This window comes from Thamnophis elegans, chromosome Z, assembly GCF_009769535.1.
Source record: "Thamnophis elegans isolate rThaEle1 chromosome Z, rThaEle1.pri, whole genome shotgun sequence".
Classification (NCBI taxonomy): Eukaryota; Metazoa; Chordata; class Lepidosauria; order Squamata; family Colubridae; genus Thamnophis; species Thamnophis elegans.
This window is the reverse complement of record NC_045558.1, coordinates 98,736,712-98,808,800: the sequence shown is the minus strand read 5'-3', so window position 1 is coordinate 98,808,800 and position 72,089 is coordinate 98,736,712. Positions and strand designations below refer to the sequence as shown.

General features: G+C 40.1%; 3 protein-coding genes across 3 annotated transcripts; 2 read left to right on the top strand and 1 right to left on the bottom strand.

Moving 5' to 3' along the window:
- Positions 1-17,703: 17,703 nt before the first annotated feature.
- On the top strand, positions 17,704-27,271 carry LOC116521244 (1-acyl-sn-glycerol-3-phosphate acyltransferase alpha-like). The gene is made up of 8 exons (XM_032235933.1): positions 17,704-17,748; positions 18,722-18,854; positions 21,058-21,233; positions 23,169-23,264; positions 24,823-24,895; positions 26,203-26,400; positions 26,521-26,637; positions 27,186-27,271. Exons 1-8 carry the CDS (start codon positions 17,704-17,706, stop codon positions 27,269-27,271), a joined length of 924 nt encoding a protein of 307 aa, XP_032091824.1.
- A 6,007-nt stretch (positions 27,272-33,278) lies between these two features.
- Positions 33,279-58,501, bottom strand: FTSJ3 (FtsJ RNA 2'-O-methyltransferase 3). The gene is given in 23 exon segments (XM_032236972.1): positions 33,279-33,709; positions 35,037-35,130; positions 35,512-35,692; positions 36,845-36,946; positions 37,062-37,145; positions 39,174-39,327; positions 44,296-44,389; positions 44,665-44,782; positions 45,724-45,894; positions 45,896-45,924; positions 46,568-46,703; positions 47,416-47,458; positions 47,461-47,567; positions 47,950-48,030; positions 49,356-49,456; positions 49,629-49,733; positions 49,952-50,067; positions 51,029-51,223; positions 53,548-53,647; positions 54,056-54,135; positions 55,217-55,263; positions 56,630-56,735; positions 58,363-58,501. Coding segments are annotated over 19 exon segments (1,911 nt in total). The 5' UTR covers positions 58,430-58,501; the 3' UTR covers positions 33,279-33,709; positions 35,037-35,130; positions 35,512-35,692; positions 36,845-36,946; positions 37,062-37,084.
- An 832-nt stretch (positions 58,502-59,333) lies between these two features.
- On the top strand, positions 59,334-71,745 carry PSMC5 (proteasome 26S subunit, ATPase 5). The gene is made up of 12 exons (XM_032235204.1): positions 59,334-59,417; positions 60,365-60,436; positions 61,278-61,347; positions 61,943-62,040; positions 64,142-64,198; positions 64,342-64,572; positions 67,063-67,189; positions 67,907-68,097; positions 68,443-68,541; positions 68,669-68,779; positions 69,543-69,629; positions 70,841-71,745. The coding sequence occupies exons 1-12, from the start codon at positions 59,394-59,396 to the stop codon at positions 70,892-70,894; spliced, it is 1,221 nt and encodes a 406-aa protein (XP_032091095.1). The 5' UTR covers positions 59,334-59,393; the 3' UTR covers positions 70,895-71,745.
- Positions 71,746-72,089: the final 344 nt, after the last annotated feature.

The window sequence follows — 72,089 nt, the reverse complement described above, 5'->3', positions numbered from 1 at the left end:
TAAATAGAACAGATATTGCAGCAGTAAAATCACCAGAGTCCATTCTTCAGTGTTACTCCCTTGCTCAGTTCCCTTTAATGGAGTCCTAACTTTCTAAAGTATATTTTGTTGCTTTTCATAGCATTTGATCCTACTTTATATTATTATATTATATTATATTATATTATAATTATATTATATTATATTATATATTATATTATATTATATTATATATTTATATTTATATTATATTATATTATATTTATTATATTATATTATATTATGGCTTACTATGTTTCTCTGTTTATGGTCTCATTATGTTTACATAAATGTGAACCAATAGAAAGTAAGGTGACTCATACATTCAATAACGAAGCTTTCAAATATTTTATGATTACTTTTTTAAAATTGCTATTACAGAAAACAGAAATCTATCAATTATTTGTATAACAGGTATTATCTCTTGCCTAATTATCTTGCTTGAATCTCTCTCCCCCCCCCATCTCTTTCTTTCCCTCCCTGCCTCCCTCCCCCTTTCTGGTATTTTTGGAACAATTTTGCCTACAGAAGTTGATACCATACTTATTCTCTCTCTCTCTCTCTCTCTCTCACACACACACACACACAACATTATGACACATTTCCACATCATACATAAGGTTTTGCAAGTACATTTCAGAAATAGAAGGAAAACTGGCTGAAAATTAAGTTCTACTGGAAAGCAGTACAATACTATCATGACAATTGAAGCCCCGCATACATAGCTTAAAATATGCTTTTAAAGTATTTTCAAAGCTAATTTTGGCCATGTCTATAGATACTATGTTTGCAAAAGTGGAGTTCCACAGCACAAATCTATGATCCCTGTGAAAGTTTTAAGAAATTTTCTGTTACCTCTTGGATGACACCCAAACACATTAGTGCATAATAGATTCTTAATACAATGCAGAATACTGCACTTACCTCCTGACAGGCATTAATTATGGGTATAAGCTAGTCTGTTGTACAATTCAGACAGCTGGGTTCCTTGTGAGATACTAATTACTTTTTCATCCTCTGAAACAGCATAGACTGAATAGCTATGTTTTGGAAGTAGGGTGTGTAATTCAAGCCTGCTCTATAGTTGACCTATCAATTTAATATGTGTCACACACAACACATAGATGTGTGTGTGTAATTGTTTGCCAAATGTAGTGTGATCCCTTGCTTTGCATTCCAATTTCTATCCCAAAAAGTGGTAATGGGGGTTAATTCATAAATATTATCAGGCAGCTGTCAAAGAGAACAAATTAGGGACTTCTTCCAACAGCTGAGGAAGGAACAGGAGCAGAGTACTCAGCTGTTGGAAGAAGCCCCGAGTTCGTTCTCTTTGACAACTGCCTCGTTTGCAACGGGGTGGGGAGAAATCCATGCATTAAGGAGAGAAGACTGAGCTTCGGCTAGGGACGGTCTTCTCCACCCTCTAACGCAGTGATGGCGAACCTATGACACGCGTGTCAGTGCTGACACGCATAGCCATTTGGGGTGACATGCACAGGATTTCATGCGATTCATCCTCGGCTCCTGCACGGCCGCCGAGGATGAAAGAATCTGTGCTGGAGGAAGGGGGGGGACGTGTGATCTCCCCGCCCACACTCACTTACTGTATCGCCGCCGCCCCTTTCTGAGCGCAGGGGCTGCTGGTAAGGCGTGCGTGCCGTGCGCACACACGTCATCAGCGCGGCGAGGGAGGACCCGCAGGAGAGGAGCGCGGGAACAGTGCGCGCCTCCTCCAGTCAGGCCGGCACAGAGAGTCTACTCCGGGACTGTCGGTTACGACCGCACCACAGCAGGGAACAGCGGAGTGCCAACGGGAACTGTGAGCGCCATTAGCAGCAACTATTGGGGTGCCATGGACTTGTAATTGCCCAATAACTGAGATAAGTGAGGGGGAGGTTGTGTTAGCTTGTTAGGCTAGTTAACCCTAATTGGCTATCTATAATTCTATCTGCTGTCACTGGCCCACTGATGGAGCACCCAAAAAATAAAAAACAAAGGTTAAGTAAAGGGAGTGGTAGTGGCAGTGGCCGACCCTTTCAAGAGACATGGAGCGAGATGTATGGCATTATAGAAAAAAATGGCAGATCATTTTGCGTTCTATGTACTGAAACGGTAGTAAGCAGAACGTGGAATATAAATAGACATTTTGAAACTAATCATTCCCAGCTCTTGGAAAAAAGTGAGGATGAAAGGAGGGAATACATTTCCAGGAAGCTACACCTTTATAAGAGCCAATCTAACTCCATCCTTAAATTTATGAAAGGCTCAAATTAAACTCTGCAAGTTTGAGCATTGCTCACTCCATAGCTCAGCATGCAAAAGCGCTTAATGAGGGAGAATTTATTAAAGAAACCCCAAACAAGTTCAATAATATCAAGGGCAACATACGAAATCGACTGATGAACAAAGAAGTTACTAAGCAGGTATGTTAAATAATTTGTTTTTGGTTTATTAAATACAATTATATATTGCAATTATACATTTTTGTAGTTTAACTAAAATTGCGCAAAATTATGTTTTTGTCGAAGTGACACAACGCGAGTTATGCTCGATTTTTTGCCGATTTTTGACACACCACGCCAAAAAGGTTGCCCATCACTGCTCTAACGCATGGATTTCTCTCCCCACCCCCACCCCAAACAAGGTGATTGTCAAAGAGAAAGAAGCGCGTGTTTCGGGCTGAGAAACGACACCTCTGAGGGCTCTCCCCAGATGGCACCTGAGGCCACCTCGCATCCTTCTGCCCTGCGGGGAAAAAAAGAGCAGCTCCACTTCGCGCTCCTCTCTCTGATGCTGCTCGGCCTGAAACATGAGGATTGTGGAGGAAAGCATTTTCAGGCCGAGAAGCAGCAGCGGAGAGAGCGGGGACCTCCTGAGCCTGCCAGTGACGCTCTCAGGGCGAAGACATTGCGAGCGGAGAGGTCTTGGCCCCCTCAGGAACCGCCAAGCGCTCGCCGCTCTTCTGATACCCGCTGAGCCTCCTCCCCTGCAGACGCAAGGATCGTGGAGGAAAGAGCCTTTAGGTGCCAGCGCCTTCTGCATGCACTGTTTTTGGAATTGGGGAGGGGATCCTCCACCTGAAAATGCTTTCCTCCACAATCGTCACCTTTCAGGCAGCAGATCTCACCGAAGTGGCTTGGAGACTTATTTCAGGCCGGAGGAGAAGTGACGCCTCTGAGGGTCCCCGGATGGCACCTGAGGCCGCCTCGCTTCCTTCTGCCCGCAGAAAAGAGCAGCTCCACATTCCTCTCTCACTTTCCTCAGCCTAAGCGCTATTCAGGGGGTGAGGAAAAGTGCCCCTCGGCTGCCCCTCCAGGAGGACCACCGCGTATCCTCCACAGATGGGAGGTTGAAGGGGTGCCGAGGGGTTTTGGCAGCGTGAAAGAAAGACTTAAAAATCAGTGGAGGTGGTGTGTGGCTGGTGTGCCTTGTTCCGACTTTCCCTGGGTGCAAAATGCTTTAAAAAATAAAGTTTAGGGTTTGGGAGGGGGGTTAGTATGAAGGGTTAGGTGTGTGTGAAAGAGGAGGTGGGGAGAGAGAAAGAAAAAGATCCATATCCATCCATACAAAAAAAAAACACCAAATGAAAACAAAGCAACAAAATCCAGCTGCCATAACTGCAACTGTAAATAGCAAAAAGTAGAAGAACACTTTTTTACAACTTTGAAAATATATCCAGAGAGCTCAAAGCAGATTTAAGGCACAACTTAAGTGTATAGTCAATCAAAGATGTAAGAGAATGAAAATGCCTTTGCTTGGATCAACAAAATAGGTATTAGATGGACCTGTTTAGGAATACATTCATGAGTAGAAACAAATGCCTGGATCTAGCTAGCCTCAACCTCAACACACTTGAGCATCTTGTCAGTGACCTATAGGGCCATTGTGATTGTTCTAGAGTGCTTTTTAAAAGCTCCCCTCTAAACGTAAGTTCATAATTTCTAGATCCATCTAGTCATTCCCTTTCATAATCATCCATTTCCAGAATTCAGCTGGTCATCCAATAGCACAGTGTTTTTCAACCACTGTGCCGCGGCACACTAGTGTGCCGTGACATAGTGTAAGGTGTGCCGTGGGGAAAAAACACTTATATATAGTCAATATAGGCACAGAGTTAAATTTTTTAACATTTTCTAATGGTGGTGTGATTTTTTCATGAAAAAAGTGTGCCTTTGCACAAAAAAGGTTGAAAAACATGCAATAGCATTGAACCAGACTACGCTATGTATCCGAGAGTCTTTAGTACCGTAGGATCCCTGCTTGGAGCTTGTCGGGTGTGAGTCCTACTGGTGAAGTTGGACCTCAAGGGTCAAGTGGGTTTGTGTTAACGTACCTGCCTCCCAACAGCGTTGCAGCAGCCCTCCCTTGCTCCTCGAGTCGGTAGCCGAGCTGGCAATTGAGTTCCCCAGGCTTATGGTTCTAGGGGATTTCAATTTGCCTTCGCTCGGTGAACACATGATGGAGCGCAGGAGAGTTCATTGCTTCCATGACAGCCATGGGCTTGACCCAGGTAATTCGGGGCCCAACCCATTCAGCGGGTCACACACTCGACCTCGTATTTCTCTCGGAGCAGTGGACTTGTGATCTTGGTCTGAGGGGTAATGAGATCATACCCTGTCATGGTCAGACCATTGCCTATTGAGGCTTGACTTTCGGAGGCCAAACCTCCGCTGTAGGGAGGAGGAACCGACCAGATGGTTCCGCCCCAGGCGACTTATGGATCCCTTGAGGTTCCAGACGGAGATTGGGGCTATTCCTGATACTCTCGCCCACAGTCCGGTGGAGACCCTGGTTGCTGCCTGGAATTCGGGGGTGACGGGGTCCCTTGACCACTACGCCGCTCGAGGCTGTGGATCCAGGAGGCCCCTTGGTTTACGAGGAACTCCGGGAGAGGAAGAGCGGAGGAGACGCCTAGAGCACTTGTGGAGATCCAACAAATCCGAATCGAGCCGAGCACTTTTAACATCGTGCACCAAGGATTATATCAGGGCAATAGGACGGCAAAAAAGATCTTACATTGCCACCTTGGTTGCCTCCGCCGAGTCACGCCCTGCCGCCCTGTTAGGATAACCATTCCCTCCTAAATAGGAGGATCGGGGGGACCCCTTGCAGGGTAGGGCTGAGAGTACGTCAGTTCTTGGCGGATTAAATTGCTCGATTTCGGTCGGAGTTGGACTCGATCCTGCAGATCCACCGAGGCACAAGCAGATAATCTGGTAGACCATTGTGGGTTGAGTTTCAGGATGTTGCCCTGGGGGTGGACAAGGCCATGAGAGCTGTGAGTGCCTCCACATGTGTACTGGACCCGTGCCCTCCTGGCTGGTTCTCAACAGCGGGAGGTGACACGGGGTTGGATCCAGGTGGTTGTTACCGCCCCTTCGGGAGGGGGTCTTTCCCCCCGCATTAAAGCGGCGGGGTGGTGAGGACCCCTCCTGAAGAAACATCTTTGGATCCAGCCGTTCTTAACAATTACTGTCCAGTCTCCAACTCCCCTTTGTGGGGAAGGGTTGAGAAGGTGGTGGCTTTCAGCTCCAGCGGGCCTTGGGGGAAACCAGCTATCTTGACCCATTCCAGTCCGGCTTCAGACTGGCTACAGCACAGAAAACGCTTTGGTCGCATTGACCGATGACCTCTGGAGAGCCGGGATCGAGGCCATGCCTCCATCTGGTTCTCCTTGACCTCTCAGCGGCTTTCGATACATCGACCATGGTATCCTTCTGCGACGACTGCGAGAGGTGGGGGTGGGAGGCACTGTTCACAGTGGTTCTCCTCTTACCTCTCGGACAGGGCACAGTCGGTGTTAGTTGGGGGGCAGAGATCGAACCTAGGCCACTAACATATGGGGTGCAACAGGGTTCGGTCCTGTCTCCCTACTTTTCAAACTACTGAAACGCCCCCTGCGTGAGATCATTCAGCGGCACGGGAATAAATATCCACCAGTATGCGGACGAATACCCAGCTGTATCTGTCCGCCCCGTGCCAACTCAATGAAGCGGTGGACATGATGAAACCAGGGACTCGAAGCCGTTAGGGACTGGATGAGGGCTAACAAAACTCGGCTCAACCCGGATAAGACCGAGTGCTGTTGGTTTCCTCCCGCCAATTTGGCAATATTCCATCTCAGGCTGGGGGGGGTCAAACATTATACCCCTCAGACAGGGTCCGCAACTTGGGAGTCCTCCTGGACCACAGCGGACTTTCGAACATCATTTGTCAGCTGTGACCAGGGGGGCCATTGCCCAGGTTCGCCTGGTGCACCAATTGCGCCCTACCTGAACGGGAGGCTTCACAACAGTCACTCGTGCCCTTGTGACTCTAGGGCTGAGTACTTCAATGTGCTCTAATGGGGCTGCCTTGAGGAGTATTCGGCGACTTCAGCTAGTCCAGAATGCAGCGCCGCGCGAGCGATTGTGGGTGCACTTCGCTTCACCCACGGAACACCTATCCTCCGCGAGCTGCGCTGGCTACCTGTCGATCTCCGGATACGCTTCAAGGTGCTACTTGCCACCTTTAAAGCCCTTCATGGTAGGGATCTGGGTACTTGAGGACCGCTACTGCCGATCACCACACGACCCATTAGATCCCATCGTTTAGGCTCCTCCGAATTCCATCCGCTGGCCAATGCCGACTGGCCACCACACGGAGGAGAGCCTTCTCGGTGGTTGCCCGACCCAATGGAACGATCTCCCCATGGAACTTCGTACCCTCACCACCCTCCAGACTTCCGCACCAGCCCTTAGAATCTGGCTATCCCGTCAGGCCTGGGGCTAAAGATTGGGTCCCGCACGAATGGTATGAATGTTGCGTTTTAATTATGTACTGTATATTTGTAAAGTCTGTTTCCCCTTCCTTTGATTGTGAGCCGCCCTGAGTCCCCACAGGGAAAAGGGCGGCATACAAATAAACACAAATTCAAATTCAAATCTATTGATAAATAAAATGTAAGTCCTGATGGAAGGATAATTTATCCGAATCTAACAAACAAATCACAAATACTATATTGAGTTTCTATCACATTACCAGCAAACCAAAATCAAAGAGCCACTAAATTGTGCAGAATTAAGTAATATGCCTATAAATATATCTGGTAGAATTACTCTCTACTAAATAAGAAATTCAGAAGGTATAACCACTAGGTAAGGACTGATTTAGAGCCAGAGGTCAGCATATCTATCCAGAGAAAGAGTAAGAGAGAAAGAGAGAAAGGAAAGGAAGGAAGGGAAAAGAGAGGAGGAAAGAGAGAGGAAAGATAGAAATTGAAAGAAAGAAAGAGAGAAAGAAGGAAGGAAAGAAAAAAGGAAAAAGAAAAGGAAAGAAAAAGAAGGAAGAGAAGAAGGAAGGAAGGAAAGAAAGAAAAGAAAAAAAAAAAAAAAGAAAAAAAAAAAAAAAAAAAAAGAAGAAAAGGAAAGAAAGAAGAAAAGAAAGAAAGAAAAAGAAAAAAGAAAGAAAGAAAGAAAGAAAGAAAGAAAGAAAGAACTTATGGCCACAATGGAGCCCAAAATTTTGGTTGCTAAGCAAGAGTGTTGTTAAATGAGTTTCACCACATTTTACAAGTTGGCCATGCCTACCCAGGCACATGACCATCAAGCCACACCAACAGAATAGGTCACACCCACAGAATAGGTTAGTAAAAAATTTTACCACTGATCATGACAATCAAGCAATTGTATTCCAATTCATTCAAAATTGACTTTTTGAAACTATAAGCATAGATTAAATATCCAACAAGCCCCTGAACATTTATAACATATGGATTGCATATGAGCTTGAAATCTAAGGAATTTTGTGCCTGACAACTTGGATGGAAATTATAGGAAATACCAGACGTGCAAATTAGAAAGTACAGCAAGTTCATTGTTGTAGCCACAAATCGTAATACATAGTGTGTCATATATTACAGTAAATAAATAGTAAGATTGCAAATTATAAATTATAAGATTATAAAAGAGTAATGGATGTAAAAGGTTACAGCAAAATGAAGCCAAAACTACAATTAAGAGCTTACATAGTCATTTGAAAGTTTAAATGATAGCAGAGCAAATATAGCAATTTGGTTGCTAACAGATGGGAACACAATTGCAAGAAAATAGTTCAGTTTTTTGAGGTATGAACTCCCAAGTTCACTGCCATCTGTAATTTGGCTCTGATTTCATTGTAAATGAAACAATGGAAGACATAGTGAGTAATGTTCTCCACTTGACCAATACTGCAAGATCAGAGATGTTCTTTGACAGCGACTTTACAAAATCTCATTTCAATTTATGCAGAGATCAAAATCTGCAGGTGAAGAGAAATTAAAGCCCTTTTCACTGAATCACTGGAATCCCTTTCAAAAAGCCTATCTGTAATCTTTTCTTTATTCCAGGAGCTACATTCTCCCAGAGGTGATAGGAAACCAGGGACGTGCAATCAGGGGAGACAGGAAAGGCAGAGCCTCAGCACTGTCATCATGAAAAGAAACAAAATATAAAAGGAAAAAGGCTGAGCTACTTGCTGCCAGAGTCACAGTGGATGACTCTTCTTAGTGCTTAACTGTTTAAAAAAGCCTCTAAAAAGCGCCCTCTACAGAAGGAGGCAGGAGAATGATGTGCCTCATAGTCTGACTTTAGGCGTTTTATGATCACTCGAGCAGAGTAAAGCAAGGGTTAAAAGCCTAAAAATTCCTGACATAGGTGAGGCATATCATTCTCCTGCCTCTTCCTGTAAAGGGCACTTTTTAAGAGGCTTTTTTAAACAGTTAAGCAGAGTGACTCTGGCAGCAACTAGGTCAGCCTGACCTCAGCTCTTGCCTTTTTCCTTTTACATTTTTTTTTTTTCATGATGACAGGCAAGAGCAGAGTTGAAATCCTCTCTGAAACAGCTGGAAAAGGTACATGTGGTTCGGAGGGAGCGGGAGGAATTCAAACTTCATCCTCAAGTGTAGATCCTTCCCCAAGTGTAGTTTGATTGCAGGCAGAGCCACGTTGTCTTTTCAAACACACACACACACACACACACACACAGCTGGATAAAACTAGCCCAGCTTCACTGTTTACAAGTTTGAAAAGGCAACGTGGCTCCGCCTGCAATCAAAGGCTCAGATCGGCTCCAATCCAACTTCTGTGTTTGTGTTTGTTTGAGAGAGAGGGAATGAGAGAGGGAAGGGGGTAGGAGAGATAGTCCAATCCAACTTTTCTTTGTGCATGTGTCTTTTGAGAGAGGGGGGAGGCAGGGAGAGAGGGAGGGAGGAGGGGGAGGGAGAAGAAAAAGAATGAAGGAAACTTTTTCGCAAAGGAGAAAAACAAATGCTTTTAAATCTGAACTGAGCATGCCTGGCTGTGGAATTCTGGGAGTTGAAGTCCACAAGTCTAAAAAAAATTGAAACCCACCACTATGTCAGTGCCATAAACCTCACCGCACATCACTGTAGGAAACATATGTGTAGATGGGGGATAAAAGGCTGGGCCATTACCCTCAAGTGTGTACTCAAATGTTGATGGAAAGTAGCCTTACCTCCATCCTTAAATAGGTCCCTAATTTAGGTCCCTAAATTAGGCAGTAAATCTTACTAAAGAGATTATTTTGGACTACTTCCAATTGGGCAGTATTCAGACTGGACTAGATATTATAACAAAGCAAAGCAAGATGTCATGGAAGACAGCAGTAACAAATCACCTCCAAAATGTACCAAGAAAATTGCATGGTTTTGTTCATGAAGTCACTAGGAGTCAAGTTTTTCTTGAGGACATATCTCCAATATTTTAAAGTTAGTCTCTTGAGATGGCAATCTCACTGTTATTTTTTTCTGAGAGTCAAAGCTATCCATCAGGATGTAAGGTAACATTTTTCAATCTAAATGTGTTGCAAACAAGGAAATAGTTTGTTCAGACTCTTAACAATTGTGGGCCATGAGTTTTTTTTTTTTTTAAAAAAAACCAACCCTTCTTGCATTTTACTGGTCTGTTTCAGGAAACAACAAACAAAGGGATTATTTCCCATTGCCCCTAATTAAAACAGTAGGTTCTACATATCTTCTGTTCTGTAGTTAAACATTACTGTGGATATTAAACCTATGCTCTCTTTTCCTCTAAAGATATAAAAATATGTTTAAAATGACCTTATACCAGGCCTAGCTGCTGATTTCCACAATCTAAACCAAAAGATCATTACAGTGATTGTTATATTTTAGGGATGGTGGCAGCGGTGGCGGCAGCAGAAGGAAACAATAAAAAGTTAGTCATATAATTATATCCTTTTGTGTTCAGAATTAGAAAAGGATGTGTGTGGTTTCAGTTCTGACCTTGTTTGAATTCCTAAATAAAAGAAGTCTTCTTAGCCTATACCTTGTAGTATTTTATCATAGGTCACATTAGGGTTGAGATAATGGATGGTTACCAATATATGTTTACTATGACACTATAAAGACAGGTTATGACACAGTTAAGGTTATTGGATGCAACACACTGATAACAAGCAGCTTCCTTTGATTTAATTCTGAACAGTGAACAAGCATCTTATCTGAAATGTAAGGGATGTTGAAATTATTTGGAAAATACATCAAGGGAACCAGGCTGCACACAGATGAATCCTGACCTGATCTTACAACTTCAGACAGCCTACTCCGTACATATTGCAATCTATCCTGTGTCTTCGCACCTTTTTGTAATCAGTACATCTAGTACATTGCTTTAAGTACCAGTAAATCTGAATTTTGAAATCCTTAATAAGTAGCAGCAGCAGTAGTAATAGTAGTAGTATCAGTAATAGCAGTTATCTGGAAGGAAGTTACGACCTGGAATCTTTGGAGCAGAACAAAATGTCAGTTTCCTATTTATGAGGTTTTTAAATTTTGTGTTTGATGAGAGGTATCTATTATGCCAATCAAACCAATGTCTCTTGCTCAAGGAAGTGAAGAAAAACTAGGGATTCTTTTCCATATTATATGAAGCTAATAGAGATTGGCTTTCAATGATATGAGATGTAGAACTTCTACTGGAATGGCATACAGGGAGGATCTTTTAATATAACAGGATGGAAATCCCTCCCCCAACTGAACTAAAATCCTGTGCCAGGTTGTTTCTTAAGAGGATACTTACTTGAAATAAGTTTCACACCCTGGCAAAAGTTCACATATTCTGACTAGCTTTGCATAAAAAAATTGCAGTCATCAGTAACATTGCACAAGAATATATTGGTTCACATCTCAAGAAAAATTCCTGTCCTTGGTTCTGGAACTTTCCATCTCTTACAAACAAGTCACTCATTTCAGAAAGGTGCCTAATAAGTTTTTTTAAATGTCTCATCAAAGGATGCTCACCTAACAGAGTACCACTAAACTGTTCCTCTCTCATTTCAAACAATAATATCTACTTGTCAAAATTCTGAATAAGTAGTCAGGCTTTAAAAAAATATTGAAAACACAGACTGGTTTTATCTGTAAGAGACTGCCTGTTTGCCCACCCCCCACAAATATATATATAATATGAATTTGGAATGATTAATTCTATCTTAGTTCAATCTTATTCTCATCTTTCAGAATGTACTCCACATGCAGTTCTAGAGCATTCCTTCCCACCCACTCTGCTGACATATTTCTGTATCAATGTCCCTCCTCTATTCTTCTCACAGGCAACACCAATTGACAGCTTGCAATTTCTGTAGAAGGGCCATCCCCTTTCTCCCCTGGAATATCTGCTTACCTTTCCTAGTGTTATGTGTTGCTCCATATCTGCACCTTTATCCCAGCAACAATGGATCTTCTCTTACTCACCTTCATACTATTTGTGATCTTTCTACTTTATCAATGGAGCATGACCTTCAGATTTTTCTGCAAGTTGGCATTCGTGTTGCTGGGTTTTATTCCTGTCTGTTACACTATCCCCTTGGGTAGCTGTATTCATTGGACAAAGAGTGGAAAACTTTGAGTGAGTAGATGTTAATTCTAGCTTTAATTTGGGGGATGAGAACAAGATAAATTTTGGCATCAAGTTTTTCTGAAAAATAGGCCAGTGATGTCTAACTTCTTCCGCCTAGGGGACAAAGATTTACCTACAAAGCAGCATGAGAACCAGATAGTCCCACCCTTCAGATCAAGAAGATAGTAGCCTTTTCAAGAAACTAAAAGTACGGTGAAAGAGAATGATGATCTTTCTAGAGCATTTTTTTTGCCTAATTTATATCCATTTGTGAATGATTTATTCAAGACTGAATGGACAAATGTAAAAGCAGAGAAGTGGGGGTAATTCCTGCAAAAAGTGCATAATTACTTTTCATATTGGTTTTGACTTAAACCATTTTTCACAAGCACCCGGGGGAGCCTTCTCGTTGCAGCTCCAGCCCTCTGGAATGACCTCCCCATGGAGATCCGGACCCTACTACCCTCCCGGCCTTCCGCAAAGCCACCAAGTCCTGGCTGCTCCAGCAGGCCAGGGGGCTTGTGAAACATCCAGCCCCACGGAAACTGTGAATGTTGCGTTTTTTAAAGTGTGTCTTGTCTATTTATCCCCTTCCCTTATCTATTGTGAGCTGCCCGGAGTCCTTCGGGAGTGGGCGGCATACAAGACAAATAAACTAAACTAAACTAAACTAAGCTTATCCTTTCAACAATCCATTGGCATTCAAAAGATTAACAAATTATTTATGTTATGAACTCATGCTTATGGTACATTTCATCAGCTGTCTGAAGTATTTCCCTAGATAACCAGAAATATTTGTATGTATTTGTATATAGACATGATAGGCAAAAGGACACTATAAGTGGCAATGGTTAAAGAAAATTAAATACAATGTGTATTGGCAATGCATTATTTTAACCTTTAAATGAAGATGTTGAAATCTTTACAGTGTCCAACCATAAATAAGTTTTAATAAAAATGAAACCTCCTATTATTAATAAGATGATTAACTCCAGTAGTAAAAAAAAAATCTTTTGCAGATGCATAATTGAATTGATGCAGCTATTATACGTCAATGTTTTCATTTAATTTATGTTGTGATTGCCATTTTAAATTCAATAACAGATTAAACCTGAAAGGTATTCTAATTGATTTCTGAATATTGACTTTCTGATGGCAAATTTACAATACACTAACAGAGTTGGAAGGGACCTTGGAGGTCTTCTAGTCCAACCCCCTGCCTAGGCAGGAAACCCTATACCATTTCAGGCCAATGGCTATCCAGCATCTTCTTAAAGACTTGCAGTGTTGGAGCATTCACAACTTCTGGAGGCAAGCTGTTCCACTGATTAATTGTTCTAACTGTCAAGAAATTTCTCCTCAGTTCTAAGTTGCTTCTCTCCTTGATTAGTTTCCACCCATTGCTTCTTGTTCTACCCTCAGGTGCCTTGGAGAATAGTTTGACTCCCTCTTCTTTGTGGCAGCTCCTGAGATATTGGAACACTGCTATCATGTCTCCCCTAGTCCTTCTTTTCATTAAACTAGACATATCCAGTTCCTGCAACTGTTCTTCATATGTTTAACCTCCAGTCCCCTAATCATCTTTGTTGCTCTTCTCTGCACTCTTTCTAGAGTCTCCAAATCTTTTCTACATCGTGGCAACCAAAACTGAATGCAGGATTCCAAGTGTGGCCTTACCAAGGCATTATAAAGTGGTATTAACACTTCAGGTGATCTTGATTCTATCCCTCTGTTTATGCAGCCTAGAACTGTGTTTCATTTCTCTTGCCTAAATGTTTAACCTTTTCGTTTTTCTTGCCTAAATGTAGAAACTTACTCTTTTCACCATTGAATTTCATTGTATTAGATGTTTAACCATTTCGTTTTTCTTGCCTAAATGTGGAACCTTACTCTTTTCACCATTGAATTTCATTTTATTAGATAGAGCCTAATGTTCAAGTTTGTTAAGATCCTTCTGTACCTTTAGCCTATCTTCTGGAGTATTGGCTATTCCTGCCAGCTTGGTGTCATCTGCAAATTTGATAAGTTCCCCACTTATTCCCTCATCCAAATAATTGATGAAGATGTTGAAGAATACTATTGAAGAATATTTGAATACCTAAAACAGAGCCTTGGGGTACTCCACTGCATAGTTCCCTCCATGTAGATGCAGTTCCACTGAGGACTACACGTTGAGTGCGGTTGGTCAGCCAGTTATGAATCCATCTGGTAGTGATGCTGTCTAACCCACATCCTTCTACTTTATCTAGTAGTAGGTTATGGTCTACCTTATCAAATATCTTACTGAAGTCCAAGTAAACTATATCAATGACATTCCTCTGGTCCACTAATTTTGTCACTTTGTCAAAGAATGCAATAAGATTAGTCTGGCATAATCTGTTTTGACAAATTCATTTTGGCTTTGGCTATTACTTTGTTTACTTCTAGGTGTTTGCTAATTTGTTGCTTGATTATCTTTTCCAGAATCTTTCCTGGTATTGAGGTCAGGCTGATAGATCTGTAGTTTCCTGGATATTTTTTCCCCATTTTTTGAAGATGGGAACCAAATCAGCTCCGTTCTAGTCCTCTAGCAGTACCCGGTGCTCCAGGATCTCTGAAAGATATACAGGTGAAACTCGAAAAATTAGAATATCATGCAAAAGTTCATTTATTTCAGGAATGCAACTTAAAAGGTAAAACTAATATATGACATAAGACTCATTACATGCAAAGCAAAATAGTTCGAGCTGTGATTTGCCATAATTGTGATGATTATGGTGTACAGTTCATGAGTCCTCCGGGATTGGGCGGCCTAAATTCATTAAATACAATACAATGCAAATACAAATCCACCATCTCAGAAAATTAGAATATTACATGCAATCAATAAAACAAGGATTGTACATAGAACAATATCGGATCTCTGAAAGTACAAGCATGCATATGTACTCAGTACTTGGTTTGAGCCCCTTTTCAGCAATTACTGCCTCAATGCGGGTGGCATGGAAGCTATAGGCCTGCGGCACTGTTGAGGTGTTATGGAAGCCCAGGATGCTTCCATTGCCAAGAGAAAGATGAGAGACATGAGACCGAACAATGCAGAAGAGCTGAAGGCCGCTATTGAAGCATCCTGGTCTTCCATAACACCTCAGCAGTGCCACAGGCTGATAGCTTCCATGCCACGCATTGAGGCAGTAATTGCTGCAAAAGGGGCCCAAACCAAGTACTGAGTATGTATGCACGCTTATACTTTTCAGAGGTCCGATACTGTTCTATGTACAATTCTTGTTTTATTGATTGCATATAATATTCTAATTTTCTGAGATGGTGGATTTGGGGTTTTCATGAGCTGTGTGCTATAATCATCATTATGGCAAATAACAGTTTGAACTATCTTGCTTTGCATGTAATGAGTCTAATCTCATATATTAGTTTCACCTTTTAAGTTGCATTCCTGAAATAAATGAACTTTTGCACGATATTCTAATTCTAATTCTAATTTTTCAAGTTTCACCTGTATGTCAGTGATTTGGAGATCTCATCTGCCAGTTCCTTCAGAACTCTGGGGTGTAATCCATCTGGTCCTGGTGATTTGAATTCGTCGAGGGTGGACAGGTGCTCACTTACCATTTTCTTCCCTATAGAAATTTGTTCATATTGATTGGTTCCCCTCCTTTTAAAAAAAAGCCCTAACCTTTGTTACATCTTTTTATTGGATGTAAAAAAAGTCAGGGCTTTTTTTAAAAGGAGGGGAACCAATCAATTAATATATAATATTTTATAATAAAATAAAATTTAATTTCAGCACTGTGGTTGACCAGGTACTCTTTATTAGAAAAGCACTTATACAGTGATGTGCAGTGAGGTTTATGGCTGGTGAGGCACTGACACAGTGGTGGGTTTCAAGTTTTTTAGACTTGTGGACTTCAACTCCCAGAATTCCACAGCCAGGCATGCTCAGTTCCAATTTAAAGCAACAGCATTTGTTTTTCTCCTTTGCGAAAAAGTTTCCTTCATTCTTTTCTTCTCCCCCCTCCTTCCTCCCTCTCCCTCCCCCCGCTCTCTCAAACAGACACACCCACACAGAGAAGTTGGATTGGATTTCTCCTACCCCCTTCCCTCTCCACTCACTCTCTCTCAAACAAACACAAACACAGAGGTTGGATTGGATATATTTTCCAATGAAAGCAGCTCCTCTGCCATACCCTCTCCATTCCCTTGCTGCCTTCCCCAAACACCTCCACCATTGCAAATGCAGCCTGCTTTCTGGGTGGAAAATGCCTGAAATGCAATAAAGCCCACCCATCCATTCACCTCCTGCTTGCAGGCTGGGGTGAGAAAAGAGGCAGAGAAACTGGAGGGGAGTGAATCCGAGTCTTTGATTGCAGGTGGAGCCACTTTGCCTTTTCAAACTTGTAATCAATGAAGCTGGGCTTATATAGTTTTACCCAGCTGTGTGTGTGTGTGTGTGTGTGGTGTGTGTGTGTGGTTTGAAAAGGCAACGTGGCTCTGCCTGCAATCAAACTACACTTGGGGAGGGAACTACACTTGAGGATGAAGTTTGAATTCCTCCCTCCCTTCAACCCACACGTACCGTTTCCAGCTGTTTCAGAGAGGATTTCAACTCTGCTCTTGCCTGTCATCATGAAAAGAAAAAAAAATGTAAAAGGAAAAAGGCAAGAGCTGAGGTCAGGCTGAGTTAGTTGCTGCCAGAGTCACCGTGGATGACTCTGCTTAACTGTTTAAAAAAGCCTCTAAAAAGCACCCTCTACAGAAGGAAGCAGGAGAACAATGTGGCTCACTTACGTCAGGAATTTTTAGGCTTTTAACCTTTGTTTAACTCTGCTCGAGTGATCAAAACGCCTAAAGTCAGACTAGATGAGGCACGTCGTTCTCCTGCCTCTTCCTGTAGAGGGTGCTTTTTTAGAGGCTTTTTAAAACAGTTAAGCACTAAGCAGAGTCATCCACTGTGGCAGCAAGTAGCTCAGCCTTTTTCCTTTTACATTTTATTTCTTTTCATGATGACAGTGCTGAGGCTCTGCCTCTCCTGCCTCCCCTGACTGCATGTCCCTGCACTTATAGCAATAGCTCTTAGACAGTGCTTTACAGACCTGAGCAGTTTACAAAGTCAGTATATTGCCCCCAACAATACTGATGTCAGTGGACAAAAAGCATTGAAAAAAACTTTGAACAAGGATATAGGGAGAAGAGTAGAATATGTGGCAGGAAGAGTAGAGGTTTTTTTTTCCAAATAAGCATTCTGTTTTGGAATTCTTAAACTGAGTGTTCTGCCAATGGATAGTTGAAAGGCCATTTGATAGATAATAAGATAAATTGGAAAATGAAATGATAAACAAATTATATGTTGTGAGGCTGATGCTGTTAAGTCTGTAATACGATTGTTTGGATAGAGATGAAGAAGATTGACATCTGGATTTATTAGATTTTCTTCCAGTTAACTAGCCTGGTTGTTGCTTGTTTAAAGTTAAGGAATCACTTGTGAGTTCTATAAGTCAAGCCTCATGAGAGCGCTTTTAGTAAATTTAAAATATTCCCTCACAATCCCTTTCTTCCATGCTATCAAGGTGACTGGGAAGCAGCTAAACTAGTGAAAGCATGTTTCTTATGTGCGTAATTTCTCTCGTGTGTGTTGTGCATTGTATGGCAGCATGTGACAGAAGAGGCATAAGAGACAGATGAGTGGCTGGACAGAAGGATCCAGAAGAGCGATGCAATTCAGAGTGTATAAAAGAAAAACACAGAGGTTTTGGGTGGGTTGTAGTGATATAAAAATATACATAAATGAGGCATTATGAATTTGTGCAATGAAGATGAATGTGCAAGGCAGTCCATTGGAGTAAAACGATTCAGCTAGGTTCTGTCTGAGAGTTAATGACTGAAATGACTTTTCTTTTTAAATAATGATTGATTAACTAAATATCATTATGGGGACTCATTTTTCCTTCTATGCTGTCAATCGTCCCAACTTGGTCAGTTAGAAAAGAAAGACCCTCAAATCCATTGTTAACAAAAGTACACTTTACTAAAGCCAAGTAGTTACAGAAGAAGCAAAGCTGGATGGGGTGTGTGTTCTGCTCAAAGCATATTATAATATGCTAATATTATCTTCAAACCTCCCACCACTACACACACTTTTTAAAAAAAGATTATTTTATTATTTTACACTTCCCACATAACATAAATGATTCTAGGTGGTTCCCCTACCACCACCAGATCCCAGTTTCAATCCCTTGTTAGCCTTCCCAAGTAGGTCACAGAGGAAACAGATCAAATGAGCTAAATTCTACTTTATTGCAAGCCTACATTAGCAGACTCTTGTAAGTCTGAAAGTAAAAATGTACCTTCTCTTTTTTCAACCTTGCAAGTCAAAGAGGATCGTTTCTGAGTTTTTTCCCCCTGGCCATTAAACAGCTATGGGCTCCCCCCTCTTCTCTAGGCAACATCTCCCCCCATCCCCAAGGTCATTCCCTGGGCAACATCGCTTCCAACCCTGCCAAGATCATTCCTATGTACCATTTCATTATATTATGCATCGGATAAAGTTAGCTGCAGTGGACACAAGACAGAAAAGGAAAGAAAGTGTTGAAGTGGGTTCTTTGTTCTCTAAACCCTATGCCCCAAAATTCTTTAGTTGATGAATCCTCAAACTTTTATATGGAAATAATGTAATAAATAACTTTATGGATAATGATAATAGCAACAATAATGGATAGTCACTTTGATTCTTGGGTGGGGGGAGGGGGAAGGGTTAATATTGACTACTTTTGAAAACTTTCCCCTAAATTATTTTTGTGTTCTGCTCCTTTCAGGTTACTCTGCTCCTGCATTCGTCCACTCAAAATATCTACAACATCACATTGACTGTGCAGGGCTCTGAGAATTTCAATATCAAGCAGTCATATGTGATTGTCTGCAACCATCAGACAAACTTTGATCTTCTTGGTACGTGGCTAAGCTATCACATCTAGAATGTTGTATGAGTTTTTTGAATTAGATTCCAAATGATTTGAATGTTATTAATGACATTTATTTATATTTCTCTCAATCTCCTTTCCCCATGGATAGAAGGCAAGATAAAAGCATTGAATATAAGTAGATAGAAGCTTCCAGTTTTAAACAGATGTTCTCCAACTAATGTGAACATTCCTAAATCAAGTTTTGCAATATTTTGATGTATCCAGATAAAGTTGCAAAAGGTTTGCTCAGATGAAAATTATTAACAAAAGATCTATCTGCTTGATCTTTTTTTATATAAATATATACTTGGCAAATTATACAATATATCTCAAGGTAAAAATGCATGCTTGATGCTATTAGAAATGTAAGAATCCAAAGTTTATGAATAATTACCACTATGTATGAACTTTCTACTTCTAGAAACTCTATTCTAGCATTCTACTGATCTCTAAACAAAACAACAAGCAATTTCTTCATATAAATGCACACCTTGGTGTGTCTGTGGTTTTTAACATTGTATAATACTCACCCAGTCATCCCCATAAATGTATGCATGCATCACATAATATGTTGTATCTACCTAGTGGAAGCCACATACTGTTCAAGGCCATGAAAAAAACATACTGAAAAATTACTGATTAAAACGGATTATCTGTAAAATAAGGTAGCCCATTTAATATTGACTCCTATTTGCATAGAGTAACCATTATGTTGCACTTAGAAGCACACCATTACAGGTGGTGCTACCTGTTTGCTTAGGAACCTTTCAAAGTTATGACAGAGCCCTCCAAAAGCTACTTACAACCCCATTTTGAAGTAATTGAAGCTGGAGCACCCCTGCAGTCATTCGTCTTTACAATTGTCAACAGGAATACTGCAGCAGGCCACTGTCTATCTCAACCCCCTTCCCACCCCATTGAGTCCCCAAAGACCTTGTGCCTGCTTTTTTCTCCCACTGGTCCCTATGAGCCTTGGACCTGCTTTCCATCCTGCAGGTCCCACATCCTCCTCCCTTCCTGCCCTCATCCACTGTGCACTTACTTTTCGAAAATAAGAAGAACAGGGGCTGTGGATTTCATGTTAGGGAAGAATGGCAGGTTACGTTGTCCCATTTTGTCGCTGTGTGGCTGCATCCCAGAAGTGGTCGCCGTTTTCTGAGCAGCCAGAAAGAATTGTGACTGATTTGAAAATGGTGGCTGCTTCTGGAATGCAATCACCTAGCCCAGGGACAAAACAGACCATTTTGCTTCCCCAATGCACTCTGTGCAGCACAGCAGAAATCTTCAGAGCTCTCCACAGTATGCTACAGTCTGTATTCCATCCCTAAATTGCACAGCTGCAACCTGGAAGTGGCTGCCATTTTGGAACAACAATGGTTTCTTGTGGCTCTTTTCTCCTATGGGAATGGTAAAAGGCCTGCAGGAATCCAGTGGGAGGAAAGCAAGTCCAAGACCTATGGGAATCCTGAGGGGTGGGAAGTAAAGCATGGAGTATCTAAGGCAGGGGGAGAGACCTTGGAAGGTCCAGGCCCCATAAGACAACCTGAGTTTCACATAATGATCTGCACAGACATTTAATGATTGCATTAGAGAGACCAAGGGTGATGACCATCACAACTTGCAACCATAACAGGCAAACTCATGAGTCAAAGACTAGCTGTACACACTTATATTGTCTTCTCTCCTTTTAATAGATATAGCCAAAAAGTAGGAGGAAAATATAGGAAAGGAAAGAGAAAGAAAAAGGAGATCGATTGAGATAAAATAAGGATCTGAATGAGAGAGAGAGAGAAAAAGGAGGGAGAGAAGATCTATTACAAAAGGGTTAAATTTATCAGAGATTCTCTCCAAGCCACTGTCTCTCTCAAAAGTCATCCAGTTTTTCAGAACTGTGTTTTGCACCAAATACCAATATTTATTTGTTTAATATCTATTTCGTAAACTACAATGACTGAGTTCATAGAAATAAAACAAATCACATTAGTGCTTACTACAGTTTGTAAACACAGACTAAATGATTTTGTCTTCTTCTCTTCCCAACCCCAAAATTGTCTAGAAGGTTGATTTGGGAGATATGTTAAGGAATAATATATCTGGTTGTTCAGATTATTTGAGCCATTGCAATTTTATTTTCTTTAATTATTCATTCATTCTTCTCTCTCCCCACTCCCTCTTTTCTTTCTCTCTAGCAATGGCAGAGATCCTGCCAAAGCGCTGTGTACCACTTACTAAAAAAGAGCTGCTATATTGGGGGCCGTTGGGCTTCAGTGGTTGGCTATGCAGCTTAGTTTTCATTGATCGTAAGAAGCAGCACCAAGCAAAGGACACCTTAGAACAACTTTCAGAGAGGATGCAGCATGAGAAGGTGAGCACTGAGAGAGAAATTTGGGGATGTGATTTTATTTTGGGAGAAGCATGAAAATGGGAGAGTTCCAAGTATTATTGGAAAACTGCTGCAGCTGTTGGTGTGGACTATTCTTCAAGATGAAAGCTACATATTTTGTTCGCAGAAGATCCCAAATTCTAGTATTTACAATTAGAAAGATCTAGTGAGAAGTCATTTTCTAACTGAAATTTTGAAGAGTCATTACCAGCCAGAGAAGACTGGACTTGGTTAGATGAACAAAGAATCTGACCTGGTATATGGCAACTTTCTTTTCTCCAACTGTTTTCTCTGCTCACCCCACTCGCCTTCAATGGTTGGATGTTGGACTTTAATCCCTTATAATGAAAGTTCTACTAGTTGAGGCTTATGAGTATTTGAAGTCCAACATATCTGGATGGCTCCTGCTTGGGAAAGATAGCCATAGGGCAATAATTTTAAAAATATGCATTCTATATGTACTAAAACAAATGCTCCTAAGAGCCCAAATTACCTTAAACCATTTTTGTTCTGCAGAGGAAGGAATCCTGAAATCAGGAATGTTCTTAGATATTGTATTTGTGTATCTTTGTTAAAGGACCATTAGCTCTTGCAACCATAACAGGCAGACTCATGAGTCAAGGACTCTTCTCTCCTACTTTACTCACTTAACTGAAAGAACAAAGTGAAATATGGATACTGAAGCTTTTAGAGATGATTGCCTTCTCTATTTTTTTTCCTTCCCTATTCTTCTCAGCTTAGTTTCAATACTATTAACGATGAAAATGTGAAGCAAGCTAATTTATGTTACCATCTTACTATAAAAAATTAGCCTCTTCACCACCCTTCTTCTATATGTCATCTTAAACAATTAGCCATTGAATATATTACACCTCAATGACCACACATGGAAGAGACCAGTACATCTCATTATATCTCTGTAGTGATTCTGGATCCTTCATTTTAATACAAATACAACCTCTTGCCAACGAGAGTGGCAAGTCAAAGAGTTGACTAGGCTGCAAAATTAGAAAAATATCCCAGAATGTAGCACTGGCAAAACATTTCTTGTCATCAGGTACCAAAATAGAAATAATAGTGACAGAACTGTGTCTTTCAAGCCAGTTGAGCTTCTGGTAACTACGTGGATATTTGTGTTATTTCTTTGTCATCAGGTATGAAAATAACACAAATATGTCCATGTAGTTATCAGAAACTCATCTGGCTTGAAAGACACAGTTCTGCCACTATTATCTCTATTTTGGTACTAAAGCCATTTTCTCTCTGTCTGAGTAAAAGGCAGATGGTGGTATTTAATGCATTAGGGAGAATACAATAGAAATTGATGTGTGGGAAAGTTCATAGGAGCAAATGGGTAATGCTGGGGATTGCTAATATGGAGGCACGAAAGCATCCAAACCAGGGTGTTCTAAAGCCTGGAAGAGATTTTCTACCTCTCCTTCCTCCTAACATCCCAAGGCCTTTAACTGGTGAAATCTTTACCAAACACAGGAAGGCAATGACAATCTAAGCATACTGTTGGGTATGGCAGTTCTCCTTGTGGTCCGCCCAACTAGGGAGTGCCATACTCTGTTCTGATTGGTTACCTGTTTGATAGCCTGCACATATAAAGGGCTGTCAAACAGGGTCTCAGCTGTTGCCGTTAGCTGAGATGCACGCATAGTGAAGTGCTGTTTTAGCAACCTGTTAGCAATAAACTGTTAGCATTGTGAGACCTGGCTTGCCTCAGTCCTTTCCCTCTACCCAAGTTCTCTCAGCTAGAACATTGGCGATTACTGAGCTGAGGATGAGACCAGAAGAGAGTAGGGCAATTCTTTAAACAAAATAGCTGAATAAGGGCTGGAATGTTTTCAGAACATTCACACTTCAAATTGTAATTGGTGGTCTTTTGTTTTCCCCTGCTGTTCACTAACCCAGCTGAGGATCTGGGTTTATCCAGAAGGCACCAGGAACCGAGAGGACACCATGCTTCCTTTCAAGCGGGGTGCCTTTCACTTGGCTATAAAGGCTCAGGTAAAAAGTTCCTGGTAATGATGTTAATGTTGTATGGAAGCGGGAAATTCTGACTCAGCATTGCAGAATAAACCAGCTAGGAATCACAAACATGAGTTAATTCTACATTTTTGTAATCCTACATTGACTGAATAATAAAAGTCTGAAAGTACAATTCACCTGTTTTCTTTACCGCCTACGAAACTAGGGAAAGGTCTCTTCTGAGCCTCTTGCCTACTATCCAGCTATGGGTTTTTATCTGATTCTGACTCTTAGCTGACGCTATGGGTTCTTATAGCTCTGAGCTGAACTATGGGTTTTTATTTGACTCTGGAAGTGCCTCTTTGCCCAAGCTCCCAGTGCCTTTCCCATTTCCCATTACAGATATCAAATGCTGTCATAAATACTATAGTTCAGATAAGTGATTAGTAAAATACCTTTGAGAAATTTATGTGACTTTATATGAGCATATTGAAATTACCTTAGATTACTTTGTTTCCATGCGTTCCTTCTTTTCATTTCAACACATGGGTAAAAGCTTGCTTGAGCAGAAATAAAAATAAGATGTACTCAGGTGGAGCTTAACTCCTGATGACACATTTTGCAGTTATCTTGGAGCAGTATAACAGTGATGTAGCTTTGCCTCCTCTCAAAGTGTCTCTTTGACTTCCAAGCCTATCTTACAATCCTGGGATTTCTTAGTAGTCTCCCTTCAACTACTAACCTGAACTTTAGCTCTCAAGCTAAAGACATCCAGGTACTGCTGAGGCATACATATTATTCCAAAAATTATGCTTTGGAACTTGCAAAAGTGTAAAATCTCTCTTCATTGAAGTAGCACCTCTTTTCAGATTCATGTGGGCTATTTTTATGAATAGCAGAGAAGTGCCATACTTGTGTGAGATCTAAAGAATTCTGCCTAATCATTTTTGAAGCATACTCAGCCTTGATATACATGGCAACATATATAAAAGCCAATTATTCCGAAATGTGTTATAAAAAAAATTGTGGCATTTCAACGTACAATACATTTGCTTGTTGCTTTTGCTTGTTTCATGATTCTAATGACCTTCAGATATTGTTTCTCACAATTCCCACTTAGAATTGCCATATTGACTGGGAGTTAAAGGGCTTGTAAGTTAAACCAATAGGACCTCAGTGGTTTGAAGAAAGCTGTGATACAGTATAAGTTTCATGGAGTAGCACCACTTCACCTAATGCATGAAATATAATTAATTTCCACAGAAAATGGAAAAATCAGGAGATTATTGACTTGTTGATCTTAAAATGCCTATTCCTAATCAATTGCAAGTACTATCTAAAGTTTTATAATCCTGTTCAGAGAAGGCGTAAACTAATCTTTACCTATTTGGATAGTTTCCAGCTACATGGACTCCAATTTCTAGAACTTCCAGCAATGCCCATATGGTGAGGGAATTCTGGAAGTTCACATATCTAGAGATAGTTAGATTAGTGAGTTGTTGTAAAATTGTGGCTGCAGAAGACTGTCACAAGAGAGAAAAAAACTCATGATGTAATTCTCCAACATTCTATCTTTCAACTGCCTTTTATCATTTAGGTTCCCATTGTCCCCGTTGTGATATCTTCTTACAGAGATTTTTACAGTTTGGAGGATAAGAGATTTGATCCAGGTTAGTCTAAATGGCAAAGAACCATGCCCAGGTTTTCTTTTTAATTGCCATCAATTTGTCTGTCTTGCTTAGAAAGCAATATAAGGGATAGAAATTCTATTCACCCATTTGATTATGGTGATATACAAATTTGGTAGATGAATAGTTCTGTCTACAGAAAAAAAAAATCATCCTCTTCCCCAAAAGGAGAGAGATTTCTATGACTTTTCCACATAGTAGTTTACATATTTAGGTACAAATTTAGAAAGTTTGCTTATAGTTGTGATAATGGCAGTATTTGTGAAATTGGGATATCTACAATATGCAACAGATAGAGGAAACTAACCTAGGTTCCCCTATCAATACCCATCATATTCCAAGATCCAGTTCATTTCTTTATCTCTGTTACTTATCCTAGAATCTGTCTGTCTGTCTCTTTCTCTCCCTCACACAAACCTGTACCTTTAACATAAAATATTGACTTTTAATGTATGCACTGCACCCAAAAGCAAAAAAAATACACTTATATTCTGTTAAAATACTAATTTTCTCCCAGACCTATAACTGCATTTTATCATATACTCCAAATTCAAAGGGCAATATTTATTCCTTTGAAAAAGATTCTTGAACCTTATTACTGGTTATAATTATAAAAATAAAGTAGAACATTTCTGGCAACAATATTTATTCCTACCAGATTTGTATGTTTGTATATAATCAGGACTCTAACATTTAGGAGCTGAAAGTATCATTCATAGATTTACACATTGATCCTCATTTATTTATCTTTACTTTTGATATAAAAAGACATTTTCTATACAAACAGACAAGTTGATAAATCTATTTCCAAATATACGCAGTTAAATAAGCTTCAGTAAATAAATCTTGGTGGGAGAAGACTGGATAGAGAGTTTTTGCCTTTTATTTCAAAAAGACCTTATGTAATTTTTAAGCTCTGTAGGAAAGTACCCTTGTTTATATTCCAAAGTGCATCCAAATACAGTTTAAGCATATGAGCTGTCTAAACTATGTTCATTCCAGAATTAAAGCAATTGTATTTTGAGGCTGCAGCCCAATATCCATGTTAATAACTGTTCAAAACTCCTTCAAATATGATGCCTATGTGATATAATTCCAACTGTTTCTTGGAAAACATTCTGAAATTTAACAATCATCTGCATGTGCCTCTAATATCAGTTTCAGCAAGAATATATTGCTATTTGTATGCCATTCCTATTTCTTTCTGGAAATCCTTTCTGGAAATATTCAATTTCTTAAGATTGTCTTTGTTTCTTTGTTTTTGATTGTCTCTCTTTGATCTCTAATAGGTAATTTAACCATTCGGATTTTGCCCAAGATAGAAACGCAAGGACTTGATTTACAGGATATTTCTGGATTGGTTGAGAGAACTCGCAATTTGATGCAAGACACTTTTAATGACATTTCTGGGAAGATTGTGCAGAAGATGAGAGTAATGAGTTCTCGTGATCATGGAAGATTCAGAAAAAACAGTGGTCATGATGAAAGTAAAACAAGAACATTTCTCTCCTAAACAAAGCCAGGAATTACGCTGAGTTGGAAAACAACTAGCACCACCTTGCTATAAAAATACTAACTACATATGATCTTTTTGATCTTTTCCAAAGAATCTATTTTGGAGAAGATGCTTACAGTAAGAGGAAGAATTCCATGTCCATTTAAATCCAACATCACTAAATATGGTCTGTTTGATCATATACCTGCCATTCAAGACGTGGGTTATGGTAAGTAATTCAGTAATAAAACTTTATTAGTGAAGATAAATTAAATTCTATAAGTACTAAAGTTGTGAAAAAGAGGTGCTGTTGGTCTCCCAAGATAAAACTTTTGCATCTAGTTTGAGAGAGATACATTATTTGCATCCAGGAAATTACCATGGGAAACATCTGAGCTGAGTCACTGAGCAGAGCTGGATTAGGCAAGGCAGTCAGATGGGCAAAAGTGTGTTCCCAAGATGTGATCTTCCAGAGTTCTTGCCTCTTTGTCTCCTCCTCAAAGTATCACTCTATACTATCATTTTGCAGATTCTTCTGACTGTTAACACAGGCCATTCCTTATACAGAAGTATTCTAGAAATGTTCAGACTTGCCATTTGGTTGGAAGATTCCAAGATGGAATGTTTTTTGTTTCTCCACATTCTTTTGAGTACAGCCAATTGCATATAGCTTGTTTAACTGGCTGCTACTGTATTAATCTTGTACCCTTTGTGTTTAGATTTATAAAATTGCTATGCTGAATCATATTTTATTCTTCTCTTCAAATGCTGTGGCAGGCCAAACAGTAGAAGTAGAGAAATATAACTATATTTTGAATGAATGCAGGATGCATTATTCTCAGGTATTTGAGGTTAAAGAGTGATGGGAGCCTTAAGCAGACGTAAGTTGGCTACAGCTTTAATATTTAAAGGACAATTTCTATAAAAGAAAGGTTAGAGGTTACCACATTTGGAAGGTGGTTCAAGAGGTTCAACTCTGAAATTCCTAAAAAATTCCACTCAAGTCTTTGAGGGTTTGACTCTCCTTTAGTTTCTTATTTGAAATTAAATCACTAAACAGTCCTTTGGGAATATTAAGGAAAACTGACATGGAATACAAGCTGTCTTAGATCTACAGTGTTTCCCTGAAAATAAGACATGCCCTGCTAATAAGCCCAATCGGGCTTTTCAGAGCATGCACCATAATAAGCCCTTCCTGAAATAAGCCCACTCCCACTTCTTTAAGTGCATGCACAACTGTTCCCCATTACCACTGTACCACCTATCGGTACAGCTTGTGGGGCAAAAAGAGGGCTTGCCGCGAAAAACAGCAGCAGCCAAAGCCAAGTGCTTCCACTCCCACCCTTCCCTCCCACGCAAAGAGCCCACCGCAAAAACAGCAGCAGGTGAAGCAAAGTGCTTCCACCCCCCCGCCCTTCCCTCCTGCGCAAAAAGAGCCCACCGCAAAAACAGCGGCAGGCCAGCAATGTGATCACCCCCTCCCGCCTGTTCCTTCTCACACAAAAAATACCACCCACCCCAATCGTAAAGGCAGCCTGCCTGGTTCCCTTCCCCGCTCTCCCTTTAGTGAGGGGTGGCAGGTGGGGGGGGGAGAAGCGCGGTGCGCCTCTCATCTTTCCAGGTCCGTTGCGTTCATCGCCCATTGAATCCCCTTGTAAAAAAACCTCATGAGTTCAATTAGCGAGGTTTTTTTACAAGATGATTCAATGGACGAAAGGGCAAGGAATGCAACGGACTTGGAAAGGTAACCTGCCACCCCTCGCTAAAGGAACGGCGGGTAAGGAAACCAGGCAGGCTGCCTTTATCATTGGGGCGAGGTGAGCGGTATTGGGCCATGAGGCACGCCTCTTACCTTTCCAGCTCTGTTGCATTCCTCGCCATTGTGTTCAGGGAAGCTCCTGGTAAAAAAAACACAATCTCACGATTTCAAGAAGTTTGAGTGAACTTGCAAGGTGTTTTTTTTACCAGCCGCTTCCCTGAGCACAATGGCAAGGAACGCGACTGGAGCTGGAAAGGTAAAAGGCGCGCCTCACTTCTCACCTGCCCCAGAAAATAATAAGACCTCCCCTATAATAAGCCCAAGGTCATATTTCGTGGGGCAAAAGAAAATAAGACCCTGTCTTATTTACGGGGAAACACGGTAGTATATCCAAACTGTTCTGGGGCTGAGACTAGAAGTGATCTCTGTTGACAATACATAGCACGGAAGAACAATTTCTAAAAGACCAACCCAGCAATTAAGACTCTTATCGTGTTTATTATCAAAAGATCTCATACCTGTGATCTAAAGGGACTACATATGAACCTGAAGTATGAAGCTTTTCTTCCTTGTAATAGCAGGCTATTGCCCAATCATATGTGAATCAGGTTCTCTTCAGAAAGCAGGTCTTGGACTAACTATGTTGATAATAACTGCAAGACAGAGCTGGCAATTAAGTGTTGTATCTGATATGGAACTGTAAGTAAAGGCGAACTTTCCTGTTACATTCAGAAATTGTGTTATATTAGCATTGCAAGGCAAGCTACTCATATTGTATTGTCTCCAGCCCTCTTCAAAATGCTGCAGATAATAGAAAAGTCTGGGTTTGAATGAAGGAAAAAGCATTTTACTAATAATCCCAAAGATGCTTTTTCAAAAGTTAACTGGAATTTATTTATTTATTTTTTCTTAGTAATGTTTTGCTTCTCATCCAAGAAGCTTCATTTCTGACTGAATGGTAGGGAATGGAAGGATTTACATTGTTTGCGGTCATCTGGTGATTAGCACTCTGAGGGACAGTCATTAGCTCTCTGAAAATCACGAGGCCACTTTATCCACATCCTCAGAATCGCCCGAGTCAGAACGCAAATGGTATGTAACCTTCTTAGGACTGCTGAAAGGAATGTGTTGTATACAGGAGGTAGTTGTATTCCCTCCCCTCTGTTGAGAGAGGTCTGTTCAGTTTTAATGTAGATCATCATTTTGATCTGTATTTCAAAGCAATGGTCCTCTCTGTCCAGAATGCGAACTTTACTGTCTTCAAAGAATGACCTTTGTCTTTTAAATACCTGAAAGTCCTTTCAACAGTCCCAAGAAGGTACCACATCTTTGCATTCTGATTTAGGAAACTCTGAGAATACAGATAAACCTTAAGTGGCCTCAACAACTCCCAGAAAGCTAACTTCTGACCCTCAGTGCCAATGGCCAAATGACTGCAAATAACATAAATCCTTCCATTCCCTACTATTCAGCCAGAACTGAAGAAGCTTCTTGGAAGAGAAGTAAAATGTTTTAAGAAAAAAAAAAACCCAAGAAAGTCCAATTATTTTTGGGAAAAAGAGATTTGGGACAACCATGACCTTCATTCATGTGATAAATTGATACAGAGCAAATACTTCCCATTTTGAAAATCTCACCAATCTAAACTGTTTAAAAAATCAACTTTTAAATGAGTGTTTAAAAAAACACAAATTCAAACTTGTAGCTCCAATCTGCCATATCTGACTTTATGTCTAATTATACAGACTAGTACCAAATATACTGGGATCTTCCTGTTAAGGGCTCCAAAAACACATATCCAATTTCAAGCAAGAAATGCTGCCATATATGCATGGTTTGCATATCTTATACAGATACTAACTGTTGATGGGCAACTTCAGCCATCTTCTGCTCCCTCTTAAGCTCTTATCTTTAGAAGAATGTTGGCACAAACAATTTTTGGAACAGCAGATATGTGCAGGTTGGGTTCAAGACCATAGCCAAGTTCAGGTTGACTTGGCTATGGTCTAAAAAGTAGGAGTGTGGGGAAAATGAGGATTGATGTCATTTCATTGATGTTATATTAAATAATTATATTAATGATTATTCTTATAGTAGTTTGATCATTACAATTCGTTGTCTTACGTCAGGATACCAAGTGTGTAGAATGTTAGTTTAATAAATTCAGTGGAATGCCAGGCTGGGTGAAAGAGATTGTATCCCCATAATGATATGGATAGTTCTTAAAAACCCAGCCTGGAACCCCAGGTTTACAGAATTCCTCAGCTATCCATACAATAGCACTTTTTTCATTTTAAACTATTAAAAAAGAATGGGTAACCTACGATTGGCTGGGAACTGCATGTAATTTATAAATGAATAAATTTGTAAATAAATTATAAAGTGGATTGAGTCGAGATGTGTTTTCTCTTCTTGGAAAAGGGGAAAATTTGGATGTTATTTTTTTTTTAATATTAAAGTTTGCTTTAAGTTTCTTTTAGACCTGTATACTTTTCACACTAAAATGGCAGAAAAACATTTTGTCCATTATTTATGAATGAATTGGAAGTGAGTATGAGAGCAAAAAAGAATGGCTTAGCAGCTTCAAGAAGTTGTCCACTGCTGTACTAAATGAACGGCTAAATACAGAGATGGGGACTTCTAATATTATTTTAGAGTGAATGTATTTCTTAACTACAGAAAAGTCATGTCTGAAAGGCTATAAAAGAACTTTGTGCTTTTCAGATCAAGTCCACTTTAAGAGACATAAAATTAAAAGAAAAAGAAAAAAATGATCCCCTTTTTATCTTTTACATGCTGATAGAGTGTTTGAAATTAATTAATTTTGGGGTACTTTTATTATACTTCGTTATAGAGAACACAATATGATATGGAAACAAACTGGCTGTCATGGATTATTTCATGAAGGCCTTTTAAACTCCTTTAAAACTATTAAGCTTTTAGTCTTGTGTGCTGATTGTATATCAGTCTTTTGAATTCAACTTTCAGACAATTATTATATTTTAGCTGTTGACACTTATATTAGCAACATGAAGAATAGTTACAATAGTGGCCAAAATTGTGGAAACCTTTTGGAAAAATGTTTTTATGCCATCACTACCAAACAGGCAGGTCTTGGTGTCATCACTTCAAATAACACTGTCCCATTGTTCCTCTGTCCAGGTAACATGGGTTTTAGCCCAGTTTAGTCTTTTCAACCTTTGTTTGAGAGATAAAAATGGTTTTTTTCATGGAATTCTAGATTTTAGGCCAAATTCTTGAACAGTCCTTGCACTCAACTTCACATTGCATTGCACCATTTCATCTTGTACACCCACATGATTTTCTTGTCATGTAGGCATAATCTCTTAATTCTGCTATCATCACTTGCTGTTTTGCACCTTTTCTCCCTTCACCAGTGTGGTTTTGTAGTGATTGAGTTTCCTTATACCTCTTCAAAAATTTAGAAATGCCACCTTCGGTTAAGTTTCCACCAATTTTCCTTCCAATTTTTTCAATAACTGTAGCCTTGTTCACTTAATAATACTATTTTACATTGCTCTCTGGTGACCAGTCAACTCTTTGCACCATTAATTTTATTATGTTTTATAAGATCACTAAATGAAAGAACACAAAAAAAACCCAACCAACTTGATAGCGATCACATAACACACTGACAAATGTTCTCCTCTCAGCTTCAATACATGACATCAATAACTGAATCCTGTGATTTGATTGGCTCACTGCCAAAACAAAATGACATGTGATTGGCTCTCTAAACACTCATGCTCATTGGCTACAATCAGATGAAGGAAAGCTACCCGATATCACCCTAAGCAAGCTGTACTTCATTTTTCTGGTTATTTGGCTACAACTTTTCATAGAATACAGATAATTGAACAAACTTTGTTGCATTACATTCTTGATTAAATTATCTTTCTATTGCTATATAATTTTATGGTCCTACTGCAAAAAAAAGTGGTTTTATTAGCCATTAAACCTCAAAAATATACTTCTCCCAAAAGGTTTCCACAATTTTGGCCACTAATGTATCCTCACCCATTAAATTTCTTACCATGTATCTACAAATAGAAATTGCATGTGTGCAGGTGTATAAAAAGAAAAGATTTAGCTTTTATTATATTGGAGGAGATGCAAGAAGCAAAGGGTATGCTTTAGATATGTGTACAGTAATCCTGAAGCAGGAAGGAACATAGCACACTCCAGTGATTTATTAATTATGCAGGTGAAGATGGGGTCCTGTTGTTCAGCACAGGTTTTCAAGCAAGGAGATCTGGACCTGGTGCTTTCTGGATCTTTTGTCTATGAAATAGACACCGCACATCTTTTTCTAAGATTACCAAGGGGATGGGGCGAGGCATGGAGATAGGCATAGGATTTGGCTAATGTTGTGTATTCGAGATGGTTAGTTTAGGACACTATTGGAGGCACTATGCAGAAAATAATAATAATCCAAACTTAAAAAAAAAGATTTTACATTTTAATGTAATAGCTCAATTTAGCCACAGCATTAGTACCCATATCTACGTAGGGCATTTTTCATTGTTAAATCTCAGGAACAGAAATTGCAGAGAGACATTTTCACATCGCCACAATTTAGTATTAAGCATTGAGCCAGGCCAAGAGGGAAATCAAACACAGAACCAAAAGTTCCTGGACCTTTTGGGACTTGCTAATGCATCTTTTGATCTAAGAAAATAAAGAAGTAAAAAAAACTAAAAAACATCTGTACTGTTTTCTAACATAAGACTTATAAAACAATATGAAGGAAGGAGGGCTCATATATACATTCTTGACAAATCGGCTACTAAGGACTGAGAGATGGTTTTACAGAATGCAAGATATAGCATACTTTTAAAAAAATTATCTGTTCAGTAAAGTTTAAGGTACCCCCTAAAACAAAGACACAGCTGTGGCCATAGCAATTAAGAATTAAATTAAGGCAGAGTTAACGTTGCATTCCACACCTAATATGACTTTCTGCATTTATTTCACTAGCCTCTTCTTGAACCTGGACATCACTTGACTATTTCAAACATTTCTGGGAGACCTTCAGTTATAGAAAATTCTATTTTTTTCTTGGTAACAAAATTTAAAATAATCTGAAACAATTTTTTTCAGGAAAAAAGAGTTTAATAAAACACAAATAATTAAAATCTCGAAAAAAAGACAGCCCTGAAGGGCATAAGCGTCACATGTCTACCTTTATGCAATTTACATTATTAATGGCTGAATGGCAAAAAAAGCAGTTGTAGGATAAGGACTAGCCCACAGAGAATGTCTCAGATGTATTCAAAGAGTCAAAAGAGCCCATCCTAGTCACAAAATAATTAAGTTATGACAATTTTACTTCTGCTTCTTGCGTCTTGGTTTCTGTTCCTTGTGTTTTTGTGATCTCATGTCCTTCTTGAGACGTCTGTCCACCACTTTGAAATGGCCCTTGACTCCAGCAGGGCGTCGAACCTTCCGCCCTCCACCTTTCTTGGCCACGACGTAAGTCACCTGCCTTTTTTCATTCCCTATACCTGCTTTCTTGTAGATACTGTTAGAGGAGGGGGAAAAAAGATTGGGTGAAATCTTCCTCTCAGAGTCTCTTGTCAAACCAAAGAACTGCTTCCCAAGATTTCAGTGCCTCCAATCCAAGCCACTTTCCTTTCATTACCTTTTATCACCAATTCATCTATATGCCTCCCTAAATTGATTACCATATAATTAGGTGACAAAAAGGCCAAATTTCAGAAGCATTACTAACCCTGCTTTAAGCAAGGCCAGTCACAGGAGTAGGAACTCTTTGTGTGTCAAACTGCCCTATTTTTAAACTTTCAACCCACAGGAAACAAAGACAAACACTTTCATGTTGCTGCTACTTCTCCTGGATACTTCTTTAGAGGATGAGGGGACTGAGTTACAGTCCTTGAAAGGTTGCCTGTCCCTGTTAAAATGACTCTCTTTGTCTAAAACTGGAAACCAAATGATAATTTATTCCACAAAAAGTAGTTGGCAAACTTATTAAAAATACAGGAAGTTATTCAAAGTATTATTTCTTATTTTATTTTTTCTCTTCTAAAACCTATCAAGCCTAAATCTGACCAAATTCTAATTGTGGGGAAACCTTAACAAAAGAATTTAGAGGTCAATGTACCATAGCTGTTACAATGTTGAACTAGGATAGAAGAAGCCCAAATTAGTGTTCAGCCAAGTAGCTCAGATTAAAGTTTGTTAAAGACCTACCAAGGAACCTGTGAATTATACTTAAGAATAGAAACAGTGCCCTTTTTAAATAAGGAAGACTGAGAACTATTTACTTATCCTGGACAAACCTGTAACTATCTCAACATTTATCTTAAAGCCTACCTTGAGCCTTGGCAACTTACTCCCACATTCCATCTAAAACTAAATACAATATTATGCTTTCCTCCTGTAATTTTGCTGTTTATCTCTGACATGTACATTCCATCAAGATGATAAACAGAAACTTGCAGCACTCCGAAACCTTATTATTTTGGGGTCTTTTAAACTGACCTACAAAAAGATTGTTCTAGTACTGATCAACTAGACATTCTTTTTCTTTTACTATGAAATATAAAACTTTGAATAAAGTCAAGCAAGCTTCTTCTGTGGCCCTTGAAATCTAGTCAATTCTATATTTACTTCTAAAGAAGAGGGAGGAAAGCCATCCAGAGTCACTTTGGCAAGTGAGATGGGCAATATATAAATTTAATAAACAAACTTGAATATGTAATTCAGGAAGCTTAATATCTGATAACAAAAATCTTAAATGCAATAGAAAAGATGCTGTCTCTAATCTTTGAGTTCAGGGGGGAGGGGAGGAGGGGAGAGGAACCTTATTGAGAAAGGTGAAAACCCACCTGCGTAACTGGGCAGTCTTTTCACGCTCTGAGATATCTACAGTATTCACCACAGATTCTGCTTTTTCTTCATCTGCTCCAGTTTCTTCAACATCTGAGGAGAAGGAGAGAGCAGTTATCATAGGAAAAAAACCCAAAGCGTGGAGATATCTATGAGTCTGTACCTGGCTCTATCCTCTGAAAGTTATTTTAAAAAATCACACAGCAGTAAAGGAAGACATTTTTTTCCTCATAGCCCCACGAGACCTTACAAATCAAGATGACTAAAAACACTTGTATATATACATAATGTCAAGCAATAAAGTGGTGGGGTTGCTTCTGTAAATGTAGACATTATGATGAATGCAATGTGGTCAATAACTAAGGCTAAAATTCTAATTTAGTATTGTGTGAACCCGTCAACAGTCTGGTTGGCTATAAGTCAACCAGACTACATAAAGTCTGCTTGGTTATAAAGAAGCATGGCCTTGCTTACTCGTCGTTTTTGCGGGCCTTAGCTTCTGCTACTTTCTTGATGGGCCGAGCATTAATTTCCCGCCAACGCTGGCGGTTCTCCTCCCAGTCTGAGGGTCCACAGGCAGTGGTTTGCGCGGTGCTGGTGCTCTTCTTGCACCAACCATTCAGGTAGTTCCCCTTCTTCCTCGTTGAAAGTATACCTGGGAACAGGAAATAGAATGATATAAGGGGGCAGTCACAGGAACCCTCCTCAAACATGAGGTAGCCAAAGCTTCTCTCTCAATTATAATAATTTTGAAAAATGGATATACATTTTACTTTTGTACAATGAAGAAAGGAAATGGAGTTCAATTTTTGAATTTGGTAAAGATTCATGTTTGTTTTCTGACTGCGGTGAGGGAAAGGGCCACAATACAAACAGGCATGGATGTTACAGTGATGGAACCATATTCGCTAAGTTGCTGGCCAGATTTTCTTTTTTCCTTTAATTTTAGAAGCTTGATGTTTTCTCTTATGTTGTGTGCTGTGTTTGTGTATTGTAATTGTATTAATTCTATTTTAGGAAGTGCACTAATTATGTGCATTTCTGCCTCAACATGAAATATTCCTTCCCTTATTTAATCCTGATTGCATTGCAAAATTTATATACTGCATTTCTTTACAAGGTTCCCAAACACTTAAATCTCTTCTCTTATGCCTCATACTAATAACTTTTATGAAAGCTACATAAGCCAATCAGTATGCTATACATTCAATCCTCAACTTAGGTTCTTGCAGACCCAACTTACACAGGGCCATCTGATTCTTTGCTTCCCTAATTTCTGCTCTTCCTTTTTATCGTTCTCTGCTGCAAATTGGCTGTGACTGCACAATAAACTGGTCATAGCTAAAATGGAACTAGTGGTCAACCTAGTCACTGTCTTGGCATCCTACCTATAGCAGCAATCAGTTTAAGCCATTTATAAGGTTTGTTGGGCACAACCCAACCTGAATAATCTTCTCCATCAAATGGTGGAGAGAACTGAACCAGTGAAACATTCCTTTTTGAACCACAGGAAATGTTTCAAAGGTTTTCAGGTATACAGAAGGAATATTTGAGTATTTGAAAATGCATTTCAGGGATCAACACAAAGTCTTCCCTAAACTTAGGGAACATCATCAGTTTTCATTTTGCTGATTTCACTGTGTCTGATTTATGGGAGCATAAATTGTTTTTTTTTTTTTTTGCTACATAAATCTAACTAGATAAAGCAAATTTTTTTAAACTCATCAGTCATCCTCATTGTGTTCTTCTCTTCAAAAGTTGTTTTTTTTCCAGTTTATTTGCTAATGCTCTTGTGCTTTCAAATCACCTGTTGAAAGATTCATCAATTAAGTTTCTCTTGGCCTTGCGGGAAGTGGCAATGACTGCTCCTATGCCAGTCCTTCAGGGTTCAGAACCCGAGCTCGCTTCACTGGAGGGAGACAACAGTTTCAGTTAATATTCTGAGCCAGCATGCCAGTTCTATTCTTGGAAAATCATAAACAGATGAGATGCAATTGTTCTCCCATTTCTCTTTTTATCCTTACCTGGATCTATAATGGGGACCACCTCAATACCACTTTGGCCCTCTCGCAGACGTTTTATTCCTGCCCTGGGAAGCTGACAGTTCCTGAAATACAGAAAATTAAGGTGGAAGTGAGGGACCATCTCCTCTCTGGCATCGCATTAGGTGAAATGTGAACGCTACTTTAGATATATTACCCATCCCTCAAATATTACTGTGTCATAAAAATTGTAATTTGGATCCCAAATACAGTCATATTCACTGCTGTCCATACATAGATAAAAGCTGTTTGTAAAATCCAAATCTGAAAATATAGATATTAAAAATTGAATTCATTATCATTTATGTAGCTAGTATTTTTAAAAATAAATTGTTGGCAAGTTAATTTAATGCCAACATGAAAACTCTATGATGACTGGTTTAAATTTGTAGTAAATTAATTTAGTAGTATATTAAAATGAGGCCATCAGGGAAAGCTAGGGCCAGATTTATGTCAATGCTAAAAAAAGCTTTAAGAGATTAATATCAGCATTTCCTTATATAAATTCATTTGTCCTAAAAGCAATGCAAATTGGATAACTTTTTTTCTCTCTTCAGATCAAACATATTTTCATGTGTAGCTTATAAATGGAAAACCATTTGTTTTAAAGAAACTAATTTAACTGAATAATAAAGTTGCAATATATTAGGTTCAATTGGGACATTCAATAAAAACCAACGTCAGAATGCCAACAATGATAAATGCCATAACTTTCTTTTAAAACTTGAGAAATATTTCATAATGCAGAAAAATCAGTATCTATTTTATCCACAAAATATCATAAATAAAGCACATTATTCTTTTTAGCCAAATTTAGTGACCATCCTTGATTATGCTCAGAATGAATGGGTTCCTATGTTTGGAGGAAATGTTACCAATATCAAATTAGGTACTGATTTCTTCCTTCTAAAAATGAAGGAAGATTGGGGAGAAAGGAGATAAGATCAGTATTAGAACTGTATGTATGACAAGGGATGGATTTTCCCCATACTCCATATTTGAGACAAAAAGACCACCTGCTGCTTACATTCTTGTTGTGATAACTTTTTTTGTGAATTGTATTTGTGAGAAAATGAGTAGAGGTGGACAGTGAAATGTTTAGGACTGCAGGACAGGAAGAAAAGGCATAAATTCCTGAGTTTAAAGCAAGCATTAGAAACCTCTACAACTGTGGATATTATGCACCATATTGGCTCAGAAATATATCTGCCCTTCTCTGTGCTCAAAATTCACAGAACACTGAAATGTTGTTTTACAGAAATAATTTAGCAGCACTTATTTTTCAAAGGTTGTTATTCACTTCAGCCTAAGACAAGTACATCTACATAAATAAAACTCACGTTTCTTGTTTTATATTGAAGAGATAAAAAGACCTCCCTAAATGCAGTACTAATCCTTCCCATCTCAAATGCAACAGAAAGCTCAGGAAATGAACAGAACAAGCCTGGGGTTATTCACTATATTGAGCAATGGCTTTAGCCATAATTTACTGAATTATCTAGAGCATACATGGAGGAGTTCATGCCACTGACTAAGCCATAAACCTAATTAGCCTGGGGTTACTAAACCAAAATAACAATAACAATATATATTAATTATGGTTTGTTGCACAATTAGCCAGATCTTTAGACTGGATTTGGCATTTTTACCTATCAAATCCCCCCCAAGGACCTAGGATAGGCAGATGTCGCTGTGTGATGGTATTAAAGATATCATTACAGGACATAAGCTATTCCAAGTAAAGCTATTTTTGCAATTGACTAATGGTGAATTTGTCAACGCCAATGACATTCAGGTAGTGCCTCCAGTTGTTTTGGGAACACACCCAAGGCACTATTACTATTGGTATTACTTTTTCCTTATTTAGTACAAATAATTTCAAACAAATAATTATTATAGTTCATTGCATAGTCAGCCAGATGTTTAGATTGGATTTGGCATTATAATTATTAATGATTATTATTGGGAAGAACTTGAAAGATGGATAAAATGGTAGATCCAGTTTAAATATCAGACTTACTATGCAATCAATCATCATAATAGTAAACATATCACCACAGTGCAACATACGCATCCAGTCCCTCATGACCTTACCTGTCTTCATCGCTACTGTCACTCTCCTCTCCCTCAGAGGACTTCATTTCAGATGAATCTTTTGTTCCTTCAGGTTCAAGACTTTCCCTGTTCATAGATTCAGGCAGAGTTTCATGTTGTAGCAACTTCTTTTGCCTCTTGTTCTTCTTCGAGACTTAAAATTATTTAAAACATTTCAATTAGTGAAAAATCTTCCTCTCCTTCCTTCCCTTTCATTATCTTAGATTCCTTGACACAGGTTTATGAAGGAGAGGAAAAAAGATATAGCATCAAAATGTCAGAACACAGACATCAGGCATGAAATGCTAATGACATTTAAAGGAAAATGACCATTGGCTTACCTGAAGGGTCCTTTTCTGTGCACTGCGGGAGAGTCAAGCATGGCTTAAATTAGTCTGATTGCCTAAGGACTGAGTTCAAAATCTTTGGCCATGCTTCTGCTCCTTGTTCAGATTTTTAGCGATGCCTGTACAGAAGATGCAATGAGATGGCATGGAGAAAGACTGGTGATCCCAAACCCTGGGCCTGTACAGAGCAGGGCAGGATTGGACTCTCCCACAGTGCACAGAAAAGGACCCTTCAGGTAAGCCAATGGTCATTTTCCTGTGCACTGCTTGGAGAATCCAAGCATGGGACATACCCAAGTTAGTTGTCCACGGGCGGATAGAAGAGGAGGAGGCCAAGGGTTTAGCCACAGAGTGAACTTGGTGTAGCACCCGTCTGCCAAACGAGGCCTCAGCCAAGGCAAACATGTCTAACTTATAGTTCCGGACAAACGGAAAGGGGACGACAAGGTGGCCGCCCTACAAATGTCCTCTATTGATGCCTGGGTTGCCCAGGCAGCCGTCGTGGAAGCACTCCTCGTGGAATGGGCAGTGATGTTGCATGGAACTGTCCTGGACTGATATTCATATGCCAGGGCAATGCAAGCTCTCAACCACCGCCCGATGGTGGATGTTACTTTCTGCCCCATTGACGCCGGTTGAAAGAGATTAATAACGCCTCCAAGCTGCAAAATTCTGCAGTCCTCTTCAGATATCTGTGTAAGGCCGGTCGCACATCCAGCTTATGCCAGGTACGTTCTCTGGGATGCCTGGGTCGTGGAAAAAAACTGGTAAGATCACCTCCTGCAATCTGTGAAACCAAGTGTTAATTTTGGAAATAAATGACAGGTCCAAGCGGAGGACGACCCTGTCTGGATGAATGATGCATAAATCGTCCCAAACTGACAGGGCCAACTCCGATATCCTCCACGCTGAGGTAATGGCAATGAGGAAAACAGTCTTAAGAGTCAGATGTCGGAGACTATCAGAAAGAAGCGGTTCGAAAGGGGGCGAGGTCAGGGCCTGCAGAAGAGAGCAGCCACATGGGATAGCGATGAACGACCGGAGGGTGTAGGTTCGAGGCACCCTTGATAAAGGTATGTACCCTCGGCAATTTGCTGAGGATCTGGATGGATGCCCAGTCCAGACGGTGGTCAGAGCCGCCAACTGCCTCCGGAGAGTGTTTGGAGCGAGTCCTTTGTCCAAACCTTCCTGCAGGAAATTCAAGACATATGGCACTGTAGCGGTGACCGGATCGAGATCATGGGCGGAAAAGTGGCAAAGGTAGTCCAAGTTGAATTGTAAATTCTGACAGTAGCAGATCTCCTGTCCGCCCGGATGGTCTGGATCACCCGCAGGGAAAAGCTGTCCCTCCTCAGGCAGTCCCCCTCAAGTGCCAGACAGCTAACTGCAGCCACCGGGGGTCCAGATGGACGATGGGAGACCTGTTCCTGAGAGATGCACCAAGGAGGACACTACTGACAGACTTATGAGATCGGCGTACCAGGAACTTCTGGGCCAATGGGGTACCACCAGAAGAACCTCTGCTCATTCTGCGATGATCTTGCGAACCACTTGCAGGAGGAGCGCCAGAGGTTGGAAGGCATACAGCAGACCGGGCGGCCACTTGCAGCAGAGGGCATCCATCCCCTCCACTCAGGGAGAGTGGAAGTGGGAGAAGATGCGGGGAAGCTGTGCGTTCTCCTGACTGGCCCAAGTAGCCATTTGGTGAGTTTTGTGGCAGGCTTTTTCCGCCTTCCTATCCTCTGACTTAAGACCCTCCATGAGGTCAGCTGGAAGAACCGAATTAGAAGTCAAGGAGGCCACAGGTGAATCTAGGGGGGGCAGTTTGAGAATATTCTCCAAAGACTCCTCCACTGAATACAGTTTCTTGTCCCCTCCACTGGGAGCAGCTAAGGAGCCCGGTTGGACCCACTGACGTTGTACCACATCCAAAACCAGTTTGGGCACAGGAACCAAATCCTGGGCCGGAGCCTGCTTCTTGAACATACTGTCCCTGGGATTAGGAGCGTCCACTCTGGAAGTTCCCTGATCAGCCTGAGGGGGCACGCCAAGTTGCGTGATGGCTTTAGCCTGTGCAAATGGATTTGAATGTAGTGGGCCTAAATAACCTGAGAATGTAGGGGTGTCAGGGGGAAGATTTTTGTCTTCAGACAATTCCTGGTCATCCTGATCCTGCTCATCCCCAACAGAAACCTCACTGATGACAGGATTCCAGAGATGGATGCCTCACCCTGCTAGTGGAAGCCACGGGTTCCTTCCTGCGCCCACCGACCGATGGAGTAGTCTGGTGCTGAAGGCCATCGGCTATGCCCTGCAAAATGGCATGTGCAAGCACCTCTTGCACTTCAGAGGAAAGCACCAGACCCTTGTCCTCCCTGGAGCGATGCCTGGCTCGAGGAGGAGGGGGGGGAAGAGGGCTCTGGGCCTGAAAGCCTGGGAAGGGACTCGGGAGGGGTGCCAGGCTCTGACTGGAGAAGGGCCAGGAGAGCTGGGACCCACTACTGAATTGTCCGAGGATAAATCTAGCTCCTCGCCTTCCACCTCTACCCTCTGCAAAGGCCCAGTGTGGACAATGGGGAGTGGGATTTCCCGGAGCCCAACTGACCTGCCTTGGCATGGAGGCAAAGGGACTGCTTCTATAGAAGCCTTGCCATTGCCTGCCATCCTGCTCCTCCCTTTGGCCTTGCCCCTGGTGATGGCCCCAGTAGGACCAGAGCTACCATTTCCAGAAGACCAAGCTGCTCTGAAGCGGGTGGTAGGCATCCTGCAGGCAGATCCAGCAGCTGATGGTGTGCTAGAGTTAGAAGCCAAGAGGGAGAGCGCTCTGGCCAGGACTCACAGCCCAAGCACGCTGGAGACAGAGGAAAGGTCCAGCCTCATGGTCCTGGCAGCCTCCGCAGCCTTATGGTCATTTCTCAACTTGCTAGTGCCGCTGCTGAATGGAGGCTGCGTGGCAAGCCGTCAGAGAGGTGGGGGGACTCGAGGAATGGCCATGTGGTGGCCAAACAACGCTGCTGCCAGGAAACTGCATTTTAAAAGCGTGGGTGGCAGCAGCGCAGCCAGCAACCTGATCTGCACCCATACACCACCTGGTGGTGGTTCCCTCTGGAAACTAGCAGCCCAGACAAGGCGTTGCCAAGAAAGCGCCCGAGGCGGAAGCTTGTGATTGGCTGCCGCACGCAGAGGGGGGCATTCCAAATGGCAGCCGCATCCACGCCGGGGACCAGAGGAAGGAAAAAAAGAAAAAAGCCTTGGAGCCTGTCTTTTTAAAAGTTTCAAGCTGGGGAAGCTGTTCGTGGTGCAAGACACCAGCCTCAGCAAGTCAAGCCTCCGCGCTTAAGGCACGGAGGCAAGAAACCCCCTCGCTAGCTCGCTCCTCTCCCTCTCACCTCTTGACGATCATGAAGCACGAAGGAAAAGAATAACAAAATCCAAAACATAAAAAGGGAAGTAAACCAATAGAAAGAAAAGTAAAATAATAAATTGTGCTAAATTGGAGAGTCCAAGCTGAATTAAATTAGAAACAGCTCACTTAAATTAGTCCTGATAGGCAGGACTGAGTTAAAAATTTGACCTTAACAAGGAGCAGGAGGCGTAGCCAAAGATTTTGAACTCAGTTCTTGGGCAATCAGACTAATTTAACCCATGCTTGGACTCTCCAAGTAAGTGCACAGGAAAGGTGGTAGTAGTGCAATAAAGGAAAAAACCCAGTGTTTGAGCCACTACTTTTTTAATTAGAAAGTAACATACTTGGGCAAAGTCCTAATTATAGTCCCAAAAGCAATCCAATATTGTATGCTATTCTTGGCAAATAAAGATATTCCTTTATATCTTTCAGCACTATGATGCCTTCCTAATTTGTCCTAAAATAAACACCTGATTATAGAATTCTGTTTCTCATTATAGTTGGTGCCATAATAAGAAAACCTGCCTGTTGACCTAAGATTTAGACTGAGCTTGGATTTTTCTGGTTCTGAGTTAGGATTTTAACATTTTATGTGGTTTTGCTGGCTTGGTGTAACACTGCTTCTGGGATTATCTGAATGAAAAACAGGACAGGATTTGCAATAAACAAAGTAAACTTCTTATCATGCCCAAATAATATAGGACACAGTCTAATATGTGCAAAGTCAAACATGATAGGGGGGCACCAGGCTGAAGAATAGGTTATCATATTTTGAGTTCTCTGAAAGTAGCAATTTAAATAAATAGCCCTTGCGTTGTAGTCAAGGCAAGATCCGTTGAGCGGCTAAATTGTTTCAGTTCCTTTTCTTTAAAAGTGCAAAGTAGGTTGTGATCATCTTTCCAACAGGTTAAAGTGACCTGGAATTTTACACCACAAAAATTTAGTACTGCTATTACATTTAATGCTAATGATGTGCAAAGTATGTTAGAAAGCAATGTGTAGAGAGCCTCGAAGGCATGTGAAGCACAACATCTGTAAAATTCCACATACAAAAAAAAAATGAAGGAGCAGCCTTAAATCCTTTTTCTCTTAATATTTAGCCACTGCAGGACATTCATTTCGCAGTTCAAATTTCCCAACCTAATTTCAATTTGACTTTGGGGATTACTTTGAATTGAAGCCAATTCATATGCAATGAAATTACATAGTTATGTTTATTACTAGGGAAGATAGATATGGGACAAGTGGCTTTTAAAGATAGACCCAAAGGCTCCGGTTTCATTCAAGTTACTTCAAGAAGTGCTGCACGCCGATGCCTTATTTTCATTTATCATCCAACTTAGTCCCATAAAGTCGAATATTGTTTTACCTGGTGGGTGTTCTGCCCGGTTCTGGGATAGGACTTGTGCTTGCCCGATCTCTAATGCTTCATCAGCATTATCATCAATTCCAGCAAAAGCCTCCTGAATGAAGGAAACACAAAATTAACTTAGATCATTTGCGGAAATGCTACTCAAAATGTCACTTGGTGAATCCCTGATACTTCAGTAGTTTTAAAAGGCAATGCCAAAAGAAAGGCATTTCAGACCATTGGGTGAAGGAAGTACCACATAGGGAATGGAAGGAAAATATTTCTGTGGCAGTTTTTCCCAACTTGAGTGCTCTTTACTTATATGACTTTCCACTTCCAGAATTATTAGCAATGACCATGCATTACACTCTTGGGAAAGTTACTCACTTTGCCAAACCATAAGCTCATCCGATGTTGCTCACGCTCTTCCTTGTCCTCCAGTGGCACTAACAGAGGATTTCCTCCTTCAGCATTGTCTTCTTCCATTTCATCTTCAGAGGCAATTCTGAAACAGATAAAACAATGTTGCAGGAAAGCATTCTTATCTAATCAATTTGGTAATGAAGGCATACGGTAACCATTACCAGGAAAATTCATGAACTGATCTTAATCGTCAAAATCCCACCTTAATCACCCATTGAGGAATAACTGGATTGCTCTGTGCTTTTCTTATGCTCATCTAACCTAAGTGCAACACGTTCTTGTTTCAATCCCCATTATCTCCAAGTTGAAATAGAGGAGATTCATGCTCCATATTTTGGAGATATACTATGAATTAACCCCGTCAACATGTAGACTATTTTCTTCACCTGAGCCTTTCAAAATTCCGCTATTACTTACAGGGGAGTTGGGATGGAGGTAGAAAAAAAGGAAAGTATAGATATACTGGGATCAGAGTATGCTTTTAGATAATACCATCACTATTAATACTTTGCTACTGGTAGTATTAATTAATTATGATAACAATATAATATTTCATTTGACCAAACTGTCATTAGAATTTGTCTCTGGTACAGGAGCACACAGGGAACTTGCAAAACAACAGAGAAAATACTACTACTATTAAGTATGCAACCAGTAGAAGGGGAAAATAAGAGATTAATAATTCTGAAAGAGCTTGGGATGGTATGCAAAAGCAACAAAAACAATCAATAACTAAATTCCCATGAAATAGCATAATTAAGTCAAATGGATATCCTGGCAATTTTGAAGAAATGAATTGGGAGTGTTCTGTTAAATCATTATGTGTGCAAACACACAGTGATCCACAATTGCTTCCCAAATGCAGCTTTCTCTCTCTCTCCCTACCCAATTACAATTGACTTCCAATTCTTCCAAGTTGAAAAAGTGTTAACATCATTTTCAGAAGACCACCAATTGCATAAAGCCAATTTCCCCACAGAGCAACCACCACAATAGAATCAATTCTCTGCCACCTTCACTTACTTTTCTGAGACACAGGCCTGCTTCAATTGCTTGGCCCGCTCCTCAATCTCTGCCAGCTCATCATCATCCAAGTCACTGGCTAAGGAGACATCATCATCAGAGCCTCCTTCTTCTGAGAGAGAGAAGTCGTTGTCAGCATTGGTGGATGATTCCACAAAGCATCTGCAGCTGCATGTCACCTTGGACCAACTCATGCAGTAGCTGGAAGCAAACAAGTGGGGTAGTGATGGCAAGTATGATCACACAGATTAATCCTTTAGATTAATTAAACTTTTAGACCTCCTGGTGGCTCTGATATGATTAATCATGGCATCTTCCTGGATCATCTGTGGAGTCTGGGAATTCGGGGTTGTTATTTTTTTTTTCCTGGATCACCTGTGGAGTCTGGGAATTGGGGGATATTTTACACTGCTTTCATCCTTCATGAGTGGTTCAGTCAGCTAATGGGGCAGGAAAGGTGTGGTGGGGGGAGAGCGCACTTAAGCAAAAGTTGGCTATATTGTGTTTACAAAGCTAGAGCATCATTAATATAGACTTTGCATACTATCTTGTCATTTAAAATAGATTATTCAATTATTTCCAATTCCTTGGTGGTTATTTTTTCACTGAATGGTGCCTATGTGTGTTTGATATATAAACCTTCAAACACTGATCAATTTCATGATGCCTGTCCCTTGCCTTTTAAAAACTGTGGAGAATAACAAGTTGAGAGAACTGGCTATTTATGCCTCAATATGTGGTGAAGGAAAAAAGAGTGAAACAGTTTTGGGTTATTCACCCTGATTCAGAGTGATCCAGTGTCACCTCCTAACCAATTGGCAGGTTCTCAGATCTTCTCTATTACCTGGTTTTTGCCAACTGCCCTGAGAGAGAACATCCCGGTGTCCCCATCATCTGCAACAGAAACACCCGGAAGATCCATCTTCAGTTCAACACGTTCTCTTTGGCGCCTGCGCTCACGCAGAATTTTACGTTTTTTCCTGGTGATGAAGAAAAAGGTTAATAACTTGAAGTACTTCACATGAGTCCATCACATGATTAGATCAAATCACTTGATTTGAGCACAGTGCGACTCAGCATGCTGATTTTGAATTAGGGAACTCCTACTCTAAGAAGTTTTTCACACATTCTAAAGCAGAATATTTTACAGAATTTCTACTATTTTTCAAAATGTCAACTCTTAAAAAATTAGGTTTGAGAAGGGAAATGCTTCAACACACACACACTCATATTCACCAGAGCTTTGGGTGTTCTTACATGCCCATATTAAAGGTAAGGATTAGAGGGGAAAAAAAAAGGACTTTTCAAAATTCTAGCCCTCAGATTACTATGATGCCCACAATTTCCACTCCATAATGCTTGCTTGAGATAGCTATACAAACATATTGATCCAGACTCAGATCTCCAATATGGGGTTATAAGAGGGAAGTATTTTGAGCAGCTCACAAATCCCAAACATTACTCCAAATGGACTAGGTTTCTAGTCCAAGATATGAAAGATTCTTAAGTTGAGAAAACTGATCTGAGTTCTGGGTCAAACTATAGTATCTAAACAAATTTAAATATGCAATTAACATTTTTCCAAGCTTCCTCTGATGTCTTTATACAATGCCTGATTCCTTATTATAGCCATTTATTAGTAGGCAGAGAAAGGATAATTCCAAAATGGACTTGTGCTTTCTCTAAGCTCACCGCTTTAGTTCAGCTATCTCCTCGGCTTTTTGCTGAGCAGTTGTAATTCCAATTCTTCAGCCTCTTTTTCTTCTTCTGTCCTTTGAATTTCTGGAGCTGTCTGCTTGGGTTGCACTTCTTCCTCTCCTTCTTCTTCCTCACCAGAACTTAAACTAGAAATGGCAAGAAAAAGAGACAGATTTTGAACTGTAAACCACTCATAATAACTTGGCTGAGATGGAGAGCTCCCAAATTTAATTACATAAATAAAAATCTTTCATTAATAAAAGCTGAAAGTATTTTATGAGTATTCAACTGAGATTTACTGTCAAAAACCAGACAGCTAGCAAGCAGAAAACTAGTTAAGAAGCGGGAGGGGCATTTCCATATCTTAGTAAATTGAATAAAATGCTCCATCCTCTATCTCTCCCTCAGCCATAAGCTGGTGGAATAGCTGCAGTCAGGTAAGAAAGCCCACCAAACCAAGGTGACTCTCCTGTTTTGTAGCTAGTAAACTGCTAGCTAAAATTTCAGAATTGAGTCCAATTCACTTACTTGATATCTATTTCCTTAGCTTGTTCTTTCAGCTTCTTCACCAGAAACCGCCTCAGTTTTGTTCTCCAATTCAGCAGGGCCCTAAGCAAGGAGAAGAAGACAGTGAGAGTCTACACCAGTGATGGGCAACCTTTTTGGCGTGGTGTGTCAAAAATCGGCAAAAAATCGAGCATAACTCGCGTTGTGTGTCACTTCGACAAAAACATAATTTTGCGCAATTTATAGTTTAAACTACAAAAATGTATAATTGCAATATATAATTGTATTTAATAAACCAAAAACAAATTATTTAACATACCTGCTTAGTAACTTCTTTGTTAAGCGCTTTTGCATGCTGAGCTATGGAGTGAGCAATGCTCAAACTTGCAGAGTTTAAATTTGTAGAGCCTTTCATAAATTTAAGGATGGAGTTAGATTGGCTCTTATAAAGGTGTAGCTTCCTGGAAATGTATTCCCTCCTTTCATCCTCACTTTTTTTCCAAGAGCTGGGAATGATTAGTTTCAAAATGTCTATTTATATTCCACGTTCTGCTTACTAGCGTTTCAGTACATGATCTGCCATTTTTTTCTATAATGCCATACATCTCGCTCCATGTCTCTTGAAAGGGTCGGCCACTGCCACTACCACTCCCTTTACTTAACCTTTGTTTTTTATTTTTTTGGGTGCTCCATCAGTGGGCCAGTGACAGCAGATAGAATTATAGATAGCCAATTAGGGGTTAACTAGCCTAACAAGCTAACACAACCTCCCCCTCACTTATCTCAGTTATTGTGGGCAATTACAAGTCCATGGCACCCCAATAGTTGCTGCTAATGGCGCTCACAGTTCCCGTTGGCACTCCGCTGTTCCCTGCTGTGGTGCGGTCGTAACCGACAGTCCCAGGAATAGACTCTCTGTGCCGGCCTGACTGGAGAGAGGCGCGCACTGTTCCCGCGCTCCTCTCCTGCGGGTCCTCCCTCGCCGCGCTGATGACGTGTGTGCGCATGGCACGCACGCCTTACCAGCACCTCCTGCGCTCAGAAAGGGGCGGCGGCAATACAGTAAGTGAGTGTGGGCGGGGGAGATCACACGTCCCGCCCCCCCCGTTCCTCTAGCACAGATTTTTTCATCCTCGGCGGCCATGCAGGAGCCGAGGATGAATCGCATGAAATCCTGTGCGTGTCACCCCAAATGGCTACGCGTGTCAGCACTGACACGCGTGTCATAGGTTCGCCATCACTGGTCTACACATATTGTTCTTGTGAGAAACATCACAAGCAGGAAACTTAATTGGTTCCTAATGGATTGAGGATGACTGACATGAAGTTATTGGGATACTCAGGTGATTATAGTTAGGAGGCTAGGATGGACCTTATTTCTCCTTAGCATCCTACATCCCATTCTTATAATATGTCAACTTCCGTACCGGAGTTCCTTACGTCCAAGAACTCGGATGTCTTGACAACAATGGCGCACTTCCTCACTTGTTGCACTGTGATGTTCCAACTCTTCATTGTCAAAGACAATCTAGGAGACAAGGCAGAGAGGACAAAAATAATGGAAAGGTCTCTCTCCCTGGTAGTTTGTCCTAAACCATAATTCTGATTTCTAGCACTGTGACATCTTGATAATCTAACAACTTCCAAAGTCCAGCCCTCCCACCCCATCCCATCCCACACCCCTGCTGCACAATCCTTACCTCACTGGCTTTGGCTAAGAAGTCCACTGGGTTGGAAGATTTTAGAAAATCTGTCAGGCTACAGCGGTTATAAAGAATTGTGGCTCCATCTTCATATCCTTCAGCCTATTTGAAAAAATTACAAGTAATACACAGCAAAATGGGTGTGTAAAATGTGTCTCAAGTAAGAGCCATCTCCTTCTACCAAATCCTCTGCAGTCTAAACACCAAACCTTCCCACCTTTCAATCATTATTTCTGCCCAATGAATGAATAGTCCTCTAAAGCTATCTACAGAAGCTTCCTCATAGCTATTGGAGAAACAGCAATGTCTCCCATACTGACCTTTGGCTTCCTTTTGGTCACCAATTCACTCACAGACTTGGCCTGCACCTCCACTTCTTTGAAAGCAAACTTGGGGTCAAAGAATTTATTGTCAATTTTATCTGGAGCCAAGTAGCCTATAAAGAGATGAGAGTAGATAAAAAGATATTCATAACCAAGCAAGTTACTATCAATTAAAATGATCATTTTCCCCCTCATCCTGAGATTCAAGATAATATGTACTTGGCAGCTTCCCAATCAGGCACTGACCTGGCCAAAACCTACTTTGTTTTTACAAAGGTAACATCACGTGCCAACCTTTGGAGTATTTGGGAAACAAATTAACAAAACTATTTATAAGACAGTTCTATCATACTAGAATAATCAGAAATGATGATTTGTCACATCCTTCTTCAGGATGCAGATATTTTGGACACAGTGGCAGAAGATCCTCTGTCCATCAACAACTTTTTCTATATCCAGCCCAGAGTTGCTTTGCATAGTAGGCTGGGTGGCATATACATATAATAAACAAACATAAATATATCCTGCAACACTACATGTAGTTAACGAAGAAAACTCCAATGCTGTAATATGCTGGGTTTCCCAAATCAGCCATATTCATTTAACACACACACACACACACACACAGAAAGTAGAGCAGGGAGGGAGGGAGAGAAAGGAAGGAAAGGAGATGAGAGAAAAAAGGAGGAAAAAAGATAGAGAGGAGAGGAAGATGGAAGGGAGAAGGAGAGAAAGAGAGGAGAGAGGGTAGGGAGGGGAAGAGGAAGAGATAAGGGAAGAAGGAAGGGAAAGGAAGAAGGAAGTAAGTAAGAAGGGAAGAATGGAGAAAAGAAAGGGAGAAGAAGGTGGTGTCAAAACAGTCGAGGGATGGTAAACAAAACAACCCAAATTGAATATTGTAATTCTATAAATGGAATGACAAATGTATAAAAACCATAAATGTAAAAAAAAGAATAACTATGTGAATGAATACCTATAATTGTATAGAGAACAAAAAATAAAAAACTTTATATTCCAAAACACCTACACCTCCATTTGACAATCCATTCCCTTTCTTCCCATTCTAGCACTCACCCTGACAGACGACAAAGATCTCAGCTGACTCATTACGGGAGGCTTGTGGCTTGGTGGCTTGTACTTTATGGAACAGCTGCTGAAAGATCCACAGAAGGGGCTGGTAATCCCGGGAACGGAAGACCTTGGTGATGAACCAGCCGCCCTTAGACAAGAAGTCACAGGCCAGTTTCAGGGCTGACAGCGTAAGGTTTGCTGCCAGGAGGGATGGAACAGAGAGGAGAGAAAAGGGACAAAGCTAAGGAAAAGTTAAGACCAGCCTCTGCAATTTACTCTAAGCTGTTTACTCTAAAGATTGTACACTCATTCCAATTGCATCATCTTGAGATGAAGATAATACAGGTGGTCCTCAACCTATGACCACAATTGAGCCCAAAATTTATGTTGCTAGGTGATAAACATAGTGAGTTTTATCTCATTTTACAATTTCTCTTGCCACATCTGTTAAGTTAATCACTGCAGTTCTTAAATTAGTAATACTGTTGTTAAGTAAATCTTGTTTCTCCATTAACTTTGCTTGTCAGAAAGTTGCAAAAGGGATCACATGACTCTGGGATACTGCAACCGTCATAAATGTGTCAGTTATCAAGTATTCAAATGTAAATCATGTGACCATGAGGATGATGCAATAGTCATGTGAAAAATGGCCACAAGTCACTTTTTCAGTGCTGTTATAAATTTAAATGGTCACTAAATGAACTGTTGCAAGTTGAGGACTATCTGTACAACTCATCTACCATTATACAGAATGAATATAGGAGTGGCAAGAGGCTTATTTAGTGACATTTATAAAAGAAGACAGAAACCCATTCCACACGATTAGGGGCAAGGGAAGGAAAATGATTTTACCTCAGAGAGTAATCCTGATACTCAACAACAAACTTTGTTTTTCAGAATTAGGTAGATAGCTAAAATTTTAGGGTTCAATTATTGTACTAGAAACAGGAAACAAAATTAATTTACCAGTAATGCATTATCTGCATATTAAAGCAAAATTCAGTTAAACGACAAGGAGTTATTTCAAGCCTCTAAGCAGTCTGGCTTTATGTTATTTGCAGCTACTGAGGCAATCAAGAAGGGCGATAGAGAGTAGCAACCACTGCTAGAGCGGTTAAGGATGCAGACCATTGTTGACTAGCATCTGACCACAGTAGGGAGTGAGAGCACTCCTCACGGGTTGCTGCCTGGCACATCTGGTGCAGAACTTTCCCTGTAAGTTCGGGGAAATTCTATTAAATGAAGGCTGTTAAATGATGTTCCTCAGCTAACAATTTGCATTTAAAGTAGAACCCAGAACCTTTTAGCCAAAATTGATCATAACTTTGCAAGATTCAATCTTGGCCCATATGGTCTGCCAAAAAGAAAAATCTCCCATGATTTGAATTTGACGCCTGATAAATTTTAAATTACCTGGAATTGATTAGCTACTGTGGGCCATTTTTTTCAACTTCCTAGTCTAGTTCATAGGCTGTGTACTTTCCTGAGGGTCTCCCATCCAAACACAAACTGGATGTCATTCTACTTAGCTTTTTGAGAAAAGGATACCTAAGTGCTGCCACCTAGCGGGACTACAATAGTCAAATCAGCTGAAATCATTTGTTGTATACTATAGGTAGTTCTTGACTTACAACCAATAGCTTAAGAGACTGTTCAAAGTTACAATGGACTACCCCACAGCTATTTATGACTCAGTTTCAAAGTTCAGACAGCCACTCCTGCCTGTGGTCGTATGACTGAATTTTTTGACAATGGTAGTCCTCGCTTTACAACCCTAATTGGGATTGTAAACCTGACCACTAAGCAAAGCAGTTGCTAAGTGAGAATCATGTGGCTATGACTGTGCCTTCCAGTTGGAAAGAGATAATACCAGTGACATCTTTGGCTCTTGTTTACACCTCAACCATTCTCCCACTCTTTAAAAAACGTAAATAATTGCCTGATAAAAATGCCTGATAATTGTCTTAACAAAAGCAAGCAGATTGTGTCACATGCTATGCTTGCTCTCTTGAAATCACTTCCTCTTTTTCTCTCCAATCTCTTCACTCTGAAGGAAGGAGAAGGGGAAAAAAGCAAAGTATTTCTCTAGGCAAAACCTCCTTTACCTTACCTTACCTGCCATCAACCTCTTCAATCCTTCTGCTATGAGGTGGGGAGGGGGCACGTAGAAGGGTCAGGCAAAGATTTAAGTGTAGAAAAACAACCTATCCATTTCCATATTTTAAGTGCTAAGCAAACAGGCAAAACATAAAACCACAATGCCAAGTTTCAACAGTGTGATATTTGACCAAAAGGGAACTAAACATAGGCTGGGTAGCATGGTACCAATATAAGCACTGGGCTACTAGGCATATTGTGTCTACGTATAACATAGCATTGTTCTTACATCAAATTAGCTGTACAAGATAGTTTGTTGTAAAATCCAAATTAAAGTTTATGTGATATTGATCAGTGTCTATTCTGCATTGCAAAGCCCCAAAAACTGTTTTCTTCTCTTCCTTTTCTAGAAGAAGCCCCCATACCTTGAGTAAAGGCATCGTGTACCCAACTGGCACCTACATTGGGAGCCCCATCATTCAACACAACATCTACTTTCCATGTCTTCAGCTCCTTCCGCAAGGCCTGGGGAGAAAAACAGCTTAAATATCCTCATGAGAGTGAATAAATGCTGCGGCTGACTGCTAAGATACTTCTGATACTATCAATAGTAAACCACTGCCATCTTGTGGCAAGTGACAACAATGGAGAGACAAGGCAATCTTTTAGCCTGCTTTTTAGATTAATACTATTTTTTTTCCTGAGGTCTTAGACTAATTATGCAATTTTTACAGTACTTATATTTTAACAACATAAAGTCCACTAGGATTTGTTTTCTTGCTTGTTAGGTGGGTTACATGAAATTGAGTTCTTTTGGGCTCCTGGCGACTATGATGAAAACCTGTGAATGAAGCTGCCGAATGCAGGGGAAGCAGAAGCCAAATCTAGCAGCTGTCAAGGCAACGGCATCTGGGAATCATACAAAATAATTACCTGGCGACACTTCTCAGTAGTGATGTCTTCCTGCATTGTTACCACATTAGGGATGGGCTTGATGGGGACCAGATCAACCCCTGAAGATGAGAAGGGAGAATAAAGAAGCAAACAAGACAAGGCAAAACAAATCAAAGTCACCGAAGCTGTCATTCCAGGCTTTCCCCCGTTTTCTCAAATCCATTCTATTTTTTAAAAATGATTGCTACATGTTCCTATAATGTTTTAAATGTTATAAAGCACTTCGAGTTTTTTTTTTTTTTAATCAGAGGCCCCTACGCACCAGCTAGTCATCAACTTACAACCAAAACTGGGACCAGAATTTCCGATACTAAGCAAGGGGTTGTTAACTGAGTTGTACCCAATTTTATGACTTTTACCAGTTAAGCAAATCACTGAAGTTGTTAAGTCAATCCAGTTTAGTGGCTCACATGGTCTTTAAGCAAGTCTGGCTTCCCCCAATGACTTGACTTAATGGAAGCTTCCCAAGAAAGTAACAAATGACATTCCCATAAGTCTGGGTTTGCTGCAATAAATACACCACTAGTCTATATGATATACGCAAGTAATACTGGACATCAGTGACAACAACCTGTGTCCAAAACCCCATGCAATCTCAACTTTTTGGATTATTTCAGGGCTACTTGGCTAAAATTTTGCAGCAATTACACCACACATATAAATTGGCTTAAAACAGGTGCATTAAATTACTGCTAGTGCACTACTAAGTTTAAACTGACCTTAAATAACCCTTCCGTCCTAACTCCTCCTATAAAAAAGGATAGAATCTTTCAGTCTCACTTCTCTGGGGATGTCACCCCCATCGCAGTAGGCTCCCTGTGGACTCAGCAATCAAACTGTTTTACACATTGGTCCTTCAACTACTGTTTTGCCTACCCACAATGTTTGATTATTCTAAAATGCTACATCGCTATATTTTTTTTCCTCATATAATCACAATATCCTTCCTCTTGTTTTTGCTGCACTTGTGCTAGATAGCATGCTGGTACAGATCAGCTCATAGACATTGGCTTTGGGAGAGGGCTCGTGTCTTTATTCTAGTATAGACATCTGGTGGGTCATGGCAGAAAATACAAAATCTGAAGCCATTTGGTTCTTTTTTTTTTTGTCTCACATCATTCCTCCATCCACGTTACTCACCGACAATAAGACTGGACACTGGCATAAATTTTGAGGCCACCTGAAGCCTGTAGATAGAACAGAATCAGATATAACTCTGAGCATCTATCAGTCATCAATGATATTGAAAAAGTGAGAATGAATTTACCATGTGTTCTAAGTTAAGAACAGATTTTTTTTTCATTTGCAATCTAAAATCTTCTAGTGTCATACTGGACAAGATTCCTTAAATGTCAACAGAAGAACATGCAACTACTGTTTAAAGTGAATGAGCTGTGATCTATAAAAATCATAGTTCAAATCTTAGTTGAAGTGTTATCTGACAAATTACTCTATGCCGTGTTTCCCCAAAAATAAGACAGGGACTTATTTTCTTTTGCCCCACGAAATATAGCATTGGGCTTATTATAGGGGAAGTATTTATTGTTTTGGGGTTGCCGGGCACCTGCTCCCTTGCGAACTGGCTCCCGAAGAGCCGGGCACAGCCTTAGGGGCAAAGCAGCCATGAGGTGATCACACTCATGAGCAGCCGCCAGCCAAACCCCCTCTCCAGCCGGGCAGAGCGCCATTCACTCACCTAGGGGGTATCCCTAAGGCGCCAAGGCGGCTGGAGAGGGGGGTTGCGCGAGCACCTGTTCCGCCCCCGCTGCGCTCCGAGCATAACTTCTCTGGCTTCCAAACTCCAAAACTCACTCTATGGTTGTGGGCTGGCTGCTGCACTCCTAGAGCGGCCGCTGCTGGAAGACTTGGCAGCTGAGTTTGGAAGCCGGAGAAGTTATGCTCAGAACATGGCAGAGGTCAAACAGGCACTCGCGCAACCCCCCTCTGTACCTCCACTGGAATCAGCATCATGATTCATTTATGCCTCACTGATATCAAGAGCTGAATTATAAATAAGGTTAAATTTGTAACCAACTGTCCCAATCTATATTAATATAAAACATGTTAGCAATTGTAAATACTAAAATAGTTGTGTGTCGTCCCCCCCTTCAAAGCAGGGAGATTTCTCATTGCTTTTGGAGAGTCGAGAAAACAAATCATTCTTTTCTTACTCAAAACAGTAGAGGAACACAGGTAATTCTTATTCCTCGGTAGCATGACGATGCATTGAGAATAATCTAGACATTTTGCCATACTGATGGACTGGGAACATATATTTAACTAACCTATTAACTTGCCCTAATTTTGTGAACACACTTCTGAAGCATTTGGAACATTTAAGAAAGAAAAGCTGCAATATATTGCCTTGCTCTGTGCAAAATCTGTTTCGGCAGATGGCACATATTTTCATAATGTGCTTAGGAGAATTTATTAATAAGAGGACAGTTTGAAGTAGTGACAAGTCTAATTGTCTAAGTGCATCTAGTCTATGTGCATCAGCAGCAGGAGTATAGTCTTATAGAAAACCCACAAATACTTGAACTGAATACTAACCATCCTCCGGGAGCGGCACACAGATCCAGCAAGGCCCGTGACTTTGGGAGGAATTGGAATTTGCGATTCAACTGGATCAACTTAAAAGAAGAACGGGAGCGAAACCCTGGAAAACAAAGTCAACATCAGGCACAGTTCTAGCTATAGCTATCAGACTCAAACTGTAAACTGTCAGCTGTAAGGAGTCCAATTACAATTTCAGAATTAATTCACCATGTTAGAAACACAAGCAAAGTTTGCCAGTGGAAAAAAATCATACCTAGCACCAGCCCCACAATAATGATAGTGATATAGGGTTACGCTCAAACTATAGGCAGAAAAACTCGGATTCTTGTCTAACTCAGTTACATATGTTCACTCTCATTCTTTTTCTCAACCCAATCTGCCTCACAAAGTTGTTGCTGGGGAAGGAAAGGGAATAGGGAGCACTATATATGCCCTGAGGTTCTTAAATTGAAAGAGGAATAAAAATCAAACAATAAACAGAGGCACCTCCCCCCAAAAAAGAAGAATGAATCATAGATGCCATGATTCAGGTCACCATCCCAATTTATCCAAAAAAGCACCTAAAGTTGACTAGGCAAGGTGCTTACATGAATTTATTTGGGAGGCAGTATTACTATTGGGCAGTAATGTTAAATGGGATACCTCTAAAGCAAGGATCTCCAAACTCTCGAGCTCATCAACTCCTTCATAAAGTTTCAGATTGTTCATTGACCCTCAAACATTATATTAAAAGAATTTAATAAACACTACTTTCATAAATACTACAAATGAAAACAATAGTAAAGATAACACTGTTTTCATTGATGGCAGACCTTGGATAACCCTGTGTTACTACAAGTGATAACAATAGTAAAGATAACACACAGCTGCAAGTGATAACAATAGAAAAGATAACACACAGCTGTTTTTCATTGATGGCTGACCCTGGATAACCTTGTCTTACCTCAGGACTAGGGACTAGCATGGAGATCAAGAGAGACTCCAAAATATTGATTCTAATTGGAATACAGCCACTTAACTCCCTTTTTGACCCTCAGCCATTTATAGATCCTTTGGATAGCCCCATCAACCCCTTGAATACTGAACATGTTGGGGATCCTTGCTCTAAAAGAAAAATAATTCCTCCTCACTGTGACAAATATTTATTCAAATGTTACTGTTTTGCTCTGGCAACTGCATATAACAACTTTGAGGAGATTTTTGTTTGAAATCATCTTTTAACTTTTTTAGTCAACTTAAAAAAAAAGATTCCATTAATATTGTGTTTGGTCACAACTTCCATTTTTCCAGAACTCATGTTGGAATTTGTCACCTAACACATTAGGAAGGGATTTGATACAGGAAACTTTTTTATTATTCCATTCTGATTGCCAACCATGAATACCTGACAGTAAGAGAATAATCAGATTAGATCAGATTAATAGAATTGGGAGGGACCTTATGGGTCATCTAGTCCAACCTTTTGACAGTTAATGAACACATTTGTCTAATCGTTACTCAAAGCTATTTAGTCAAAACGCAGTGCCACATACTCTTTTACATAAAAAATCAATTCTGGGACGCCAAGAGAGTAGTCAGGACGACCATTCCTTTCTCTTAAATATCAATGATCAGTATGGACAGTATGAAATACATTTTTGCCTCCTGGCGGCCAAACTCTCCAAAGTCGATGCGAAGAACGATAAACCGAAAAAGAACATAAATGTATTAAAAGCCCATTTTCTCACCAGTCTCTTTGGCCAGGTGATAAAACTTGTCTCTTCGGCTCTTTCCGATTTTTCCCTTCTTGCCCATCTCGACTAAGAATCAGCGGCCGCAGCAATTCCGACCCGGGGGATCCCACGTGCGCAGAACCTTCAGTGACCCTCCCCCCCTTCCCCCGTAGTTCTTCCTGTTCCTCTTCCCTTTCACCCCCGCCTTCCTTGCGTGCCAGGCATCCGCCTTGAAGCTTTTATCAGCCATTTTGTGTGTCAGTTGCCCTTTTTCTCCCACGCTCCAAAGCAGCCGGGAGAAAATACGAAATATATATAATATTTTCCCAATCACATTAACACCGAGATTCAGGAAATCTTGAAATCTAAAATGTAGCGATAGTAGAATGTAATCTGATGACTTTTCGAACTACATTTACGATTACCCTCAGCCATCATCTGTGATGGATACGTAACCTGTATTGCGAAATTACCGTAGGTGGCAGCTACGTATTCAACACGCTAAATGTGCTAGCATTTAATTCGGTTCAAGCCTTACTGACTGAAATTAAGAAAGTCAAAGTTTTGAAGTAGTCTATTTCTAAATTTAAATACGCCTTGAATCGAAATAATTAATTATATTTATTTCGTCCAGCATATATTAGATAACATATATAAGTATAAACCTGATTTTGAAAGCATGAAATGGATACGAATAAAAGGGAACATTAGGACAGGGACGGTAGGCACGTTGGTGCCCTTATTGCACGCCTCTTTATAGCTTATAAAGACTGTTCTTTCTGGTATCTGTGTTTGACTCATATATTTCCCACATTCACAAATCGTACTTAAATGCCAAACTCAACCCTATAAGTTCACTTTCAACGAAATTAAAACTATTTCAACGGCCAAGAGGCTCTGTTTCCGGGACAACTTCTCCACGGGTGAAGCACCAGCGTCCATGTTTGTTAAGGGCAAGAACGAGGAAAAGGAGGCGCCTCGTGCTGATTTCTGTCTTCCTTCAGCGCACGCGCGTTTCTGGCCACTGTTAATATAGGCGAGAGAAAATGGCGGTAGAAGGGCCGGAGCAGGTAAGCGACTCCTGAGGACTGCTGAGTCACATCAGCAGCTGCTGCCGCTTCATTTAAGAAGAAAAATGGTAGGGAAAGGGTATAGTTGGCATCGGTTATTTTTTGTTCTGCTAGTGGGACACAGGTGGAAGAGATGCGATTTCGGAAAGAAATGGGCTCTCATTGTATCCGGTCAGAGCAATAGGAAGAGGTGCGGCCTGACTGAGGACGGCGTTCCGGTCGTAGAAGGGCGTTTGTTGCTGGTGACGTTACAAGGAGGGCAGTTACTACAGCGTGGGGGGCGGGAGGGGGGAGATGGAGATGTACCTCCTATGTATCTTCATTCGCGTGTGTCCACCCGGTCTACCTCGAAAGCCACATCAGGAGCTGAGGATATTCTCAGCCCCTGAAGTGGGGGAATGGGAATAAGTCTCTGGAAATAGTATTTAGGAATTTTCGGAGATGTCTTGAGCTTTGCTTTTTGCCATAAATCTCCTCTCTCTTCCCTCCCCCGTAAAAATAACGTTTTTAGCCTCGGAGGATGCGGGGACCCTTGGGAATCATAAAAAAGAATGCATCTTCACTCCTGATCTACCTTGTTCTGTATTTCCATGATGCATTTTTGTGCTAACACCTGCAATGTAAATGCTTGTAATGACACAGATAACTGAATTGATAGGTGGGGAGAATGTACATGTTGTGAGGTAAAATACAAAAGTGCCTTGAACGTTCATGTTGTTGCTAATTCAACTTATTACTTAAGAGTAATAACTTTTCTGTGGAAGTGGAGATATGAAACAGATGTAAAGTCTGTTTTAGACTTTATGTTTTAAAAGAAAGAAAAGGGTTAGCTTAGGGACTAAAGGAAGTATGAATGGCAGTTACAAGGTGCCAGGAATTGTTCTCTGACTGAAAGATATACGTAAAAGGGAGGTTGTTTTATGATTTACCCTGCTTTTCCTTGACAGATGGACCTGGATGAGGGCAAGGGTGGTACAGGCCTGCGCCAGTATTATCTGTCCAAGATTGAGGAGTTGCAGGTAAGAGTTACTGAGTCCCTGAAAGATTAAAAGTGATGTTATTTGCTTTAAAAATAGAATTTTTCTTCTGATGAGTAAATTAAGCTTTGAAACATTTGGATTGTAATTGATTTGAAATGTGATTTCTGGATAACTTTGAACTCTCTCTTCATTATGGCTGATAATGTGTAGCACAGGGGTGTCAAACTGGATTTCTTCAATGGATGGATCAGTATTGTAGTTCTCCGTGGGCCGGCCAGGGTGGGGGAGATGGGACAGACACCTTCTGCAGCAAACCTGCAAGACCAAAATGGGCACTCCGTTTTCAGCCTGGATGGCCTCTTGCAGCACTTTTGCCCTGTTTTCACTTCTAGGGGCACTGCAGCCAGATCCAGCCTGTGGACCTTAAGTTTGACACCCCTAGTGTAGCATAATGTAACATTTGCATTAATGCTTCAAAAAGAAAGCAGTAATATGTAAATCCTGGTCTGGGGCTCCTAATTGTGAATAAAGAAGGTACGTATGCAGGAAAAATGGGGTTTTGACATACGTTTACTATATTTGATATGAATCTTTAAGGCACTGTGCATATGGTCTTGAACGCTCCTTACTAGTATGAGAGCTAAAACACTTGGTTATTAGTATTTGATCCAGTTTATACTGGGCTAGACTAGAAATAGTGCAGCTGCCTTTGATTTTCTTAATTGATAGTTTGAAGTGGTACAAATGCTTTGCAAAGCTGTTTACTCCAGATTATGTATAGCAGGGAATATATGTTTTTTTATTATTGTGCCTCTAAACAATGTTAATTGATTTCTGCCTGAGTTTTTTATGATGTATTGCCTTTTTCTTTTCCTTGAAGTTGATAGTCAATGATAAGAGTCAGAATCTAAGGCGACTGCAGGCTCAGAGGAATGAACTTAATGCCAAAGGTAAGTTAGAAATAGTGCTTTGTTTCATTGCTTCTATGACCAAGGAATGAAGAGCAGAATAATCAAAACTGTGTAACTATTTTGGGAGTTGAATATGGTATTTTAAACAAAAGTGATATAAGACAATCTAGATAATTATAAATAGGTTTTTATATTATACCTCCTAAATAGCTAAAATCAAATTTATACTGTAGAACACAATGGAATTGGTCTACATATATTCATACATAATTATACTTTTAATATTAAATATCAACAGAACAGCTTTATGAAGCACATGGTTTACTTGTTAAATAACTTTTAATTAAAGATATCTTTGCAGTCCTCAAATGTTTATACATATGAAGTTTATGTATTAAAATTTATTTTATAAGCTTATAGAAATGTGATGTTTTAAGCAAGGATAGGTGAAGAGAATATCTTAGTTGAAGAGTAGAAAATTATTTACTAGGAGTGTTCCAAGAATCCGAATGCCAGTTTGAAAACCAAGCCAGCTGTCTTTACATTGTGTACTTTAAGTTTTACTTTTCTGCCATCCATCCAATCACCCTATGTTGATGCATTATTTATTGTTTAAATACTTTACATATTCTAGTACGCCTGCTTCGTGAGGAATTGCAGCTTCTGCAGGAGCAGGGTTCCTATGTGGGTGAAGTGGTGAGGGCTATGGACAAAAAAAAGGTGCTAGTCAAGGTATGGTCTTCCTTGCACACATCTATCACTATTTTAGATATTTGTTCCCTCAATTGGGAATAGAGTGAAATATTAATTGAAAATAATAGTGTTTAATATTTTTTTAATCTTTACAGCAGATATATAGAATTAAACCCTTCTGCTCAAATCTTCACTCAGTCAAGATTTGTTAAGATAAAATTGTTGTGGGGGGAGGGGAAAAGAGAAGAGTTGCATGTATACCATAGGTAATCCTTGATTTGTAATGAATTATTTAGCAACCATTGAAGTTACAGCAGCACTGAAAATACTTATGACTGGGCCTTGCACTTATGACTGTCATGATATATTGTATTTTTTGGAGTATAAGACACACTGGAGTATAAGATGCACCAAGGTTTTGAAGAGGCATTAAAAAAAAAAAGTAGGTAGGTAGGTAGAGGGATAGAGAGGGAGAGAAAGAGAGAAATACAATAGGTAGGTAGGGAGAGAGAGAGTAGTTAGTTAAGTAGGTAGATAAAGAGATAGAGAGAAAGAAATAGAGAGAGAAATACAGTAGGTAGGGAGGGGGAGAGAGTGTGTAGGTAAGTAGAGGGATAGAGAGAGAGAAATAGAGAGAAATACAGTAGATAGGTAGGGAGAGAGAGTAGGTAAGTTGATAGGTAGAGGGATAGAGAGAGAAATACAGTAGATAGGGATTGAGAGAGAGGGACGGTAGGTAGGTAAGTAGTAGGTAGATAGAGTGGGAGAGAGAGAGAGAAATACAGTAAGTAGATAGGGGGAGAGAGAGAGTAGGTAGGTAGGTAGATGTTTCCAGGTGTATTTATCCAAGTGCTAGAGAAGGAAATAGCTGACAATCTGCAGCACCTAAGACTTTGTTTCTGCTGGCACAGCACTTGATCAATGTAATTCTCATCAATCAGTTAAAAGAGCTTTCCAAAAGGGGAAAAAAAGTTTTTGCACTTTGCAAACCTCGCGAAAACGGGCCTGTTCCCCCCCCCCCAAAAGGCATGAATAGCCTCGGGGGGCTTGCAGAGTGCTGGGGGGGGACACAAAAATGAGCAAAAAATGGGCTTATTTTCACGAAAACTGGCCCATTTTTGTCAAAAAAAATTGCATGCATAGCCTTGTAGAGGCTTATAGAGTGCTGCTGGGGGCTGAGGGAGGGCAAAAAAATCCCTTTTTTGCTCATTTCTGCCCTCCCCAGCCCCCAGGAGCTCTCTGAAAGCTTCCATAAGGGTTGGTGGAGGGGGTGGGGCTTTGGGGGGCAAAAATGCTGTATTCAGTGTATAAGACGCACCCAGATTTTCAGCCTCTTTTTTGAGGAAAAAAGGTGTCTTATACTCTGAGAAATACAGTACCCATGGTCATGTGATTGAACTAAGAGTTTGGCAGCTATATGTATTTATGATTTTGCAACATCTCAGGCTCATGTTAACCTCATTTGCAATCTTCCCAGCAGCTTTCAACAAGCAAAGTTAGTGGGAGAAGCCAGATTTGCTTAACAGGGTTAAAAAAAAAGTTGTAAAATTAGGTGTAACTCACTTAACTACCTTGCTTAACACCAGAAATTCTGGTCTCAGTTGTGGCCCTAAGTTTAGGATTGCCTGAATAAAGAGCATTAATGTAATAAACACTGTATGCATCCTTGTAATTCTTAGATCTTTGAGACAAATTGGTAGGAATGTTGATAGCAATGCTGTATTTGTGATGTTGGAATAAAATTGACTAGCAGCTGTGATGTTTAAATAAAAAATTATCTAGTTAAAAATTAAGCCTCTTAATGTAGTTTGCCACAATATTTCAGGACAAGAGCAGCAAATATATTGTTTTATTAAATCCTGCCCTTATTTCATTATTAACTCGTCAGCAGATATACATAATATGGTTTAATGGTGAATGTTGAATGAATCCATTTTTGACCTGCCTTGCAAAATAAACTATCCTTAAATAATGTAGGTTTTTTTTCTAGCTGTTTCATTTGCTTTTGCAAAAGAAGCTATGAGCCAGCTGTTACTGTACAGCTATATAATAACAGCATTGCTTATTGACCTTAGCTTGTTGGCTATTAAATACAAAAAATATTTTTCCAGTAGAGTTAATTGGCCATTTTGTATTTCAGGTTCATCCAGAAGGCAAGTTTGTGGTTGATGTGGACAAAAACATAGACATCAATGATGTAAGGAAACTGTTTCCGGCTTTCGGGGGATAAGGAAGGCCATACAGTCTTTCCTAGATCCGGATGTGTGATTCACCCCCAGTGGTTCATCAGAAACGACCTGCTTCCATTACTTACAACTTATTTTCCTCTTTACTGTCCAGGTGACACCAAACTGCCGTGTTGCTCTGAGGAATGATAGCTACACACTGCATAAGATACTACCAAACAAAGTGGATCCTCTAGTTTCATTGATGATGGTGGAGAAAGTTCCAGATTCCACCTATGAGATGATTGGTGGCCTTGACAAGCAAATCAAAGAGATTAAGGAAGTGATTGAGCTTCCAGTTAAACATCCAGAGCTTTTTGAAGCTTTGGGCATTGCTCAACCGAAGGCAAGTGAAAAGTGTTTCAAAGGGGCACACAAACCTTGAAAAATTGAAAGGACATTAGACTGCTTTTGAAAAAGACTTCAATAAGATGGGAATATCAGAGGTTAAGAAGAGCTATAGCATATGCAGTCCAAAAATCTCAGTACTGAGATCTGGTAAATAATGTGCTTGAGATATTTGAGAACTTGCATGTGGTTCTTGCATGTAATGGGCTAGGTGGGTTGAGGACCTCCACGTGCAATGTTCTCTGAAAAGCAATAGGTAGACACTGGTAATTCATAATTCAGTGGGTGTTGAGGCAAGCTTATTTGAAAGTAGTTTCTTTGGGTATTTTTCTCTTGATTTATAGGTTAAGATATGCTTATAAGATTTAGACATTTAGAAAAGACCTCTCAACCTTTTGTTCCTGGTATTCTCTGTGTTTTATGGAGGAATTCAGACAGCTGAAAAGGGTCAAGAGACATCTACAATACCACTGTAGGAAGATGAAGAATGAATCCAAGCTACTATTGAGGCCTACACTGTAGGGTTAAGAGTGGGCAAATGTCAGTATTTCTCCACTCTTACTATGTCCATAGAGTGCTTCCTGATGACCTTGTTTAGGGTTTTCTGGATCCTGCGTACGGGAGCTTTAAAGTTTGCCTTCAGGCTATACTTAAGAATTTTCAGTGCATCCGATAGATAAAATCTATCTGGATTTATTCTCAGTTGCAGACAAAGCATGGTGCATGTGCTTTGGAGATGCCTGAGGAATGAATTTACCCAGTTATCTGGGAACACATTGATCCTCTTGGACCCAAGGAAGTGGACAGGGTTCTCAGAACTGTAAGTGTTGGTCCCCTGTGAATGAGATCCATGTCCTCCTGGTTGTTAAATCCACCTGGGAGAAGACGTGGGTGGGTCCTAGTGATGTTTAATTCATCCTTGAGGGAGGGGATATAGCTGGTGGTACTTAAAATCATGCTGGTATACCTTCTCAAAAAGCCATCACTTGATCCCTTCTTTCTGGATATTTTTGTCTTCTAACTTTCCTTTTTAAGAAAGCTTTAGAGGATCCTGGATGATACAGATTGTTTGCACCCCTTTTAGTCATGTTTCAAGTTCAGAAAAGGGACAGAAAGAGCATTGGTCATACTTTTGGATGATCTCTAGCAGGAATAGCAGTAGACTTATATACCGCTTCATAGGCCTTTCAGGCCTCTCTAAGCGGTTTACAGAGAGTCAGCATATTGCCCCCAACAATCTGGGTCCTCATTTTACCCACCTCGGAAGGATGGAAGGCTGAGTCAACCCTGAGCCGGTGAGATTTGAACCGCTGACCTGCTGATCTAGCAGTAGCCTGCAGTGCTGCATTTAACCACTGCGCCACCTTGGAATGGGATGGAGGTAGTGAATTCATATGAACTCTTCACTTCTCAATTGTCTTTGATATATCATCACCCATGGTTTTCATTTAGATCAGCTTTCAAGATTTTTTTTTGGGGGGGGGGCACAATTTTATACTGCTTCCCATTCTCCCTCGAAGGCTAATTCCAATCAGTGTTGACAGGTCCAGCCTGTTGTTCCTGCTTAGCAGAGTACTGCAAGACTTGGTGCCCTCTCTACTCCTTTTTAACATTTTTAACTCTGTTTAACATGGAGCTGCTAGATCAGATTATCCTTCATCATGAGGTATCAATTTGCAGATTCAGGTGAGGTATCACGCTTAATTCACCTAGGGTATAATTCTGTCCTGGGTGGATTAGGTGATGTCACGGATGTCCTTTTGTGCTGCCTACTGTGGTAGGGAACACGATGAACTGGCTGTGAGTTGGAGGCTCACAGCCATCTTTCGTCTTGGATAGGGTTGTCCTGTCCCAGACAGACCCAGTGTGTAATCTGGTGTCCTGAATCCATGACTCGTACTCAAATAGTTAGCAGCTATGATTAAGAGGGCCTTTTGATTGGCAGCCTAGGAAGACTGCCTTCTCTGCTGTCTTATGGACAGAGGTAAGATGGGCCTGCACTCTAGTAGCCTTCTGGAAGAATAAGACCTGACTCTTGACAACTGGCATGGGGATCGGAGAGCAACATACAATCCTAGGAGTGGTTGGTGGTTTGAGGACAGTCTATCTTTTTAACTTGTTAACTTTTCTTTTTATCTATGTCACTTTTGTATGTTTCTTTGTGGTTTTCATTTGTAAACCCCCCTCCCCTGAAATGGATATTGTATAAATTTGATAAATATTGCAATTGATTATAGGCACTTTGGAAAGGGAATTGCTAATTGCTAAATGGTACTGAAGCTGATTCTTATTGAAGCACATCACTACTTCTCCAAAACAATGTGTTAAACTCATAGCCATCTTTCCATGCCTAAATGCGCGTATGTATGTCTTGTTTAATTGAATGTCTACAGGGGGGGGTACCAGCATGCTGCATAAAATCTCTACTACATTTTTTGAATTTAGAATTCTTGTATATCCCCCACTAATCTTAAGTTCTCTCATACAGGGTGTGCTATTGTATGGACCCCCTGGCACTGGAAAAACTTTGCTGGCCCGGGCTGTGGCTCATCACACTGACTGTACTTTCATCCGTGTCTCTGGCTCTGAGCTTGTGCAGAAATTCATTGGAGAAGGTAACTTTTGGGGAAGGATTATGCAGTTTGGAAATTTAATTTATGCATTGGCCAACTTCCATCATTAAACAATGTAGTTAAGCGAATTTACACACAATTTTATTACTTTTTTGCTGTAGTTGTTAAGTGAATCCAGTTTACTTCATTGACTTTGTTGAAAGCTCCCTAGAAGCTCACAAATGGTAATCACATGACCATAGAACGATGCGACTATAAATAAATGATATTTGCCAAGCGTCCAAATTTTAATCACATGAGCATAGGAGATGTTGAAATGGTTGTAAGAGCACATACTGGTCACGAGTCACTTTTTTCAGCACCACTGAAACTTTGAATGACTTAAGTCAAGAACTACTTATAATTGGCACTTGAATTGCACCTAGAAGACTGGTAACAATGCAAGTAGTGGAGCAGAGTTGTCACAAGGATATATTAAGGCATTCCCATTACTATCCGTGCTAGTGAATTCTAGACCAGTTGGAGCTTCTAGATGGTGTTAAGGATAGCCCTGCATTGCAGTATTTTCCAGGTGATGTAATTCACCAATATAGTAATCATGTGCAACCTGAAAAAGATGCCTTGGAAAGGAATTCAGGAATAGAAAATGGAATTAAAATTAGAACTGCAGCTAAATATTTAAAAGAATCCATGTTTGTAGAAGGCTTACTGTGATCATTTCAGGGGACTAAAGGAGTTAATATGCTTGATTTATGACAGGTGCACGAATGGTACGTGAGCTGTTTGTCATGGCACGGGAACATGCTCCTTCCATCATCTTCATGGATGAGATAGACTCCATAGGTTCTTCTCGCTTGGAAGGTGGATCTGGTGGGGACAGTGAAGTTCAGCGTACAATGTTGGAATTGCTCAACCAGCTTGATGGTTTTGAAGCTACTAAGAACATCAAGGTATGTTTAAAGAGGTGTGATGTCATAAGCTTGTGTTCACCGATTCTGCTAAGGTAGAATTTTTAAAATCTTGGTTACACGACAAAGCCATTGGGACTTCAGACATACAGTTCAGAATTTTGGAAGATTTTACAAATCATGAGAAGCCAAAATGAAATACATATCCTAGATAATTGCATATATGAGTATAAAGTTATGCCAATAAAGGGGAGTGGATGTATAAAAAGAATTTGGATAGAGGTTAGTTATATAAGGCAGACTTGTAATAGATAGCTCAAAAGAGACTTTTTAGGCTTGGGAGTGGGATATGATAAATGTTCAGTCCAGTAATGTATCTCTTTGCAGGTAATTATGGCAACCAATCGCATAGACATCTTGGATTCAGCCCTGCTTCGTCCTGGCCGCATTGATAGAAAAATTGAATTCCCACCTCCAAATGAAGAGGTAAGAATGGGGTAGCTTTTCACTTTGCTTCTTGTAATAGACTTTCTCCAATAAAGAGAGAATGTCCTTCAGCTGTTCTGTATTGTGTTTTCTATACTGTTTTGGCTCTCTTTTTTGATTCCAATAGGCTCGTCTAGACATCCTGAAGATTCATTCTCGTAAGATGAATCTGACAAGAGGAATCAATCTGCGGAAGATTGCAGAACTAATGCCGGGGGCTTCCGGGGCTGAGGTCAAGGTAATGGGGTGATTTAAAGGGATGCCAGATCAGTTGCTGTAGCTTTTAAAATGAATGGTATTTCTAAAATAGAGTCATGTATTATTAGAAATATGTGGGGATGTAGTTTTTTAACTTGTGAATAGGAGGGATATTGGCAAATATTTTTTTGATATTAAAATGTCACCTCGGCATTTTGCTGTGTAAAACTGTTTTTCAACACCGAAGAGACCATTATTTGCATGGTTCTTTTTTTGATATTTTTTTTTATTTTAAACACATAAACACATCAACAAAAACAAACACACAACTTAAAAACAACATAGGAACAATAAGTTCCATCGTATATCATACAGCAGTTCCAAATTGGTTTCTTTGCAGTTAGTGTTTTCCCTACTATACATTTCTATCTTTCATTCATAATCTCCTTATTCGTTATCCATTTGTATGTACATTTATTTATTTAAACTTAGCTACTTATGACCAGATATTATTTACCTATATTATGCTATATATTTTTACTGTCATTTGTTTTCACGACTGGTAAAAATGAATGTTGGTGTTAAAGCATATAATTGCTAAATGTTTCAAAAAAAATATTTCCAAGAATTAGTGCTTGAATTAAAATTAGCATTTTATGCATACATATGATTAAAAACTGCACTGTTAGCATTAGGAATAATTGTATTATTTTTAGATGAGAAAAAAGATGGTCTGGCTGAGCTCTGTGTTCACTGATATTTGAACGGAACAGGACATTATATTGTACTAATTTGTGTTGCAGGGTGTATGTACAGAGGCTGGAATGTATGCATTGAGAGAGAGGAGAGTACACGTGACTCAAGAAGACTTTGAAATGGCTGTAGCAAAGGTACTTTTGGTGATTGATATAAGAGACAAAGGAAATACCCAATATATACAGCTGTCTTCCCTAATGAGCTATTCTTATATATTGAATTGTAATGCTTTTAATTTTGAGTCAGAATATCCACTTGGCATGCTAAGTGGGTGATAATATCCCTGGACCTATGATGACAATTAGGATTGGAATTTCTGACAAGTGATAAGGTCATAAAACATGGTTGCATCACTTAATGATGGCAATCTCTGCAGTCCTGGTTGCCATTTTTAACTGAATCCTGTAGTCATTAGGTGAGGCAATCATGAGAAACCAGCAGGAAGCTGTATGTCCTAGACTGGCAGGCACATAAGAGAGTGGAAGAGAAAGTGCAAGAGGCACACACAGGGAAAATTAATGAGGGTGAGTTGTTGGGTGGGTCAGGGAAAGTGCACAAGAGGCATGGGATGGGTCAGGGAGAGTGCAAGGGTGTATATTTGCCTTCATTGTGTACAAGAAGTGTAGATCAAGGATGATGTGCACAAGCAACATCAGGAGCGGATGTGAGGCACAAGTCGCTGATTGTGCAAATGGGCAGTATAAGCATAGAAGGATTGTGGAGTGTGCACGGGTACGAGAGACTTACCACAGGAACTTTTGATCTTCTCTGCTGGCTTCTCCATAAATTTCTGTGGAAGCAGCATGGAATGTTGCAAATGGTGATCATGTGATCAATCTTAAGTGCGAATTAATTGCCAAATAACCAGATTAGTCACATGATCATAGGGGTGCTAGCAAGTCGTAACTACCATTTGTTCAATGCCATCATAACTTTGAATGGTTGCTGAATAAATAATTAGGGTGACAATTAAAATTGTAATGGAGTACTACTTATGGTGAGGAGTGATTAAACTAGAACTGCCTTTTTCCAGAGAAGCCGTAGCATGTAATAGTGGACTTCTCAAAAGTTGAATTACTTGAAGCCCGACATTTAATTGGATAGATGAGTGATAGCAGACTTACATCAAAAACTCCTGCATTTTCATTAAAATAGAATAATGAAGGTAACTTGAAGGTACAATTTTTCTTATAGAATTAACTAGTTGAGAGTTTTTTTGGTCAGGAAGAGATAATAAAATATATGGATTTAAACAGCCAGCCAAATGGTAGAAGAAAGCTTTTAAAAAGCTGCAATTTATGTGTTACTTTGTGCTTTGTATCTAATGCTGCTTCTCCCTTGGCAGGTTATGCAAAAAGACAGTGAGAAGAACATGTCTATCAAGAAGCTCTGGAAGTAATAAAAAGTTGCTGCTATTTCATCAAATTATTTCCTAATGTCATTTACTTGTTTTTCATGTAATAAAACAATATAAATGATTGTAAATGGAAAAGGGGAAAGGGTTCTTTTAAGAATTTGTTCAGCTTTTCAGCAATGACATTAGTTTATAAAACCAAATGAATTGCATGTTTTCTCACTGGAAACATTTTAGGAGATTAGGTCCTCCTAAAAGTCTGGTTAAGTCTGTAATAATATGTCTTTGAAACAGTGTTTTCGGGTTTTGTACTTCTACTCTAATTTGTACTTAGGAAAGGTACATATTAGATTTGTGTGCAACTTGATCCAGAACTGAATATTCTGTATCAGTCTGCTACTTCATGTTACTCCAGGAAATTCTGGAAGTAACTCTTCCAAACCAGACTGGTGCAGAAAACAAGAAGAGTCTGTTCTTGGGTTGAAAAATTTTGTGTATACCTAATATCTTTGTGCCTATCAAATGGTAAATATATTGAAATTGTCATAATCAAGTTTAAGGTAGAGGGGAGAAAAATTACTTAGGGAGAATGTCTTGAAAAATATTAAAATTGTGGATATTAAAATAACTCATTCACATTTTAGTAAAGCTCCCTTGACTAGCTTATTTTGATGTCTAAAAAGCAAGAAGTAGAATTGCATGCATGAATAGAAAGTTAACTAAATAGGTTCTTTTGCTTTATGAAGTGAAAATTGTACCATAAGGAAAATTTAATTAAATAATTAATTACTGTGAAATTTTGAAAGTAGTTCAAAATTAAACTTTGTAATTTTGAGATAGAGAACCTGCTTCCCCATCCTGTTCCCCTTCCCCTCCAATAAACTAAGTAGCAACTATTTATTGGGCTGTTTTTGTTAAAAACTACAAACCTGTGTGCGGTAAATCAGGACATGCAATTGTTGGGAGCCTAAGAACTGAATTTAGTGGACTCATAGCAAAATCTAAGCTTTCAGGGAAGAGGCTTCTTAAGGCCTCCTTGAACTATGGTCAAAAGTAATAATAAAAGTTTCATGTATATGCCATTGTAAATGTGGATGAGTTCCTAATGTGTTGCTGAACAATACTTTGGAACTACTGATCTTTTTAACAACTTCAAAGTAGTCTTCTCATTACATTCAGAACCAGCTGTATATGTGTTGTGATCAGACATAAAACTAGATGATTTCATGTATTCAATATA

Excerpts from the sequence above, each read along its gene's own strand:
- LOC116521244 (XM_032235933.1), top strand. The coding sequence starts at position 17,704 with ATGAATTTGTGCAATGAAGATGAATGTGCAAGGCAGTCCATTGGA. Across the intron at positions 17,749-18,721 it reads GTGCAAGGCAGTCCATTGGA|GTTACTCTGCTCCTGCATTC; the intron begins GTAAAACGATTC and ends TGCTCCTTTCAG. Across the intron at positions 18,855-21,057 it reads GACAAACTTTGATCTTCTTG|CAATGGCAGAGATCCTGCCA; the intron begins GTACGTGGCTAA and ends CTTTCTCTCTAG.
- PSMC5 (XM_032235204.1), top strand. The coding sequence starts at position 59,394 with ATGGCGGTAGAAGGGCCGGAGCAG. Across the intron at positions 59,418-60,364 it reads CGGTAGAAGGGCCGGAGCAG|ATGGACCTGGATGAGGGCAA; the intron begins GTAAGCGACTCC and ends TTTCCTTGACAG. Across the intron at positions 68,098-68,442 it reads AAGCTACTAAGAACATCAAG|GTAATTATGGCAACCAATCG; the intron begins GTATGTTTAAAG and ends ATCTCTTTGCAG.